Source organism: Chiloscyllium plagiosum, unplaced genomic scaffold (assembly GCF_037043375.1).
Source record: "Chiloscyllium plagiosum isolate Xiang-an unplaced genomic scaffold, Cpla_swu_hap1 HiC_scaffold_4, whole genome shotgun sequence".
NCBI classification, from domain to species: Eukaryota; Metazoa; Chordata; class Chondrichthyes; order Orectolobiformes; family Hemiscylliidae; genus Chiloscyllium; species Chiloscyllium plagiosum.
This window is the reverse complement of record NW_028270142.1, coordinates 77,516,737-77,588,825: the sequence shown is the minus strand read 5'-3', so window position 1 is coordinate 77,588,825 and position 72,089 is coordinate 77,516,737.

Sequence of the window (72,089 nt, the reverse complement as noted above, 5' to 3'; positions counted from 1 at the left end):
AAAATTGGAGTCAATGGGAAGCAGGGGAAAACTCTCCACTGGCTCCAGTCATATCTAGTATAAAGGAGCTTGGTGTGATTGTTGGAATTCAGTCATCTCAGCCACAGGCCTTCATTGCAGGGGTTGCTTTGGGGTATATATCCTGGGTGCAACCATCTTCAGCTGCTCCAATAAATGACTTCCCTTCATAAAGTCCGAAGTTGGGATGTATGCTGATAATTGAACAATGTTCAGCATCATCTGTGACTCTCCAGATATTGAAGAAGTATGTGTCCATATGCAGCAAGATCAGGACAACATCCAGACTTGGACTGATGTGTGGTCTGAATATAACATATCGCTTAAGTGTTAGGTAATAACTATCGCCAACAAGAGACAGACCAATCATCTCCCCTTAACTTTCAAAGGCATTGCCATCAATGAATTCCCTACTATCAACATACTTGAGATTAGCATTGGCTAGAAACCAAATTGAACCAACCTCACTAATACTGTTGGTAAAACAATGGGCCAGAGTCTAGGAATCCTGCAGCAAGTAATTCACCTCTTGCCTCCCTAAAGTCTGTCTGTCTACAAGGCATAAGTCAGGAGTTTGATGCAAACCTCCCACATGTCTGGATGGGTGCAGCTACAAGAATATATAAGAAATTTGACACCACCAGGGCAAGTAGTCTACTTATTTAGTATCTCAATCATCACTTTCAACATTTATTGCCTTCACTACCTATGATTGGTAGGGGCAGGGTATAACATCTCCAAAATTTCACTAAGGCTCTTTTGACAGCATCTTCCAAATATTCAACTTGTACAATCTCGGTCAAGAGCAACACACACATGGGAACACCACAACTTCTAAGTTTCCCTCCGAGCCACGCAACATGTTGATTTGGAACTATATCAGTTTTCCTTCTCTGTCACTGGGTTGAAATTGTGAAACTCCCTTTCCAACAGTACTGTGGGTCTACCTACCTCACAAGGACTGCAGCAATTGAAGAAAGCAGTTCCCTGTAACCTTCTCAAGAGCTACTTGTGATCAGGAATAAATTGCCGAACCACCCAAGGCCACATCCCATGCTAGAATTCCAAAAAAAACACCTCTGGGGAAAATACAAGCCCACCTATGCCTCGTGATGAAAAATCCCAGCACTGATTCTATAATATATTCTGAAATTACATGATTAAAAGAATCAAAAGGCCCTCTCTAGCTTAACTCACTTCTTATCAATATCTGTCAACAGAAAATGGCAGTAGGTGGTGAGTGGGGGGAGGCGGAAATGGTTGGCAGATGACTGAGAAGCATCCATATATTAATAATGAATTTTCACAATTGCGTGAGTATTTTTACATTTAATATGAAATTTGTACAGTGTGTTACAGCTATTGTTGCATACAAATAGATAGATTGACTTAGAAACAAGCCCTTAAGACCACACTAATTGCAAAACGCAATGTCTGGCGTAGATTTTTCTAAGTTTAAACATTCAAAACTAGTCAAGAGTGGTTCAATAGGTGTTTTTTTTCAGTAGTTACAGGGAAATAGTTAACACTTCTGCAGGGAAAGTCTTGCTCCAACAATAAGTGAGAATTACAAAACCAGATGTAAACTTTTGGCAAAGCTTAAAAGAACCAAAACTCTATAAATGTTTTAGAGGAACAACCTTCATTGCATATTGTTAATCTTTTCATTCTGTTTTATCCTAGGCCTCTTATTAAAAAAAGGAACTTGAATTTATCTCATGCCTTTCACAACTTCAGGATGTCCCAAAGTACTTTACATCCACTGAAGTATTTTTGAAGTGTCATCACTATTATAATGTGGAAAAACAGCTGGAGAAATTTGGATAAGAAGAGATTTGATACTGATGAAACCTGTGTATTGACATTTTGATTTTATTGTGTTTTATTTGGTTCCTGTTTCTTATATCAATTATGCTTCTTTAAAATGAACCAAAAACAGGCAATTTAATTAGATGGATCTTTCAGGTGTATTGTAAATTTAGACTTATGGAAAAAAGATTTAAGATATAAGTAAGTATACAAAGTATCACATTAATTCATCTCCACCAGAGGATTTGCATTTGATAATGAAAGATTGTTTCTATGTTACTTAGTCAGCTTGAAGGTTCCCACCTTCTCAAGCTTGCCTGAGGCATGGTGACCTTCACGTCTAATACACCACCAGGCATCGCTCTCTAATGGGACAACAACTCTATGGTCTTCTGGCACTATGGCAATTTTACCTTACATTTTGGATTTTTCCAAGAATCTCAAACTCTTAAATAATAAGATCTTTAACTTATTAAAGATCTTAAATAATAAGATCTTTAATAAGTTAAAGTAATAAGATCTTTTCTTCAAACATCTCAGCAACGATCCTAAAGCAGCTATATTACTTTAATTAATGACATTTGATTTATTTAACTAAGAAAATAAATATTTAGTTACTAAAGTATCAAAGAAGCAACTCCCTGTATAAAGCACTCCAGTAAGCTTTAGAACCTATACAGAAGTAAATGTTACCACAACACATGTTCCATTTAAAAGGATGATCTGATGAAGCATTCAGTCATTAGCAACATGCACTGTATTGTACTCATTGGTATTACAAGAGTCTAATTGCCCAAATGTACTGTTCCCACAGGTCAATGAGTCAGTTTAGCTGTAAACATGTTTCTATATTGCATTCCTAAAGGTGAGCTAGCTAACCAGTATAAAGGACTGCTGTCCAGTATTGTAAATGTAAGAACACACAGTGACAGATTGGAAATAGAAGCAAACCTTTGAAGTTTAATCAGCAGTAGCCAGTAACATATATGTTTCATTTTGTAATGGCAAGGGAAATGAATCAAGCCTATAACTTCTAACAGCTGGTGAGGGAGAGGAAGTGATGTTTGTTTTCATTGGGTATTTAATACTGTAAACATTGCCCTTGTTTCTTTCGCATATTTTGCCCTTTTTGAACTTTTAAAACCTTTGTTACTTTAGTTTTATATTTCTTACATTTTACTTATTTTTCTTAATTTCCTTTTTTGTTTCTCACCTGATTTACTTACCTAATCTGAACTCCTAATCTCCCTTTGTTGCCTAATCATTGTTTTACATGTTTCATTTCCTTTTCCGAAGTCATTTAGTGGTTTATTTCTTCCTTGTAGCTTTTAAAAAAAATTCTAATTCCTTTCTTTGCCTTGTTTTTAGTTCTTTAATTTCAATTTCATGCATATTTTAACATTTCCTCTTATATGCACTTGTATTATCTTATACGTATGCACAAGCTTCCTGATACCAATGTCTGACATTCCTTGTCATTTTCTGTCTGAAGTAGGAAGAACATCTAGGAGAAAATGTGGATGTAAGAGCTGCTCCTTTTTTGAGATATTTGAGGTTTTGGAGCTAATTTCCTCTAATTCTAAGAGCAATAACTACTGCTTTATCAGCTGTTGCATTGTTTTGGAACTTTGGGAAAAGAAAATCAAAATAAAAGCCCTTTAAAAAGAAGAAAGAGAAACAAGGGTAGAGACCTTTTGGGCAGTGAATCAAATGAGAAAGAATCCTACACTGCTGTCTGACACAGCAATGAATCTGCACAGCTACTGTCTTTGCTGTTTGAATTGAAGTATCTCTGGACATCAGAGTGCATCTAAGAAAAATTAATTAACTGTGAAATTCACAGCTGACCTTGGAGGAACCTGTGTGGCAGAGCTGTTAAGTGCATAGTTTTAAATCTACAATAGTGGGTAGAGCGAGTTCTTTTTTGATTATATGTTTTATCGAGACATGGCTTTTGACTAAATTAAAAGAAGTATAAAGCATAGGTGCTACGTTAGCCTGGAGCAGTGCTTTTTGGAGCAGTAAGACTGAACTATTTTCTGGGTCTGTAGATTGTTAAAGTGCATAGACGGTCTTTTTTTTTTCTTTTAGGAAGAAAGGAAACACCCGAGTGGCCAGTGACAAGCAGTGCCCTTCACATCAAATGGAGTTTTCTTTTTCTTCTTTTTCATTTTTAAAATTTAACCCCCACACTACCACCTAAGTGCGGTAGTGCTTATTTTTTCCCCAGCACCCATGGTGTGCGTGTGCAGGTGTGATACACAGTGAAAGACACAAGATGCACAAATCTTTATTCAGTTTCCACCACCAGGAAGACAGGAAAACACCCGAGTGGCCAGTGACAAGCACTGCCCTTCACATCAAAGGGCAATGCTCAAAGATGGTCTTTAGTAGAATGATGTGCTGTTCCTATTGGATGTTGGAGATTAGGGAGAATTTCCGTGTTACTGATAATTATGTCTGCAGTAAATGTGTTTGGCTGTGAATCCTATCAGATTGCATAGATCAGTTGGAGCAGCAGTTAGAGGCAATGATGAATTTACAGGAATGAGGGGTTGTGATGAATGGCAATAATAGGAAGGTAGAAAAAAATGCAGGTACAGTCATACAGATAGGTTACCTCCAGGAAAGGTAGGAGCGGGAGGCAGGTAGTGCAAGAGTCTCCTGTAGTTATCCCCATCTGAAACAAATATGCAATTTTGGAAAATGAAGGGGGTGATGGACTCTCAGGGGAATGTAGCACAAATGTAGCCCCCTTGCCAAGGGTCTGGGTTCAATTCTACCCTCGGGTGACTGTCTGTGTGGAGTTTGCACATTCTCCCCGTGTCTACGTGGGTTTCCTCCGGCTGCTGCGGTTTTCTCCCACAGTGCAAAGATGTACATCAGGTGAATTAGCCATGCTAAATTATCCATAGTATTAGATGTATTAGTCAGAAGGAAATGGGTCTGGATGGGTTACTCTTTGGAGGGTCAGTGTGGACTTGTTGGGCCAAAGGGTCTGTTTCCACACTATAGAGAATCTAATCTAATCTAATCACAACCAAGTTTCTGGTACTGTGACTGGCTCTAATATATTGAGGGCTCTAATATATTGAGGGATTTTCTAGTAAATGGCACAGGCAGACATTTCAATGACTGACAGTGAAAAATCAGAATGGTGTGTTGGCTCCTTGGTGGCAGAATCAAGAATATTTCAGAGAGAGTGCGGAATATTCTCAAAGGTGAGAGGGACCATCAGGAGGTTGTTGTATACATTGAAACTAACAACATAGGAAGGGAAAGTGATGAAATTCTGAAGGGAGAATATGAGAAGTTAGGCAGGAATTTAAAAAAGGTGTCCTCGATGGGCTCACTGCTTAGCACTACTGCCTCACAGTACCAGGAATCTAGGTTTAATTCCAGCCTCGGGCGACTGTCTGAGTGGAGTTTGCACCAGGTGCTCAGGTTTCCTCCCACAATCCAAACATGTACAGGTTAGGTAAATTGGTCATGATAAATTGTCCCATAGTGCATTAGTCGGGGGTAAATGTAGGGAAATGGATCTGAGTGAGTTACTCTTCGGAGAGTCATTGTGGACTTGTTGGGCCAAAAGGCCCGTTTCCACACTGTAGATAATCTAATTAGATATTAGATCAATATCTGGATTCTCCCGGTGCTACAAGCTAGTGAGGGTAGGAATAGGAGGATACAGCCGATGAATGTGTGGCTGAGCTGGTGCAGGGGAGAAGGGTTCACATTTTTGGATCATTGGAATCTTTTCTGGGGTAGAAGTCACCTGTATAAGAAAGACAGATTGCACCTGAATTGGAAGGGGGCTAATATACTAGCAAGGAGATTTGCGAGAGCTGCTCGGGAGGACTTAAATTAGTAAGGTGGTGAGCTGGGACCTAGGGTGAGTGTGAGGAAAGAGATCAGTCTGAGGCTGGTACAGCTGGGAAAAGAAGCAAGTCAAACAGTCAGGGCAGGCAGGAACAAAACAGAGATTGAGTTAGGAATGATAAATTAGATTGCACTTATTTCAATGCAAGAAGCCGAACAGGTCAGGCCACTGAGGTGTCAGTGGGGCAGTACTTTGGAGTAAGCAACCATAATTCTATTAGATTTAAAATAGTGATGGAAAAGAATTGGTCGGATCTAAAAGTCAAATTTCTAAATTAGAGGAAGGCTAATTTTAATGGTATTAGGCAAGAACTTTCAAAGGTTGACTGGGGACAGATATTGGCAGGTACAGGGAAGGCTAGAAAATGAGAATCCTTCAAAACTGAGATAACAAGATTCCAGACACAGAATGTTTCTGTTGGGGTGAAAGGCAAGACTAGTAGGTATAGGGAATTCTGGGTGACAAGAGAATTTGAGATTTTGATCTCAGGTGTAGACAGCAGAGATCGAGTGAATCCTTAGAAGAGTATAAAGGCAGAAGCAATATACTTAGAGGGAAATCAGGAAGGCAAAAAAGGGACATGAGATAGCTTTGGCAAATACAGCTAAGAAGAATCCTAAAGGATTTCATAAATGCATTAAGAACAAAAGGATAATTAGTGAGATTATAGGCCCCCTCAAAGATTAGCAAGATAGCCTATGTGTGGAATCACAGGAAATGAGGGAGATACTAAATAAGTATTTTGCATCAGTGTTTACTGTGAAAAAGGACATGGAAGATATAGAATGTGGGGAAATAGATGGTGACAGCTTGAAAAACGCTCATCAGAGAAGGTAGTGCTGGATATCTTAAAACGCATAAAGGTGGATAAATCCCCAGGGCTTGATCAAGTGTAACCTAGAACCCTGTAGAAATCTAGGGAAGTGATTACTGGGCCCCTTGCCGAGGTATTTGTATAATTGATAATCACAGGTGAGGTGCCAAAAGAATGGAGATATGCTAACATGTTGCCACTACTTAAGAAAGGTGGTAAGGAAAAGCCAGGGAACTATAGACCGGTGAACCTGACATTGGTGGTGGGCAAGTTGTTGGAGGGAATCTGGAGGGATAGGATTTACATGTATTTGGAATAGCTAAGACTGATTAGAGATAGTCAACATAGCTTTGTGCACAGGAAATCATGTCTCACAAACTTGATTGAGTGTTTTGAAGACGTAATGAAGAGGATTGATGAGGGCAGAGCAGTGGAAATGATCAGTATGGATGTTTGACAAGGTTCCCCATGGGAGACTGGTGAGCAAGGTTCGATCACATGGAATACAGGGAGAACTAGCCATTTGGATACAGAACTGGCTCAAAGGCAGAAGACAGAGATTGATGGTGGAGGGTTGCTTTTCAGACTGGAGGCCTGTGACCAGTGGTGTGCCACAAGGATCAGTGCTGGGTCCACTCGTTTTCATCATTTATTTAAATGATTTGGATGTGAATATAGGAGATATAGTTAATAAGTTTGCAGATGACACCAAAATTGAAGGTGCAGTGGACAATGACGAAGGTTACCTCAGAGTACAATGAGATCTTGATCAAAAGGGCCAATGGGCTGAGTGGCAGATGGAGTTTAATTTAACTAAATGTGAGGTGTTGCATTTTAGAAAGGCAACTCAGGGCAGGACTTATACATTTAATGGGAAAGTCCTTGTGAGTGTTGCTGAACAGAAGACCTTAGAATGCAGGTTCATAGTTCCTTGAAAGTGGAGTTGAGGGTTGATAGGAAAGTGAAGAAGGAGTTTGGTATGCTTTTCTTTATTGGTCAGAGCATTGGGTACAGGAGTTAGGAGATCATGTTACGGCTGTACGGGACATTCGTTAGGCCAATTTTGGAATACCGCATGCAATTTTGGTCTCCCTGAAAGATGTTGTGAAATTTGAAAAGGTTCAGAAAAGACTTGCAAGGACTTTGCCAGGGTTGGAGGTTTTGAGCTATAGAGAGAGGCTAAACAAGCAGGGGATGTTTTACCTGGAGCAACGGAGGCTGAGGGGTGACCTTATATAGATTCATAAAATCATGAAGGGCATGGAGAGATAAATAGTCAAGATCCTTTGTCTGGGTTGGGGGAGTCCAGAACTAAGGTGGGGGTGAGGGCAGAGTTTTAGAAGGGACCTAAAGCGCAACATTTCCATACAAAGATAATGGAATGAACTGCCAGAGGAAGTGGTGGAGTCTGGTACAATTAAAAGGCATCTGAATGCTGAAATGAATAGGAAGAGTCTCGAGGGATATGGGCCAAGTGCTGGCAAATAGTACTAGATTAGGTTAGGATATCTTGCTGGCATGGACGAGTTGGACCGAAGTATCTGTTTCCGTGCTGTACGTCTCTGACTCTATGACTCTGTAATATGTTATTAGGGAAGTAAAGGGAAGAGAAAGACCTATAAAAGAGGTAAAGAATATTTTTGGTTTGATTTATTTGAATTGATTTATGTACACAGATGCAGCAAAAAAATTTGTTTTGCATGCAGCACAGGCAGACATCCAAAATGAATAGGAGTAATAGGACAGAGTGAGGAATATATTGTTACAACTGCAGAGAAGGTTAACAAAGAGCAAGATTAACATTGAATTTAAAATTTGAGACGTCCATTCAGAAGTCTAATAACAGCAAGGAAGAAGCTGTTGTTGAATCTGTTGGTTCAAATGTTTTTGTACATTCTGCCCTCTGGAGGAGGTTGGAAGGGATGTTTGATTATGCATTTCTGAGGCAGCGAGGCGTATGGATGGAGTCAATGGATGGAAGGTTAGCTTGTGTGATGGTTGGGCTATGTTTACAATTCTCTGTAGTTTCTTATGGTCCTGGGCAAGCAGTTACCATACAAAGCTGTGATGCATTTGGATAGAATGCTTTCCATGAGACACTGATAAAAATTGGTAAGAGTCCTTACAGACATAATAAATTTCCTTAGCCTCCTGAGACATCATTGTGCTTTCTTCACCATAGCACTAATGTGAGTGGATCAGGACAGATTGTTGGTAATAGTCACTTGTAGGAATTTGATGCTCTCAACCATCTCCACCTCAGCTCCATTGATGAAGATAAGGGTGGGCTTCCAACTTATTTCCTGAAGTCAATGACCAGTTCCTTCATTTTGCGGACATTGAATGAGAGATTGTTATCCTCACACCATGCCACCAAGAACTTTACCTCTTTCATATATTCTGCCTCGTCATTGTTTGAGATCCAGCTTACAACAGTAGTGTAATCTGCAAACTTTCAGATGGAGTTAGGACAAAATTTGGCTACACAGTCATGAGTGTACAGGGAATGTCGTAAGGGATTGAGTATGCAGCCTCATGGGGCACCGGTGTTGAGGATTGTCATGGTGGAGGTGTTGCTTTTTTTAAAAACTGATAAAATTTATCAAAACTTTCTAATGAATAAATACACATTGAGTGGTATGAATGTGAATATACAGTACGTTCACACCACATTCTATGTGGGTACCTAACTTAATTTGGGTTCAACCTGAGAACGAAATAAGAGAGGCAAACCATGAATAAATGTACAGACCAAGATGGGAATTTTAAATTTGAGTTTTCAAGGCAACAAGGACTGAGGAGAGGAATGATTTAAGTGGAATCCTGTGTTAGAATACAAGGAGCCAAATTTTCCATAAGTTCCAATATACAGAAGGTGGAGAGTAAATGAGGTGATTGTTGGAAAATTTGAAATGTGGGGTTAACAAATGTTAAGAGTTTCATTAGGACATAAATTGTGTGCAAGGGGGTGTGGGTATTGTTCTAGAGGTAGAATTACATAGTCATTTGGTAGAAGCAATTTCGAGTCAAAGGTCAACTAATCAGATCAACTAATGTCAATGTTGAAAATGGCAATAGAATATGATCAGAAGAGATCCCTATAGAAGATCTGGTTTGGTTACAATTGTATAAGGTGGAACAATGCTAAAATGGTCCCACCAAACTAAACAATGGAGAGGATGAAATGGTGTGATTGACCATGTTGAAATCTGCACAAAAGTTCACAAATTTGAGGAAAGATAATGAATCATAGTCAAAAATCACCCTCACACAAGCTGTTATCCATTGTTGGTAAGGTCTTTTAAATTCTGTGAGAGTAGTAGATTTCTCACTGGACAATAGCAAACAGATGTACAAAAGAGAATGACAATGATCTGAGAGCTCAAACGTGTTCCAGACTTGGGAGGTAAGGAAAGTCGAAGTAGGAAATTAGTATGTAAACAGAAAGGGACCAAAGGTAGTTATTTTACAGCTGGTGGTTTGGAAAGGATAGTAAGCAAGGCTTGGAATGCCACCCAATATGGCTATCATGAAGGAAAATGAGAAATTCATGAGTTTTGTAGAATGGGATCAAGGAGATAAGAATTGGATCTCAGGGTTGAGATTTTCTTGGGCTGAGATTGTCAGAAGTCATGGAATGGTATAGGAGAGGAAGTGCATAAAGTGGAAGTTCAAGGTTTGAATGGAGGCTGGGATGTTTGGTAGAGTTAAAATCATTTTCGTGCAGATTTCCTTGTTTTAAGAATAATTAGATTAAAATATTGAATATCAGTTTTACCCAAAGGTTGAGAAATTTGTTTTCTAGCTTTTCTTTTCTTCTAAAATCTTTCCAACAGAATTGGTTAGCCTCTGAAAACACATCTTATCTGTACTCCTAACACAATAAGATTCATGCATACAGGGAAATTAGTTTCACTGAATATGCTCAACCTACAGATTCTCAACTCTGAACAAAAATAGCAAGTTAAGATGAAAATTATTGTGAAGGACTGTGACTTGCAAATAAGAATTTTAATGAGTGTACTAAACAGCACAAAAGACAACTTAATAAGTAATAGTAACCATGTTATTAACACTTTTTTTGCTTTGCTTTGTTCAAATCTTATTTTCAACACTAGAAAATTCAGTTCCTGAACAAAGGTGATTTTATAAAATGATTGTAAGAAATTCTCAGTTAATTGTGAGAAGCTGGTCATTAGAGTGTGTCATTAGAGTAACAATTTTTAATTAGCCAAACTCAATTAGCATTATCAATGTCGGAAGTTATAAAGTGAAAAATTGATGTAGAAAGTATGTGCATTATTAATACAGAAAATAAAAATAGGCATTATTAAAATAAATATAGATGCATTTGTACTTTTCTTCAGTGCAAACACTGGTAAGTGATTTTGAAATGCAGAACTCGTGATTGCCAATACCACCAAAAATACTTTTTTTAATCTTCAGAAGCCATATGACACCAGGTTACAGTCCAACAGCTTTTGGAGAATAGCCCCTTCATCAGGTGAAGTCAGTAATATTTTTTGATACATAAAAACTAATTTTTTAAAATTTATTCGATGGAGGGGATGTTCTATATAAAAAATTTTGCAGTGATGCAACAATGTGATGCCATTGAGTTTTTACAGCATTGAAAGAGGCCATTCAGTCCATCTTATCTATGCTGGTCAGCAAGAATCTATCTACTCTAGTCACATTTTCTAGCAATTGACCCATAGTCTTGTATGATCCAATGCTTTAAGTAATCATTAAGTATGGTTTTAAATCTTGTAAGAGTTCCTGCCTATGCTATCCTTTTCAGGTAGTGATTTTCAGATTTCCTCCATCCTCCATGTAAAAAATATCTTCCTTGAATTCCCCTTAATCCTCCTATCCTTTACCTTAAATGTGTGCTCCTGGTATTTGATCCCTCTACTAAGGGGGTAAGATTCTTCCTATCTATGTTATCTGTGTCCATCACAATTTTATATTACCTCAATCAGCACACTCCCTCAATTTTGTCTGCAGTAAGGAAAACAATTCTGGCCTATCTAGTGTGTCAACATAGCTAAAATGTACCATCCCTTTTTAATTTCCTCTGCACTCTCCCTACCGCATTCACTTCCTTTTGACAAACATATGACCAGAACTGCACACATTCTTTAGCTCCCGCCTAACTATTTTCATTTACTGTGCTTTTCCAGCTCCACTCTAATCTTGACTCTATTTTCATATATAGCCCATTACATTCTCCTGACTCCTGTCTTCAATTCCTTAATCCAACAATTCAAGTATCCCATTTGTCATCTTAACCACCTTATTCACCAATCCTGTTGCATTCAATTATGTGGGAACATACACAACAAGGTCACTCTGACCCTCTGCACTACTTAAGGTCATACTTTTTATCATATATCCTTTGCCTTGTTAGTCCTTATAAAATCTAACACTCCACACTTTTCAGGATTAAATTCCATTTACCAATGATCTGCCTGTCTGACCAGTTCATCATTCCTACAGTCGAAAGCTTTCCTCCTCACTATTTACCATAACACCAGTTTTCATGTCATTTGTGAACTTTATGACCAAACCTCCTGCATTTCTACCTAGATCACTAATATATACTAAAAACATCAATGAACCCAGCACTGATCCCCGGGGTAGATCACTGGACACAGGATTCCAGTCAGAAAAAGCAACCTTTGACTATCATCTTCTACCTCCTGCCACTAAGCTAATTTTGGATCCAATTTGCCATTTACTCTGGAACCCAAGGGCTCTTACCTTCTTGACCTGCTTCCATTTGACACCTTATCAAAACCTGACCAAAGTCGATATAAACTACATCCACTGCATGACTCTCATCTACAGATCTAGCCATATCCTTGAAAACCTCAATCAAGTCTGTTGAAAATGATTTTCCCTAGACAAAGCCATGCTGACTATCCTTGATTAATCTTTGCCTCCCTAAGTGGAGTTTGATTCTGTCTATCAGAATGTTTTCAAATAGTTTCCCTACCATTCTTATTAGGGCAATGAGTCTTTAATTCGCTCGTTTATCCATATCACCCTTCTTGAATAATGGTACATATTAGTTGTCCTCTAATCCTCAAGCACTCCCGTACTCAGAGAGAACTTGAAAATCAATTTCAGGTTCCCCTGAAATCTCCTCCCCTGCCTACCATTGTAGCCTGGAATAAATCTCATTTGGAATTTAGAACTTCTCCACTTTTAAGGCCTCTAAAGCCCCTTCTCCTCAATTGTAACACGTTCAATATTGTCATAGACCTCTTTCATAGAATCCCTACAGTGTGAAAGCAGGCCATTTGGCCCATCAAGTCCACACCAATGCTCCAAAGAACATCCCACCCAGACCCACCCCTTTACCTTATCCCTCTAACACTGCACTTCCCATGGCCAATCCACCTAATCCACACACCTTTGGACTGTGGGAGAAAACCGGAGAACCCAGAGAAAACCCATGCAGACATCATGGGGAGAATGTGCAAACTCCACACAGACTGTCATCTGAAGCTGGAATTGAACTCTGGTCTCTAGCACTGTGAGGCAGCAGTGCTAACCACTCCCACCGAGGCACCATGCACCCCTCTTTCTTCATTTCTATATCTACATTATTCTTCTCCATCATGAATATAGCTATAAAGTACTCATTTAAAACTCACCGACATCCTTTGTTTCCCACCCAGTTTGCCACGTAGGTCCCTAATGGGCCCTACTCTTTCCCTAGTATCCTCTTACCCCAATCTCAGTCATTCCGTTTTTGTTGAGTTGATTAAAGTCTTCCCTCAGGTTAACTTCATGGAAGTCAGCCTTCAGTTCCAATTGTACTTACTCAAGTGCTCAAACAAAGTTATCCCTGCCATTACAGATTAAATAATGAAGGGCTTAACAAGGTTTTATGCCATGTCTCAACAAGCATAATTTCTGTTGAGAATTTGGAAGTGCACCCACCCTGATTTCCTGATAACTCCCTTTACATATTGATATCTATGACATTTACTCAAGACGTTTCACAAACGTTGTAAGGAGAATCAAAAGATTCACTCCAAAAACTGAACTCGTTGAAGCGTAATAAAAGCAAGGTATGTCAATATAAGCCTAACCAATTAATCAACCTCTTCAGTGTGATCATAACAAAATAGCATGTGCTGAGTCAAGTTTTTCCTTTAGTTTATAGTTTATTAATAAATGTATATCAATGACTTGCAGACAAACTGCTTATGATTTTCCATGCATTGAAATCACTGAATAGAAAATTATTGGCAGACCTGGCCTTACAGAGTTAATGGCCAAAAATCCTTTGGCACTCAAACCTTATTTCCAGGACTCAGAACAATGGTAGGGTCAGACAGAATCAGGGGAGGATTATGTGAGAACAGTGGCTGTCAGGCTCAGCCTGAGGATCCAGTCCAAAGACCATAATCTGGATCCTGGAAAATAAAGCTACCATTCTTCATTCAACTAACTGGATAAGATCCATATTTGATCTGTCAAGTGTTAGGCAATGATAATCACTAATAAGGAAGGACTTAACCATCTCCACTTTACAATCAATAGTATTACCGTTGTTGAATCCCCCACATTCAACATCACTATCATTGACCAAAAGCTTAACTAGACCAGACATATAAATACTGTGACTATAAGAGCATGACAGTGCATAACCTTTTTGTGACCTTCTGACTCCACAAAGTTATTCCTCGCAACCTTCAAGGTAGTGTAATGGAATATTGTCCAACTCCAACAACAACTAAGTAACTGACAACATCTAGAACAAAGCACCTAGACATAACCTTCCAAACCTATGGTCTTTGCATGGTAGGTGCATGGCAATGCCAACAGCTGTCAGTTATCCTCTCAGACAAGCATCACCCTTGTGAGTGGGCGGCACGGTGGCACAGTGGTTAGCACTGCTGCCTCACAGCGCCAGAGACCCGGGTTCAATTCCCACCTCAGGCGACTGACTGTGTGGAGTTTGCACGTTCTCCCCGTGTCTGCGTGGGTTTCCTCTGGGTGCTCCGGTTTCCTCCCACAGTCCAAAGATGTGCAGGGTCAGGTGAATTGGCCATACTAAATTGCCCGTAGTGTTAGGTAAGGGGTAAATGTAGGGGTATGGGTGGGTTTCGCTTCGGCAGGTCGGTGTGGACTTGTTGGGCCGAAGGGCCTGTTTCCACACTGTAATCTAATCTAATCTAATCTAATCATCCTAACTTGGAAATGTAATGTCATTCCTTCATCATAGGTTAGCCTAGAATTCTCTACCTGAAACCACCGTGCATCATTATATGGATTACTAGATTGAATAAGACAATTACTTTTTCAAGGACAATTATGGATGGACAATCAATGTGACTCTTTCCAATGATGCTCATATTCTACAATAAGAATATCTATGGAATACAGCCTGGGCCCAATAAGGATGCTTCAGGGTCCAGAGTTCTTATATTAAAGGCATACAGCAGAATACAAGTTAATACCTATCAAGAGTAATGGATGTTCTTTGTTGTTTTCAAACTTCTGAAAAAACTGATAAAGTCTCAGTTAATACATAAATGTATCTCTATAAGACTATTTTGGCTTCAGAGCAGGAGATGATGCAAGTCATTATTATATCATGAATAAAGGCAAAATACTGCGGATGCTGGAAGAAGAGTCATACTGGACTCAGAAACATTAATTCTACTTCTCCCTCCACAGTTTCTCCAGCATTCTGTGTTTGTATCACGTGCCTGTCCATAACTAAGGAGATGGATACATAGGCCGCTATAAATTATAACAATAAAACAGTGGCTGGAAAAGTGGGTGTGGATCCTGTGTTATGCATTCTTGTCTCCGTTACTGACACCACCCAACCATTTCTGCCACAAAATTGGGTGGATCCAGGTGAAAACCTTGATAAATGGTATTAATGTGTAACAGGACTTAATCAGTGCCATGAGAATGATGAAAAGAAAATGTCAAATAGGGCAAATATTTGGCAGTGAATTACTGTAGATTAAAGTAAATTAACATGGCAACTTTGTGCATGTCATGCAATTATAATGGTACATAGAGAAAGTGAAGTACAGACAAGGACAACAATTCAAAATTGCAAAATTTCCCTTTAATGACAGCTACCATAAAAAAGTTTTTTAGAAATACAACTGGGTCACAGAATAAGCAGATACTAAATCTATGGTTAACAGTAAAATAGAGAAAAGTATCTACTGAATCTTTATAGTATCTACTGAATCTAAAAACTAAAAGAAGAAAGAATTTCTTCCTGTTATCTCACTTTCCACTGGAAAGGCATTAGAATCTAAATGCAACAAGTGCCTGCATCGATCTTTAAATCAAAATGGCTTTCTGTAATCTTTTAACAAAATATGAGAGACACATATATTACCTTTATTATAATTAATGTACAAATACTACAAAAACATTTTTCCATTGTTCTAGATGTTAATGAACTTAATTTTGCATGTGTAATGAAGTTAAAACTCTGAAGTTCAACATTTTACTTTATGTACTTTATGCATGAAGTCCGATTGGATTTTGTACACTTTGGATTACATGCAATTATTGGCCACTTCAACACATAACCTAAGAAATGATCTGTTTTTTAGGCAACTATTCTTTGTGCTTAGGTTGAATGTTACTTGATTTTTAACAACTGAAAAATATTCTCTTGAGAAAGGATTATAAGTAAATTCTGAGACAGAAAAGTCTGAAAATATTCAGCAGGCCTGGCAGCATCAGTGGAGTGAATGGGTGCAATCTTATAAGGGTCTGAATAATGTGGGTTATGGCAAGCTGTGAGACAGATTTGGACAGACATCCTGTGAGACATCTCGATGGGAGCATCCCATGCCATCTTTTATGCTTATGCCAAATGGCAAAATAGGTTCCTTGCAAGGCAGTGATAATTTGCAAATTAAAGAGGGTTGTTGCTCATTAAATACCTTGTTAATAATATGCTACCTATTTTACCAAATGTGCCAGACAAGAAGTCCTAAAAGTCAGTGGGCATCAAATGACTTCAGCTCACTGCTTGGTCCAGAGGATCTCCATATTTCTTATTTCCAAACAGCAACTTGGGGCATGATCTATGGGCTCTCGCCAAATGCATCCCTCATCAATGGACATTGGTATCCGGCAGATAAACCATACATTGCAAAGAATAATGGATCACATCCTGCAGCAAACCACTTTGGCTGTTCACAACAAACAAGGTATTGATTACCCAACCAACCCATGCTTGCAAAGCATATAACAAAGTCTCTACCACTAGATGTGATTCTCCAATTGACACCATTTGCTGGATAATCCTGAATGTACAAGTAATTACACTGGTAACTAATTTAACTGTTGGGACGGGGTGTGGGGCACTTCCCTTTACTGAAAGTTGCATATATTAATACACAGCACCTTGAATTTTGCTGATAGAAAGAATATATACACACTGTGTCTGCTTCAACTCAACACAATAGATAATAGCCATTTGCTGGTTTACTTCTCAGGACAATGCTGGGACCCTGCTTTAAATTTTTAAAAAGCCTGGCTGTTGTCTGTCTATGGCAATCCCTCGACTAATCAACTTTCACTTTGCCAATCCAGCAGCAGTCTCCTCTAATGCAATATAAATGTTGGTTGAGCCTTCGAATTTTACAACTTGTTCTAGGTGAGAATAAAATGAAAGGCTTCCGATTCATTTTTGTTTTGGCCATTTCATTTTACTATTTTACTACTTAAATGCGAGCAACAACCTAAGAGTGTGTTGACTGGCCTGTCCTACTTTCACTAAGCTCAGATGTACATATGTGGTAGGTTTATTGGGGGTCTAGTTTTGGATTTTAAAAAAGATTACACCAGGTCTTAGCCTAGCTCAGCCAGTTTGGAGTGCTAAAATTATACCTTCTTATTCACCGTCTTTATTGGGAGTAGAGGATACAAGAGCAGGTCAGAGGCTGGGAATACTACAGAGATTAACTCACTTCCTGATTCCCTACAGAGTGACCACCAACTATAACATACAAGTTAGAAGTGTGATGGAATACTCTCCATTTGCCTCAATAGTGCATCTCCAACAATACTTGAAGGTTTACAGCATCTAGGACAAGGTAGATATGCAGGAGGCTGGAAGAACACAGCAGGTCAGGCAGCATCAGGAGGTGGAGAAGTCAACATGTTGGATGTAACACAGCTTCAGGACTGGGAGTGGTGTAAGAAAAGCTGCAGATAAAAGGGGTGGATGGGCAGGGTAGTGAGGTGGAGATAGGTGAACACAGGTAGAAGGTGCGACCTGGTTGGTCGATTGGAGGAATGAATCTGGTTGGTGGCTAGAAGGAAGGATTGATGAGAGGAATGGAAGGGAGGGGGAACGGGCTGGGAAAGGAGTTGCTAATGGGAAGGGCGGTTATTTGAAATTGGAGAACACAATGTTGAATCCTCCGGGCTATAGGCTGCCCAAGTGGAAGATGAGGTAATGTTCCTCCAATTGCAGTCTGATTCGTTGTGGCAATGAAGGAGGCCAATGGAGAAGGCCACCTCCTGATGTTGCCTGGCTTGCTGTGTTCTTCCAGCCTCCTGCTTGTTTACGTTTGAACCCAACATCTGTAATTCTCTTTTGTCTCTAACCAACTATCTAGGACAAAACTGCTACCACATCCACAGTCTGTCACTCCAGATACTCAGTAGCAGGTTGTGTATTATGTACAAGATGCAATGCAGAAAGTCACTAATGAAGCTTAGACAGCACCTTCCAAACCCACAACCATTACCAATACCATCCAGAAGTACAAGCGCAGCATCAGCTGGAGATGCCTCTCCAACCCACTCTCTTTCCTGACTTGGAAATATGTTGCTGTTGCTGGGTTGAAATCCTGGAATTCTCTCCCTAACAACATTGTAGGTTTACCTGCAGCCCATAGATTGCAGCAGTTGAAGAAAGCAGCTCACCACCAGCTTTTCCAGGGCAGCGAAGGATGGGCAATAAAGATTGACTCAGCTACTGATCGCCATGTCTCACAACTGATTACAAAAAGATATGTAAAATAACCTTATATCAATAAGGAATTGAAAAGGTTAAAGCAAACATTGCATATGCTATTCTCATTCCTAGTTACTTTTTATTAATTTAAATATTTGCTATAATTAATTGTGTTTAAAAAGTGATTCAAAATGGACTAATGATATTCAAATTCTACCATCCAAATATTATCTCTGGGATTTCAAAACCATAAGATAATAAGATATAAGAACACAATTAGGTCATTCAGCCCATCAAGTCTCGATCATGGCTGGCAGATTTCTCAACACCACCCAATTGTTTTCTCACCATAACTCTTGATCCCTGCACCAATCTATCTGTACCTTCAATGCACTCAATGTCATGGCTTCCACAGCCCTTTTGCCAGTGAGTTCCATAGATTAAACACCCTTTGGCTCAAAATGTCCTCCTCATTTCAGTTTTATATGGTCATTCTCTTCACTCTGAGGCTGAGCCCTGAGGTCTTCGTCTCTCCTAGTAGTGGAAACATCTCCATGTCAACTCTGTCCAGCTCTCTTGGTATTCTGTAAGTTTCAATCAGATCCCCTCTTGTCTTTCTAAATTCCATCAAATGTAGACCTAGAGTTCTCAATTTCTCCTTATATGACAAGCACTTCATCCCTGGGATCATACATAAACCTTCTCTGGACACACTCCAACACTTGCACATTCTTCCTTAGACACCCAAAACTGTTCCCAATATTCCAAATGTGGTCTGAGTAGAGCCTTATACAACCTCAGCAGTACATCTCTGCTCTTATATCCTAGCCCTCTTGAAATTAATAATATGTTACATTTGCCTTCCAAACTGCAAAGTGAAGCTGCATGTTAACCTTAAGCAGATCTTGAACAAGAACTCCCAAGTCTTCCAGATTTCTCCATTTAGAAAATAGTCCACACCCCTCCTCCCTGCCAAAGTGCATAACCTCACACTTCCCCACATTGTATTCCACTGCCACTTCTTTGTCCACTCTCCTACTCTGTCCAAGTCCTTCTGCAGCCTCCCTGCTTCTCAACTCTTCAGGCTACATGTGAAAATAAAAATCTAAATCTAAACAAAATTGAAGTCCAGCATCGGAGCACAATGCAGAAGAGTGACATCAGAGATTCATTGCTTACTAACTTGACTATCTATTACAGGTAAATAGGGGAATATTTACAGTCCACAATCTAAATAAAAACAAGCAAAAAACACAATTTCCCCTCTACATAGCATTCCCACTGTCGTGATTGCTGCCATCTTAATGAATTTTGGGCTTGTCATGAGTTGAACTGATTTTCTGCTGTTTCTGTCTTTGTCTCCATGTTCACTTCTTCGGGCAGGACTCACCTTACCGCCCTATGCCCACCTGTCCCCACCCCTCCACCCCATCTCAATCACTGATCACTGACCTCATTACCTCCAGAGATTGTCCCCCCACTACCTCCAACCTTATTGTCAGCGAGCTCCAGACAGCTTGCTTCCACCTCCTTCCCAAAATCCACAAACCAGGCTGCCCCAGTCGACGAATCATATCAGCCTGTTCCTGTCTGACCCAGCTCATTTCTTCCTACTTTGACTCCATGCTCCCCCCACTTGTCCAGACCCTGCCCACTTACATCCACCATTCCTCTGATGCCCTCCACCAGATTGACAATTTTCAGTTCCCTGGCCCTAACTGCCTCCTGTTCACCATGGATGTCCAATCCCTCTATACCTCCATTCCCTACCAGGATGGTCTGAGAGCTCTGGGCTTCTTCCTCGACCAAAGACCTGAACTATCCCTATCTACCACCACTCTCCTCCATCTGGCTGAACTTGTTCTGTTATTGAATAATTTCTCCTTTAATTTATCCCACTTCTGCCAACTCAAAGTAGTGGCTCGGGGCACCCATGTGGGTCCTAGTTATGCCTGCCTCTTAAATGGGCTATGTGGAGCGATCCTTGTTCCAGTCTTACAGTGGACTCCTCCCTCAACTCTTTCTTCAGTGCATGATAACTGTTTCCATGCCACTTCATGCTCCAGGAACTTGAAAATTTCATTCATTTTGCCTCCAATTCTTATCCCTATAAAACTTTCACATCATCCATTTTAGACACTTCCCTTCCTTTCCTCGACTTTTCTGTCTCCATTTTGGAGAATAAACTGTCCACTGCCATCTACTGCAAGACCACTGACTCCCATAGCTAACTTCACTGCAGCTTGTCACATCCCACATCCTACAAGGATTTCATCCCATTCTTCCAGATCCTTTGCCTATGTTGCATCTGTTCAGATGATGCCACCTTCCAAAATAGCGCTGCTGACATGGCTTGCTTCTTCCATGTGTGGTTTCCCACCCAATGTGGTTGACAAGGCCCTCAACCGCTTCCAAATAATCAACATGCTTCTGTCCTTGCCCCTTCCCATCACTCACCAAAGCATGATCAGGTATCCCTTGTCCTCACTTTTCATCCCCCCAGCCTCCACATTCAAAAAATCATTGTCTGCCATTTCAGACAACTCAAGTGGAACGCCACCATTAAACATGGCTTCCCCTCACTCCCCCTGTATTCATTTCACAGGAATCATTCCCTCCAGGACATTCTAGTCCATTTCACAACCATCAACACAACCCCACCTCACCATGGTACATTCCTATGTAACCGCAGAAGGTGCAACACCTGCCCCTTCACCTCCTCCCTGCTCACCCTTCAAAGGCCTGAACAGTCTTTCCAATTGAAGCAGTATTTCAACTCTATCTCCTTCAATTTTATGTTTTGTGTACCTTGCATGTAATGTGTCCTACTCTGTATAGGATAAACCAAATGCAGACGGGCTGACCCCTGTGTGGAGCACAAGCATGACCCCAAACTTCCTATAGCATTTTAACACAGTATCCTGCCTACATGCCCACATGTCTGTTCTCAGCATGCTGCAGTGTTCCAGTGAATCATAGTGCAAACTGGAGGAACAATATCTCATCATCAGACTAGGTACTTCACAGCCTTCTGGCCTTAAAATGGAATTCAACACCTTCAAATTGTGAACAATTTCTTCTCTTTCTTTTAGCTTGTTATCATCTCCTCTCCCCTCTCCCCCCATCCCAGTGTCTGTCCTTTCAAGTCTGTCAGGCAACACACTATTGTTCTGCCATTCTTGCATTCTGATCACTTAATCTGAACTGTCAACATCTTTTCTCCGCTAGTACCCTACACCACCCCAAACTATAGTATAAATACTATGCCCTCTATACTTCACTTCAGCTCTGATGAAGAGTCATCTGGACTTGAAACATTAGCTTGCTCTCTCTCCATGGATGCTGACTGATTTGCTTTAATCGCCAGCATTTAATGTTTACACTTATTATGTTAGCATTGATAGGAGTGGCACGTAGGGATTCTGGAGAAGCAGACTTGAAAGGAATTGTATTGGAAATTGACTTCTCTACTGGTCAATTCTTCTACACCTGGAACCTTCTAAGAGCCTTCTTTTAATTCAGAGACTTCGACTGGTTCTGTTGCAATCAAGAATTTGGACAATAAAATACATAGTCTAGCCCTTTAACTGCTAAAGTGATCCTGAAATTACCTCTCTCACATCCAACCACGCCTCCCCAGACTGCTTTACCTTCCCATGGATCCTGATACTGTCCTCTTTGGGACCTGTCACATCCCCAAGCCCATCAGACTTGACCTTCTACCTTGCTCCCCGACTTGACCCCCCTTTCCTTCCCCTTTACTGGACCTGAGACCCATTTTATTTCCTGCTTGTATCCTGTAACTCAACTCAATCCAACCTTGCCCAACACCAACCACAGGACCTGGCCTGATTTCATCCTCCACCTTCCAACTGCACTCAATCTGATCTAAGTATCTCTCCCCCATTGGACCCAATTTCTCCAATCCACTTCAACTTACCTCAAACACTGCATCACTTACTTTGACACCTTGTACCTTAGCACCCTAAACAGTTGGCACTCAATTTACCTGCATCATATGCCCTTGTGACAACACTATGGCTTTAAGAGGCATATTTTGTCCTTTTTTAATGAAGATATGTTGAAACAGAGGTACAGAGCAGTCTGCTCAAAGCCAATAAAGTAAACAGCTTGAAAGACCATGGATTTTCTTTATGTTGAAACAATAGAAGCAGCTTAAATGGGTGAGGTCAAGCTCCTACAGAACCAGGGTTTTTAGTTTTGATGTTTAGCAGTTGCTGGGGTCTTAAAGCTGCATATGGAAGCTGTTAGTCCTTGCTCTCTGTTACAGCTAAAAGCTGTGTTTCTCTTCTTGCTGCTAGAATTGCATGTGAGAAGATTTATTTCATTGAATTCACCTTTGCCAAGGCTGCGCTAATGGGATGTTACTATATTGGAACAGTTAATTAGTAGTAATGGATATACATGCTATCTTGTTAAACATTTCTATAGAGTTTCAGTTAAGCAAATTCTTTTCATTTTTATTGTGTCTGCATTTCAACTGTAATGTTAAAGTAAAGTGTGTTTTGCTTAATGTAGAGTAGTTTGACCAATCAAATTGCATCCGGAATGCAACGCCTTACAGTTACCCTTAAAATAAGAAAATGTTAGGGTCTAGGCTATCTTTTTAATATATTTTGAGTGGGGTTTGGTCTGGTCCATAACACCTTACCCTGGTACCCTGGCATCCTACCCTGTTTCATCACTCCCTCCCTAGCTGTCATTTTACTCATCTGGCACCCTGCACAGCTGAGACCTTATAACTCTTTTGGTATTCTATTCTAGCTAGCACCCTCCCTAGTTAGGATTCCACTTACATGACATACTGGCACTCTACATATCTGGCATCCAACACCTAAAGTATTTCAGTGTGGAATTACGCCATTCAGCCCAACAAGTCCACACCAACCCTCTGAAGAGCATCCCACCCAGATCCATCCCTCTACCCTATCCCTGTGAGCTTTATATTTCCCATGGCTAATCCACCTAACCTACAAATTACTGGACATGATGGGCAACTCAGCATGGACACCTAACCTGCATATCTTTGGACTATGGTAGGAAACCTATGCAGCCGGAAGAAACCCATGCAGACACAGGGAGAATGTGCACAGACAGTTGCTCAAGGGTGGAACCAAACCTGGGTCCTTGACGCTGTAAGGTAGCATGCTAACCACTAAGTCACCATGCTGTCCTTAATTTGATAGCAGCTGTAAAAGTGTCTTGCCATACGTTTAAATTTTACACTACAGTAGCTGCCTGCTGTAAAACTGAGTGTTCCTAAAGGAAGAAGATTGGAGTCAGCCTGAACTGCTCACAATGCCAGAAGTTATATGATAAAGTGCAACATCAAAGACTTTTGCTGAAAATAAAATCTCCATGGTGTATTGGGTAATATATTGTCATGGATAGAAGATTGGCTAGCTAATTGGAAACAGAATAAGCATTTTTGGGCTCTATGCCCACCTACTGTTTACTCCTTATCCCTTCCCCACAACCCTATCTTTTGATTATAAACTGACATTTTCCTAGCTGCCATCAATTCTGAGGGTCACTTGATCTGAAATGTTAACTTTGATTTCTCTTTACAAATGCTGCCAGACCTGCTGAGCTTTTCCACCAATTTCTATTTTTGTCTCTGATTTATAGCATTGGCAGTTTTTTCAGTTTTTATTGAGCTTTTTTTTCTGTTTGAAAAGATGTAATGTGTGGTGTCCCACAAGGATCAGTGTTGCAGCCTCAAGCTTTTACAATTGATATAAATGGCTTGGATAAAACACCAAATGTATGACAGCATAATACATGATGACATAAAGGTGAGTAAGAAAGTAAGCTATGGAGGCTACAGAGAGATGTAGTAGGTTAAATGTGTGAGCAAACATTTAGCAAATGGAGTATAATGTAGAAAAATGGGAAATTGTCAATTTTTGCAGGAAGAATAAAAAAGAAACATATCACCTAAATGGTAAAGATTGCAGAGCTCTGAGATGGGACCTGGATTTTGTACTGCATGAATCGTATATGATTACTGTGCATAGTGTCATAGAATCAGAGAGATATACAGCACGGAACCAGACCCTTTGGTCCACTCATCCATGCTGATCAAATCTGGTTCCATTTGCCAGCATTTGGCCCATATCCCTCTAAAGCCTTCCTATTCATATACACATTTAAATGCCTGTAACTGTTGCAATCAAACCACTTCCTCTGGCAGTTCACTCCATAAATGCACCACTCTCTGCAAGAAAAAGTTACCCCTTAGGCCCTTCTCAATCTTTCCCCTCACCTTACACCAATGCCCTCTAGTTTTGGACTCTCCCACCCCGGGGAAAGACCTTGCCTATTTATCCTATCCTTGCCCCTATAAGGTCACCCCTCAGCTCCATGAGAAACAGCCCCTGTCTATTTAGCCTCTCCCTGTAGCTCAAACCCTCCCACCCTGGTAATATCCTCAGAAATCTTTCACAACACCCTTCCTACAGGAGGGAGATCAGAATTGCATGCAATACTCCAAAGGTGGCCTAACCAATGTCCTGTACAGCCACAATATGACCTAACAAGACAAGAGGTTCATAGAGTCAGATAGCACACAAAAGGCCCTTCAGCCCATCGAGTCTGCACTCTCATAACTACCACTAAAAATACGCTATTCCTAATTTCCTGAACTTGTCCCATATCCTTGTATGTTTTGATATTTGAAGTGCTCATCCAAATATTTTTCAACGATTTAAGGCTTCCAGCCTCCACTACCTTCCCAGGCAGTGCACTCCAGATTCCCACCAGCCTCTTAAGAAAGGGTTGTTTTTCTCAAACCCCATCTGAATCACCTGCCCTTACCCTAAAATTTAACCTCTTGTGATTGACCCCTCAACCAAGGGGAACAGTTGCGCCCTACTCACCCTGTCCATACCCCTCATGATCTTATACACCTCAATCATATCCCACCCTCAGACTTCTCTGTTCAAAAGAAAATAATCCAAGCCTATCTAGTCTCTCTTTATAGTGCAATTTCTCCATCTCAGGCAATATCATGCTGAACCTCCTCCATACACCTTCTAGTGCTATCACATCCTTCCTGCAGTGAGGTGATTAGAACTACACACATTACTTCAGTTGCAGCCTGGCCAACACTCTGTACAACTCCAACATTACCTCTTTTCTCTCATACTCAATGCAACAACTGAAGAAAACAGGTGTCCCATAAACCTTAACTATCCGATTCACGTGCTGTGCTAACTTCAGGGATCTGTAAATAATTACCTCAGTGTCCTGTCATTCATTAAATACTCCCTCATCTTGTTTCTTCTTCCAAAGTGCATCACTTCACATGTATCAGGGTTAAATACCATCTGCCACTGCTTTGCCCATCTGACCAACCCATCAATAGCTTCTTGTAACCAACAACCATCTTCTTCAGTATTAACTATTCTACAATCTTGGAGTCATTTGTAAACTTGCTTCAAGTTCTCATATTCTATAACATTTATATATTTATATATGTGTGTGTGTGTGTGTGTGTTGTGTGTGTAAACAATTAGGACCAAGTACTGATCCCTGTCTGACACCAGCCTCCAGTCTACCCCTATCCTCAGTATCCTGTTGCTCATCTGCTTTCAGGAGGAAACTCCAGAGTCATTGGGACAGGGAGATCACGTGGGATCTGGTCACACTGGAGTTCAGAGCCACCACAGACACGATGGGCCGAATGGTGTCCTCATGTCCCAGGGGCTATGTCCTGTGTCCCTGAGCTTGGGGAGAAGCCGCATTCAGACCAAACCCCCCCACCCTCTGCACTGAGACTGGATTATATTGTATATTATACCCCAGTATCAGGTGGTCATGCTAGATCAGATTAAATATTATATTAATCTCTCTCTCTTACTCACCACACACAGTTAGATTCCACCATCACTCTCTGCCACCCCCACTGCACCTTTGTACAGCAAGCAATTAGGAAACCTAATAGAATATCATTTAGAACATAAGAACAGAAATCTAGGAGCAGGAGTAGCCATCCGGCCCTTTGAGCATGCTCCGCCATTCAATAAAATCATGGCTGATCTTTGCATGACCCTAGTTCTACTTGTCCATCCTCTCACCATAACCCTTGATTCCTTTATTTTTCAAAAATTATCTATTTTAGCTTTAAAAACATATACTGAGGAAGCCTTAATCACTTCACTGGGCAGGGAATTCCATAGATTCACAACTCTCTGAGTGAAGGAGTTCCTTCTTAATTCAGTCCTAATTCTGCTAATTTTGAGGCTATGCCCTCTTGTCCTAGTTTCATCTGCCAATGGAAACATCCCCTTTACTTCCTTCTTATCTACTTCCTTCATAAGCTTTTATGTTTCTATATTCTTCCCATTCTTCTAAATTCCAATGAATATAATCGCAGTCTACTCAGTTTCTCCTCATAAGCCAATCCCCTCAACTCCGGAATCAACCTAGTGGGCCTCCTCTGCATCCCCTCCAGTGCCAGTACATCCTTTCTCAAGTAAGGAGACCAAAGCACACTCCAAGTGTGGCCTCATCAGCACCCTATTTATTGGGAGAGGAACTGAATACAGAAGTAAGAAGATCATTGCGTTTCTTATACAGGGAGTTGAAGAGACATATCTGGAGTACTCTGTAGAGCATTAGTTCTGATGTAAATACATTTAAAATAGTTCAGAGAAGGGCAGGTTATTTTATGAGGGTCAGCTTGTATCCACTGGAGTTCGGGAGAATATGAGGCAACTTGATTGAAAAATAAAATCCTGATGTGTCTAAACAAGCTGGATGTTTAAAGGAAGTTTAATCTTTTGGGAGTGGGATGGTGGAATCTAGAAGTAGGAATCAGAATTTATAAGTATGGGTTGCCCACTTAAGGCAGAGATTAGGAAAATTTTCTTTCTCACACCGGGTGATCATCTTTTCTTCCTCAAAAGAGAATTTGAATCTTTCTACAGCAGAATTGGATAGGTTCTTCATAAGACAGGTCATGAAATGGTACCAGATGTGATCAGCCATATCATCTTGGGTGGCTGAGTGGCATACTCTTACTTCAAATTTGTATGTATGTTGTAGGTCCTCCAAGATCCAGTATTGGAAGCCAGTATTGGGATTTGAACACCCATCTGCCCTCTGAGGAGGGAGATGAATACAATACATGGTTTGAGAGCTGGGAGCTCTTAAAAGAAGTAAATAAATTAAACAAAGAACAAGAGCAAACAAAACATGGTAAATAATACAGATAGTTTTAATCATGATGTTTGTACTGTAATCAGTAGCCGAAATCTACTCTTAAACATATTAGTTGCTTGGAAATTTCCTTAAAACTACCTTTAAAAAGTTATTTAGTGTGTCAACAGTTTCCAGCCGCCATGTACAATGTTACTGACTTCCAACCTCCAGAATTTCTGGGAAAGAGACAAAAGAAATTAAGTTCTGTTTGTGATTTCAAAGTCAGGAACACTGGAAATGTGCAGAGGGAAACATATTTGCAACGCTTAATAGTTTGAAATCCCAGGAGAATTTCTGGGAGTACATATTCAGAGGGACTTACAAATTGGCAGTAAACAAAATTTGACAATCACTTAAAGGGGAACGTCCATTTTTCTGTTTGACAATTAATGATTGATTTGAGTTCAGCATTTCAATTCATCTGATTTCTTTCTTAAAGTAAGCACAGTAAAAATTGTAATAATAGCAAATAACACTGAAAATTATGATGTACTTATTGTTGATGCTAGTCAGTAAGAACTGCTCTGAGTGTCATGTTTAAAATTTCACTGTTCATGACAACCAGAGCAACTCAGCCTTGCAATGTTAGATTGATTTGAAAATGTAATGTTTATATTGATCATTTGAAGGCACCATACTGAAATGCAACTCAGTTCTGAAGAAGTGTTGACTCTGCTTTGTCTCCACATATGCTGCCAGGCTTGTTGAATTTTCCCAGCAATTTCTGTTTTTGTTTCTGATTTTGAGCATCTGCAGTTTTATGGGTTTTGTTCTTTCAAATTCACTACCTGGATTCCAAAAACTATAGAATACCTGTGTGGTTTCTTGTAATATTGACTTCACTGTCAATGGCACAATCTCGAATTCTGATGTCAGTGCTGGTGTTGTGTTAAACTTGAAAATTCCATTGAGATCTAACGCTCTTCTACTGTTCCACTGGCTGTTAGAATGCTTATGTAAACATACAAGTTGCTGAAAAACAACTCTCTACATATAACCCCACAGATTCTATTGGTCTCCTATTTGATTTATGACAGCATAAAAATCTAGCCATGTGATGCAAAGAGGTGATCCAGGGCAGGCAGATATGAAGACTCTATGCTTATCACCTTCATAATCAGAATCTCTAACACCCTAGTAGCATGAATGGCTAAAGCAACCGTGATTTGGAAGAGCCAGTGTTGGACTGGGGTGCGCAAAGTTAAAAATCACACAACACCAGGTTATAGTCCAACAGGTTTACTTGGAAGCACTAGCTTTTGAAACACTGCTTCTTCATCAGGTAGTTGTGGAGCAGGACCATTCTGCTCCGTAACCATCTGATGAAGAACCAGCACTTTGAAAGCTCATGTTTCCAAATAAACCTGTTGGACTATAAACTGGTGTTGTGTGATTTTTAACTTTGTGCACCCCAGTCCAACACTGGCTCCTCCAGATCACATTCATGCTACCAGGGTGACTATGTAAATGATTGCAAGGGGACACAAGTCATCTTGAACCAATAGCAGTTGACATCTCTGCATAATCATTAGAGATTCTGATTATGTACTAATGACGTTCAATTATATTACAACTGTCACATTCCCCACGATCAATATCCTGGGTGTCAGCATTGATCAGAAACTCAACTGATCTAATTGTATACATGTGACATCTGCTAGAGCAATTCAAAAAATGGGTGTTCTCTGATGAGTTTCATAACCTGATTCCCAAAGCCACTCCATTACCTGCAAAACATAAGATGCGTGCGTAATAGAATTATCACGATTTGTTTGGATAGGTGTAATTACAATAATACACAAGAAGCTCCAATCAAGATAAAGATCTGCTTTTATGAACCTCAACATAATAAACAACATCTTATCTTTTGAGTGGGCAATTTACAATCAGCTAGACTTAACACTGAAATCTCAGAAATTTTAGATTGTAATCAATCCATTTTGTTTTGCTTCTATTTCAAGATTGTTTCTTTCTGTCTGCTTATTGTATTTCTCTTTCTCATTTGCTTTTGAATTATAGCTATTCAGGATCCAACTTTTACACAACCTGTAGATGCAAGTGTTTTTTCACATTTTCTTTGGCCTTGGAACGTAACCCTCCTTGCCTTCCACCCTATCACAGACATTATCTTTTGTACTTCTTCCTGCTCTCCTCTCTTCATCTGCTCAAAATTTACAACATTTCTAACTTATTCATGTTCTACTGAAGGGTCAGAGAGCTAAAATATTGGCAGATTCTTGCCACAAGTGAGAACCTCTGCATCATGATGAAAATGTGGATGAGCCTGGAAATGACATTGCATTTCCCATTTTCACAGAGACAAGAATAGAGTCAGGTCAAGACTTGACCATTAAATCATCAGATGTCTCGACTCAAGTCAAATTTTGGTATCTGTCATCAATTGAATGTCTGTAGAGTAGATATCATAAAGGTAGGTATAAACTTTGTGCATTTATTTTGGATAGCTAGTGCACCCCTTTAAAGAAGTACGGTACCTTTTTGGACATGGTTTTTGGATACCTTTGAGGAGGTGAGGGAGAATTTTGCAGTTGGTTAAGTGTTCTTTGGCATGATGAAAAGCAGACACATATTTACAAAAACAATGCATTTACTCTCTAACTATCATGTTCATTGACATAAGTCTGGAGGTATCCATTACTGAATTATTGATTTATATAACTTTCACAACCATCCATTGTCATATTTGAGTGTCTAACATTTTGCTTTGGAGATGCCGGTGTTGGACTGGGGTGTACAAAGTTAAAAATCACACAACACCAAGTTATAGTCCAACAGGTTTAATTCCAATTAAACCTGTTGGACTATAATCTGGTGTTGTGTGATTTTTAACATTTTGCTGTTTGTTTAACTGCACCAAGTGATTGCAGACTCTTTGAAGTGGGACTGTAAATTAATTTCAACACTTGTCAAAATGCATTGTGCACTTGAATAAAATGTCTGTTCTGATAGGCATTATCTATTTAAATAAATATAACAAAGCATTTTGTATGGATGAGAGTTTTTCATATATATAAAATGAAGTCTACAATAGAACTTTATATAATAGAACTTTCTTTTATCTTGTCATCGAGGTGCTGAGATCTGCCCATGCAGGATACTGGGTGAATTTGGATGTAAGTGTAAGGACAAAGGGTGGTCCGTGGCAGACATCAGTTGGCATGAATTGATTTAAAGTTGAAATGGGGTTATAAAGGGTCATGGAGCATGTGTAAGGGGGTTTTATAGAGGGCTATGGAGGGGTATAGAATGGCATAAGTTAGCTTGGGACTATCTTAGACATAGGAGTGAATAGAAATGCAAATTAGCAGCTATAATTTGCAATGGGGAAGTGTGTACAGGGGTAGTGTTTGTCAAAGAGAATGTGAGGCTCTATGGTGATTGATACAAAGCAGCAAGTACTAAAATGACATGGGATGGCAAGACAGGGGCAAGGGATGAATGTGAGGTATGAGGGGATGTGGGCTGAAGACTGAAGGGTTGTTTTTAGTTTTTTGGGAATTTCCATTCATTGCTGCTGCACAGAAACATGCCTCCCTTCCACCCAACTCGTTTCTGCACCTGTTATCTTTATCTCTCAGTCTGCAAGTCACCTGGCCTTATTTCTAATGTAGCCCGTAATCCCAATCAAAACATTCAACGACTGTGTTGTGATTGGCTTTTGGAGCTGGGAACATGCCCAACTCTATGCACCCATATCACGGATGAAAATCTGTTTCTTTCTGCATCAATGCTACCATATCTGCTGAGTTTTTTCAGTAAATTCTCTTTTTATTTCAGACTTCTAGCATCAGATTTTGATTTTGTATTTGAAGTCTGCTCCATCTACTTTTGCCACAATGGTGATCCATGATTGTTTTATACAATATCCACACGACACAATTCAAAACATACCGTGGACTCTTTGATAATCTTATATCATCCATCACATAGAAGAATGAGGGCAGTGAATGCATATGAATGTCACCACCCACAAGATTCCTTTCATTTATTATTCATCCTGCCTTGAACATTTATTGTCATTTCTTCCTTACCAAAAGGTTTTATAGTTACACACTTAGAAAGATTCGAAGTAATTAGGACAAGTCATTATGGTTTTGTGAAAGGAAAGTTATATTTAAATAGTTTATTGGAGACCTTTGTAAAGAGTAACATACACTATGTTGTAAGTGGAGATGCACTGTACTTGGATTTACAAAAAAAAGTTTGACGATGTGCTGTACAAAAAGGTTAATCTGTAAGCTCATGATGTAGAGGGTACTGCATATTAGCATCATTAGATACTGGTTGGCAGAAAATAGAATGTTTGCAAAATTGGGTCTTTTGCTGACTGGTAGAATATAATGGGTCAGGTCCTGCAGGGGTGTAACTAAAGCCTCAATTTATATTAATGACTTAGATGTGGGAGTGAAGGCATGGTTATTAAATTTGCAGGTGACGCAAGGATAGGTAGGGATGTATATTGTGAAGTTTTTTTTAGATTAGATTAGATTACATTACAGTGTGGAAACAGCCCCTTCGGCCCAACAAGTCCACACCGACCAGCCGAAGCGAAACCCACCCATACCCCTACATTTACCCCTTACCTAACACTACGGGCAATTTAGCATGGCCAATTCACCTGACCCTGCACATCTTTTGGACTGTGGGAGGAAACCGGAGCACCCGGAGGAAACCCACGCAGACACGGGGAGAACGTGCAAACTCCACACAGTCAGTTGCCTGAGGTGGGAATTGAACCCGGGTCTCTGGCGCTGTGAGGCAGCAGTGCTAACCACTGTGCCACCGTGCCGCCCATGGCACGGCAAGAAGTGGGCATGGCAAGAAGAGTAAAAACAAACAGTATTACTTAAATGGAGAATAACTTCAGAATATTGTGTTCTAATGCATGAATCATAAAATGTAAGTATGCAAATACAGAAAGAAATTGAGAAGGCTAATGTAATACTATCCTTTATTATGAGAGGAATTGAACATAAAAATAAAGATTAAAAACAGAAGCTGCTGGAAAAGCTCAGCAGATCTGGCAGCATCTGAAGAGAAAACAAATTTATCTTTTGGGTTCAGTGACCCTTCCTCAGAAGTAGACCTGAAGTGTTAACTTTGATTTCTCTCACAGATGCTGCCAGACCTGCTGAGATTTTCTAGCAACCTCTGTTTTTGTTTCTGATTCACAGCAACCACAGTTCTTTCAGTTTTTATAAATGTAAGGATGCTCTGCTTCAGTCATAAATTACAATGGTGAGACCACATCTCCAATAGAATGTGCAGTTTTGGCCTCTATATGTAAGGAAGGATATAATTTCATTGTAGGCAATTCAAAGGGAGTTTACTGGAATGCATCCAAGTTGCCTTATGAGGAACGATTGGACAGACTGGACTTGATTTTGTTTGGGGTAAAAAAATGAGAAGAGACATAAATAAAGTATATAAGATTCTGAGTGGTCTTGACATGTTGGAAATGGAAAGGATGGCTCCAGAATGACAGGGCACTGTCTTCAAATTCAAGGTCACCCTTTTAGGACAATGTTAAGGTGAATTTTCCTCTTTGGAGGTTGTGCAACATTGGAACTCTGCCTCAGAAGGCAATGGAGGTGGACTCAATGAATATTTTTGAGATGGAAATAGGTAGATTCTTGTAAGGTAAAGGAATCAAAGGTTATCAGTGGTAGATGAGAATGCAGAATTCGATACACTAATGGGACAACTATGATCTTATTGAATTGCAGAGCATGTTTAGAGAGGCTTACTTCTGCTCCTAATTTATATGATTATATTTTAATTGATATGTAAGGAAGCTCCTGCCTCTACTTACTGACTGCATATTCCATGTCCCATTCTGGGAAATAATCATTGCCAAATCCTGGACTTATTGTAGGGATCTGTGTTCACCAGATTCATCCAGCAATAATACCCATAGAGTTTTCTTGGAGGATCTACAGATGGTCAACTCAGAAGATGGCTTGTCTTTTATCATGCAGTTTGATGCCACACTGAGTTTAGGTCCAAGACAGACTGGTTGAAGAGAAAGCAAAGTCAAGAAAATAAAGAGTGGGGATAAATGTGTGTTTCTCTGATTGGTGATCAATGGCTAGTGGTATGCCTCAGGGATCAGTGTTAGTTGCAATTTACATGGATGATTTAGAGTTGGGGACAAAGTGTAGTGTGTCTTAATTCGCAGATGGCACTAAGTTGAGTGGTATGCAGAGGATACTGAAAATCTGCAAAGACATGTGGATAGTGTAATGATTTGGATGTGAACATAGGTATGGTTAGAAAGTTTGCAGATGACCCCAAAATTGGAGGTGTAGTGGATAGCGAAGAAAGTTACGTCAGCGTACAACGGGACCTTCATCAGATGGGCCAATGGACTGAATAGTGTCGGATGGAGTTTGAATTTAGGCCACTTTTGGAATATTATATGTAATTCTAGTCTCCTTGATATCAGAAGGATGTTGTGAAATTTGAAAGGGTTCAGAAAAGATTTACAAGGATGTTATCAGGTTTGGAAAATTTGAACTATAGGGAGAGGCTAAATAGGCTGGGGCTATTTTCCTTGGAGCGCGAAGGCTTATGGGTAACCTCATAGAGGTTTACAAAATCATGAGGGGCATGGATACGATAAATAGACAAAGTGTTTTCCTTGAGATGGAGGAGTCCAGAACTAGAGGGCATAGGTTTAGGGTGAGTAGGGAAAGAAATAAAAGGGACCTAAGGGGCAACTTTTTCACACAGAGGGTGGTGCATGTACAGAATGAGCTGCCAGAGGAAGTAGTGGAGGCTAGTACAATTGTGACATTTAAAAGGCATCTGGATGGGTATATGAATAGGAAAGGTTTAGGGGATAGGGCCGGGTGCTGGCAAATGGGACTAGATTGGGTTGGGATATCTGGTCGGCATGGATGAGTTGAACGGAAGGGTCGCTATGACTCTATGACTCTATGACTCTAGATAAATGTGAGGTTCTGCATTTTGGAAAGGCAAATCAGGGCAGGACTTATACGCGAGTTTTAAGAAGATTTGTAGCTTAGGTTGAGGTTCTGAATGTAAGTTTGATCGCTGAACTGGAAGGTTTGTTTTCAGACGTTTTGTCACGATATTAGGTAACATCATCAGTGAGTCTCTGGTGAAGTGCTGGTGTTATGTCCCGCTTGCTATTTATGTGTTTAGGTTTCCTTGGGTTGGTGATGTCATTTCCTAAGCTGATGATGCCATGTTCTGTTCTTTTTCTCAGAGGGTGGTAAATGGAGTCTAAGTCGATGTGTTCATTGATAGATTTCCGGTTGAAATGCCATGCTTCTAGGAATTCTTATGCGTCTCTGTTTGGCTGTCCTAGGATGGATGTATCATCCTTCCTCATCTGTATGTAAAGGTACTAGTGAGAGTGGGTCATGTCTTTTTGTGGCTAATTGATGTTTATGTATTCTGGTGGCTAGTTTTCTGCCTGTTTGTCCAATGTAGTGTTTGTTACAGTTCTTGCAAGGTATTTTGTAAATGTTGTTCATTTTGCCTGTTATCTGTATAGGGTCTTTTAAGTTCATTAGCTGCTGCTTTAGTGTCTGTTAGGGTTTTAGGGTTTGTGGGTTACCACGATGCCAAGAGGTCTGAGTAGTCTGGCAGTCATTTCCAAGATGTCTTTGATGTAAGGGAGAGTGGCTAAGGTTTCTGGGCATGTTTTGTCTGCTTGTTTGGGTTTGTTGCTGAGAAATCAGCGGACTGTTCATTGGGTACTCGTTCTTTTTGAATGCACTGTATAGGTGATTTTCCTCTGCTTTTAGCAGTTATTTTTGTTGAAGTGTGTGGTGACTCATTGAAATAATGTTCTAATGCAGCTTCACCTATGGGTGTTGAGATGGTTGCTTCAGTATTTGGTCCAGAGGCTCACTGATGATGCTACCTAGTATGGTGACCAAAGGTTTGAAAATGAGCCTTCCACCTCAGTGAGCAAACTTACATCCAGGAATTATACACTTATTGGTAAGGTCCTTGGGACTGTTGCTGAACAAAGAGACTTTAGAGTGCAGAATCATAGTTCCATGAATGTGAAGTCCCATATAAACAGGGTCGTGAAGAGGGCATTTGCTTCGCTTGCCTTTATTGAGTATAGGAGTTGAAAGATCATGTTGCGGTTGTACGGGACATTGGTTAGGCCACTTTTGGAATATTGTATTCAATTTTGGTGTCCCTACTATAAGAAAGATGTTGTGAACTGTGAAAGATTCAGAAAAGATTTATAAGGAAGTTGCCAGGGTTGGAGGATTTGAGCTATAGGGCGAAGTTGGATAGGCTGGGTCTGTTTTCCCTGGTGCATCAGAGGCTGAGGGGTGACATTAAAGAGGTGTATAAAATCATAGTAGGGTAAATGGATGGGGTAAATAGCAAAGGTCTTTTCCCTGAGGCAGGAGAATCCAGAACTAGAGGGCATAGGTTTAGGGTGAGAGGGGAAAAATTTAAAAGGGACCTAAGGGGCAACGTTTTCACACAGAGGATGGTACGTGTATGAAATGAGCTGCCAGAGGAAGTGGTGAAGGCTGGTACAATTGCAGCATTTAAAAGGCAATTGTACTAGCCTAGAAGGAGAGGGCCAAGTGCTGGCAAATGGGACTGGATTAGGTTAAGATATCTGGTTGGCATGGACGAGTTGGACTGCAAGGTCTGTTTTCATGCTGTACATCTCTATGAGTGGACAAAAATCTGCCAGATGGAGTGCTAGGTTGGTAAATGTGAGGTCATCCATTTTGGGAGGAATAACAAAAAAAATGGATTTGTATTTAAATGGTAAAGAATTTCAGGATACTGCTGTGAGATGGACCTGGTGGTCCTTGTGCATGACTCACAATGAGTTGCTTTTACAGGTGCAGCAGATAATTAAGAAAGTAAATAGAATATAGTCCTTCATTGCTAGATGATTGGAGTTTAAAAATAGGGACACTATTTTGCAGTTGTATGGGGTGCTGGTGAGGCCACATCTGGAGTACTGTGTACAGCTTTGATCTTATTATTTGAGAAAGGACGTCCTGGAACTGGAAGGAGTGCAGAGGAGGTTTGCTAGTTTGATTCTGTGGAGTTGAGGTGTTTAGCTTATGGTTGAAACTTTATTGCTGGAACAGCACAGCAGGTCAGGCAGCATCCAGGGAACAGGAGATTCGACGTTTCGGGCACAGGCCCTTCTTCAGGAATGAGCAGAGAGTGTTCAGCAGGAGAAGATAAAAGGTAGGGAGGAGGGACTTGGAGGAGGGGCGTTGGAAATGTGATAGGTGGAAAGAGGTCAAGGTGAGGGTGATAGGTCGGAGTAGGATGGAGGCGGAGAGGTCAAGAAGAAGACTGCAGGTCAGGAAGGCAGTGCCGGGCTGGAGGGATCCGGCTGAGACAAGGTGGGAGGAGGGGGGATGAAGAAACTGGTGAAGTCCAAGTTCATCCCCTGCGGTTGGAGGGTTCCCAGTCGGAAGATAAGACGCTCCTCCTCTGACCGTCGGGTTGTTGTGGTTTGGCGGTGGATGAGTCCAATGACCTGCATATCCTCGGTGGAGTGGGAGGGGGAGTTGAAATGCTGTGCTACAGGTTGGTTGGGTTGGTTCGTCCGGGTGGCCCAGAGGTGCTCTCTGAATCGCTCCGCAAGTAGGCGGCCTGTTTCCCCAATATAGAGGAGGCCACACCGGCTGCAGCGGATGCAGTAGATGATGTGGGTGGAGGTGCAGGTGAATCTGTGGCGGATATGGAAGTTTCCTTTGGGGCCTTGGAGAGAAGTGAGGGGGGAGGTGTGGGCGCAAGTGTTGCACCTCCTGCGGTTGTAAGGGAAGGTGCCGGGAGTGGAGGTTGGGTCGGTGGGGGGTGTGGATCTGACAAGGGAGTCGCGGAGGGAGTGGTCTCTACGAAAAGCTGATAGGGGAGGGGAGGGAAATATATCCTTGGTGCTGGGGTCTGTTTGGAGGTGGCGGAAGTGACGGCGGATGATGCGCTGTACATGGAGATTGGTGGGGTGGTAGGTGAGGACCAGTGGGGTTCTGTCCTGGTGGCGGTTGGAGGGGCGGGGCTCAAGGGCGGAGGAGCGGGAAGTGGAGGAGATGCGGTGGAGGGCACCGTCGACCACGTCGGGGGGGAAATTGCGGTCCTTGAAGAAGGAGGCCATCTGTGTTGTACGTATTTTGAACTGCCACCACCACCAGGACAGAACCCCACTGGTCCTCACCTACCACCCCACCAATCTCCATGTACAGCGCATCATCCGCCGTCACTTCCGCCACCTCCAAACACCAAGGATATATTTCCCTCCCCTCCCCTATCAGCTTTCTGTAGAGACCACTCCCTCCGCGACTCCCTTGTCAGATCCACACCCCCCACCGACCCAACCTCCACTCCCGGCACCTTCCCTTGCAACCGCAGGAGGTGCAACACTTGCGCCCACACCTCCCCCCTCACTTCTCTCCAAGGCCCCAAAGGAAACTTCCATATCCACCACAGATTCACCTGCACCTCCACCCACATCATCTACTGCATCCACTGCAGCCGGTGTGGCCTCCTCTATATTGGGGAAACAGGCCGCCTACTTGCGGAGCGATTCAGAGAGCACCTCTGGGCCACCCGGACGAACCAACCCAACCAACCTGTAGCACAGCATTTCAACTCCCCCTCCCACTCCACCGAGGATATGCAGGTCATTGGACTCATCCACCGCCAAACCACAACAACCCGACGGTCGGAGGAGGAGCGTCTTATCTTCCGACTGGGAACCCTCCAACCGCAGGGGATGAACTTGGACTTCACCAGTTTCTTCATCCCCCCTCCTCCCACCTTGTCTCAGCCGGATCCCTCCAGCCCGGCACCGCCTTCCTGACCTGCAGTCTTCTTCTTGACCTCTCCGCCTCCATCCTACTCCGACCTATCACCCTCACCTTGACCTCTTTCCACCTATCACATTTCCAACGCCCCTCCTCCAAGTCCCTCCTCCCTACCTTTTATCTTCTCCTGCTGAACACTCTCTGCTCATTCCTGAAGAAGGGCCTGTGCCCGAAACGTCGAATCTCCTGTTCCCTGGATGCTGCCTGACCTGCTGTGCTGTTCCAGCAATAAAGTTTCAACTTTGATCTCCAGCATCTGCAGACCTCACTTTCTCCATGTTTAGCTTATGAGAAGAGATTGAGTAGACTTGGACTGTACTCATTGGAATTTAGAAGAATGAAGAGGGAATCTTACTAAAACAAAGAAACAGTGAAGTTGCATCTACTGGCAGGTGAAATTAGAACTAGATTAGATTCCCTACAGTGTGGAAACAGGCCCTTTGGCCCAACAAGTCCACACCGAATCTCCAAAGAGTAACCCACCCAGACCTATTTTCCCCTGACTAATGCACCTAACACTATGGGCAAGTTAGCATGGCCAATTCACCTAACCTGCACAATTTGTTTGGACTGTGGGAGGAAACCAGAGAACCTGGAGGAAACCCATGCAGACAAGGGGAGAATGTGCAAACTCTACACAGTTGTCTGAGGCGGGAATTGAACCTGGATCTCTAGTGCTGTGAGGCAGCAGTGCTAACCACTGTGCCACCATGCTGCCCAACTAGGGGACATAGACTCAAAATAAGGGAGAGCAAATTTAGGACTGAGTTGAGGAGAACCTTCTTCACCAAAGAATCATGAATCCAAGGAATTTCCCACCTGGTGTAGCAGTCGAGGCTACCTCATTGAATGTTTTTTGGATAGTAAAGGAATTAAGGGTTATAGTAAATAGACAAGCGAGTGGAGCTGAGACCATGAAAAGATTAGTCATGATCTTATCGAATGGCAGAGTAGGCTTGACGGGCCAGATGGCCTACCCCCGTTCCTATTGCTTATGTTTTTAATCAGGCTTCGACTACAAAACATCAATATTTATTATATATTAATACTACAATAAGTGGTAAGCATAAATATATCAAATCATGTCGTTACAATAGGTCATGACTAATATATCTTTTTCATTGCCCATGTCCTTGTGCTCTCTGCATTTCTCCAGAGAGAGGAGTTATAACATAAATCTTTCAGTGTTCTTTCAACTTGAGAGTTGCTCCAGACTGTTCTAACTCTGCCCACATTGTGGCATTTATACCCAGCAATTGGGGAGCTCTGTTATTAAGTCATTACTCAGTTGTTCTTGGGTCCTGTTTCCCTTATACAGCAGTTTTATAAACCATGAAGCAAGGCAGAGTTGACCAATTCTCACTAGTTCCTTGTGGATGGGTGACTGATATCTGTCACCAGCACATGTGCACAATTAGGTACAATAGCTCTAAATAGAAATTGGTCTGCATTCTACTGAGTTAAAGAGACCTCTTTCTGGACAAGATGAATTTAAAATTGGATACAAAAAAATTAAACACTGATATTTGAGTTTTCCAATGTATTTCCAATATCTTATTTAACTATTTAACATAGCTGCAGTAAAGCGTATTTTGACTTTTATACCAGTTGAATAGTTGCTTAGTTACATAAGAAATATTAAAAGATCATTATTATTGGTCTTTTTTTATTTTTAGAAACAAATATTGAATTCTTAGAAAGTACACACTCAAATGTATGAACCTTCTGATTTTATTACTGAGACAGAAATAACAAATACAGCATGCAGTTCTGTTTTATTCATAGAGGACAGGTTTTGCTATTTGAAGGTTGCTTCCCAAGGCATTAGATGATGGAGGCGGAAGTGGGTATTGCAGATGCTGGAGATTAGAGTCAAGATCAGAATGGTGCTGGAAAAGCACAGCAGGTGAGGCAACATCGGAGGAGCAAGAAAATCGACTTTTCTCGCAAAAACCCTTCATCAGGAATGAAACCTCATTCCTGATGAAGGGCTTTTGCCTGAAACGTTGATTTTCCTGCTCCTCAGATGCTGCCTGACCTGTTGTGCTTTTCCAGCACCATTCTGATCTTGATTATACGATGGAGGTTGCATCTTTAAATTGGCATTATTTCCAAGAGCCTTGCATTAATTAATCTGTGATGTTACATTATTTTCTTTAGTTTGTAAAGTAATTTGCACTTGGACTTTATTTGAATGTGTCTTTTTGTGATATTAACAAGAAATTAGAATTAGGTTTTATTATCACGCGTACACAAGTACAGCAGTACAATGAAAGGTTTGCAGTGATGCCTCTCATGGCACTATCATAGGTACAAAGCACCTTGTTACAAATCTTAGCTGCAAGAGGAGGAATAAAGAAGAAAAACGCATTACTTACAGTAATTCATTGTATAAGTTTGAAGTAAGACACAATTTAAGGATAAACATTTATAGTCAGATACACCAGCCCAACAATTGTTTCCATTTTGTTCCAAGCTTCTTGCCCACTCTGTTCCAGCTGTCAGCTGTTCCACACCACTCCATGCCTCCAGCCTGCTCCACTCTAGCTCTCAACACCTCCACGTTGTTCCAAGCCTCCAGCCCGCTCCACTCTGGCTCTCAGCTACTCCATGCCTTAAGAATGGATCTAATTTCACTGTCATGCTGTAAAATCATTTTACAAATTGATTAAACAACATGTTATCATTTTTATTACTTTCCCTATGTGCCAATTCCATTAGAATTTGTAATATGATTTTATGCTTTTGCTTGTTCATCTCCTGCAAGTTTCCACTGACCTCCAATTGATACAAACAGCAAGAGAAGTGCAAGCAGGTTTTCAATAAGATAGCACCACTTGATTATATGTATAATTGTATACTTGAAAATATTTCCTGTCAGATTGAGGTTTGCCCATATATAAAGTGTGCTTGAGGGAAACATTCAGTCTTACAGTAAATTGGATCACAGTTTTTATTACCCTTAGCTGAACAGTAATTTCACTCTCCACCCTGGAATACACATATGATACAAATTGTCATGGTCATGACCTTGCTATCAAACTTATCATGGCCTCAGATACTAATGGACAAAAGACCGCAAAACTAAACTCCACCAACCTTTTCCTGAGATAATTTATGAGATTTATCAGACAGTTTGCTCATTAACACTATTCAATTCTCTTAAATTGTGAAACAAACTTTGAATGCATTGCTCTCAGAGGTCATCATAAATCAACACAGTTAAACATAGAACAGTCTGATTTAGGTTTACTTATCAGCTGATGTTTCTGTAGGCTTTAGTCTTTTCAGTACCTCACACGAATATCGGAAACTCTGTTTCCTTTACAGAATCTTGAGTTGGGGCTGATTGTCCTGAGCAGCACAATTCTAATACTCTGAGACTTTCACTTATTCAACAGATTTTAATTTCAACTACTGATTCTAGTCAGTCAATTGTAGATGGACATGAGCAATTGGAAATAGCAAAAAATTGATGAAAGTTGTTTTGATAGCAATTGAATTCTGAAGCTTTGTGGTATTAACTACAGTTATCTGACTATTTGATTATCTGTTTTGGGACATTCTGCTCAATAATAAAGATGTTTATATTTGAAGAACATCTTTTGTGTAATGCATTAATATACTATCAATTATTGTGTTTTAATTGTTGAACAATACATTGAAAAATTGGAATATTACTTCAGTGCATCCTTTCCTACAACTAAACACATTAGTATTTATAATTTATGAATTGACACTTTTGCCATGTTTGTTCTTACTACGATGATGGGATGGGTATGAACCAGGTTACGTTGTCCTTCTTAGATACCCCTCCCTATTCAATACCTCCTCATGTCCTTCCTGAGTTGTAACAGCCTGATAAAAGGTCAAACAATACTTTATTATGTTAAAGGTCTTAGAGAGATACAAGATGCTGTTTCTGCTATCAGATAAGGAAAGACATTGCTGTTATAATACCAACTGGGCATGATGCGCTAGCATCTTCCAATTTGTTGAAGTTTGCTAAGATCATTGAGACCCTGACATTGAGCAGAATTCTAGACTGTAAACTCAAAACTGGACATGATTTAATCTTGCTTGAGGTCTTCCCAGAGAAGGCTGATTGAGAAGCTATCTCGGAAAGTTTTATCCAAACAATGATGCCAGGTAGACCAAGAAACAAGAACCTCACCGGAAACCCTGTAGCAATATCAGGCTAAAGGCCCCACCAAGAGAGGTGTGCACTTCTAATGTAGATGGGAAAATATTAAGATTCTTAATAAGGAGGAACCCCCTGAAAGAATCATAAAATTGTAATACAAATAAGTTTATTGAAAGCTGCTATGCTACCAGCATGGAAGGGAACTCCTCCATAGGATTTCCTTGAGGCATTGCTGTGACTCTGGGAGTGGGAGACTTAATGTAAGCATCTGTGGATATCTGGATTCTGCCCAAAGCCTACCTGAGCAAGAACTGAATTTCAGCCTCAGCCTCGTTTGAGAGTGGGGTGACCCACAATGAGGATTGTCCCAGCAGGGTTGTCCTAACAGTATCATCAATTTGCCTCTAAATGGGTACAAATGGGAACTGTACAGCTGGGTATAGCAGTTGACTTCCTGCTGCTTTTGCTGCTGCTTTTCGGATTACAGCTCCATCAAAGTTACTTGAACATGTGAAACCATCCCATTGCAATGTTCTTTAACTTTGCTCCAGTCCCAACTCCAAAACCTTTTCCATAAGACAAGGAAAATTCAGCCGCCTGTACTCCAGAATGAGTGAACCTTTAACACTAAATCCAGGAAAATTTAACTATTGTATGTCTTCTTAAAAAAAATTTCATTATGGATGCTTTTCTGGTTGAGTTTTACCTGTTGCTAGTATAGTGAGCAGATGAATTTTCAAACTTTAAATTTGAAACAATTTATTAATATTGTCTTTTGATAGCCATAGAATACAGTGAGAGAGAATACATGTGAGAAAAACACTGCAATTTTTTTTCAACCAAATGGCCTCATAGGACACTGTTCCTAAGTTCAATCAAAATGGGGGAGGGTGCTGTCTGGGGGTCCCAGTACCAACAGTCATGAATGTAGTCCACAAACAATCCAGTGAATTAGTCATTGTCAGTTCTCAGCATCCAATGAGGCTAAATTCAATATTGGGAATGCTTTTTATGTTTTTGACAAGCAGTTACCTGAAAGCCCATACCATACTTGCCTTACCTTGCTTACGATGGTACCCTTGCTAGTATGTTAATTCTTCAACCAAAACAACACACTGTCCTATTGACATGAAGTTAGTACAGACACACAAGCCGCTTGTGACATTTATCAGTAGGAATCTGTCTGATAAGAGGGATCACCTGGATGTATGGCACACTGACATGTCAATCTATAGTCTGGGTGACAAACACACTGCACATTATTTTTGACCAACTAGCCAAGTTGGGAAATGGGTGGACAGTTGCTCAATTGAATCAATGACAAGTGGTTGTCTGTCTAGGGGTCCCTAACCATTAATCATGGGCACTATTCCCATTCAGTCCAGGGACAAGGCTGCAATCGTTTGTCCACTTGGGATGCATATGGCTAAGAGATGTGTCAGACTGCAGTTTGGAGAGTGGGCAATGGTCAGTCTTATAGGGCCAGCACCAACAGTCAGAGGAATAATGCATCCTCGTTTGGAAAGTTGCAAATACAGTGGTCACAGTCTGGTCAGTAGTGTTTAGGCGATATAAGTCAAAGTTGGTCAGATATCAAGGGGTCCTTACAGGTGATTGATCAGGAGGGTGCAAAGGATTCTGTAGGAGTAGTAGGGATCTTTGCCAAAAATTGTGGCTTGGGAGGGAGGGAGATGGGATGGAGATATGTACTGTTATGTATGCTGCGTTTTGGATGCAAGGTGAAAGTGAGATTTTTGCCTGGTGTCTCATGTGGACATTATTATTACATACTATGACATTAGTTACAGGAAGATCATGGGAATTCTCCATTATATTAAGAAATAATTATTCCTCAACAATTGATAAAACAGATTAGAACATAGAACATAGAACAATACAAAGTTTGGGTGAAGATTTGTAGCTCGGGTGCTCGTTGTTGTCGTTCTGTTCGCCGAGCTGGAAATTTTTGTTGCAAACGTTTCGTCCCCTGTCTAGGTGACATCCTCAGTGCTTGGGAGCCTCCTGTGAAGCACTTCTGTGGTGTTTCCTCCGGCATTTATAGTGGCCTGTCCCTGCCGCTTCTGGTTGTCAGTTTCAGCTGTCCGCTGTAGTGGCCGGTATATTGGGTCCAGGTCGATGTGTTTGTTGATGAAGTTTGTGGATGAGTGCCATGCTTCTAGGAATTTCCTGGCTGTTCTTTGTTTGGCTTGCCCTATAATGGTAGTGTTGTCCCAGTCGAATTCATGGACAACGGAACGAGGACATGCCGCAACCCAAAGGACTAGCCACACTACCATACATCAGGAGCATTTCAGAACTGACAGCCAGACTACTGCGACCACTAGGACTTATAACAGCACACAAACCAACAGCCACCCTCAGACAACAACTCACCAGAACGAAGGACCTGATACCCAACATGAGCAAAACTAATGTAAGGACTGCACAAAACACTATATAGGACAAACAGGAAGACAGCTAACGATCCGCATCCATGAACATCATCTAGCCACGAAACGCCACACACGCAGACGACAAGCAACATGAATTCGACTGGGACAACACTACCATTATAGGGCAAGCCAAACAAAGAAAGGGACTAATATACTGGCAGGGAGATCTGCTAGAGCTGCTCGGGAAGATTTAAACTAGTAAGGTGGTGGGGTGGGACCCAGAGAGATAGTGAGGAAAGAGATCAATCTAAGACTGGTACAGTTGAGAACAGAAGCGAGTCAAACAGTCAGGGCAGGCAGGGGCAAGATAAGACAAATAAATTAAACTGCATTAATTGCATTAATTTCAATACAAGGGACCTAACGGGGAAAGGCAGATGAACTCATGGCATGGTTAGGAACATGGGACTGGGAATTCGTAGTATTTACAAAAACATGGCTCAGGGATGGGAGGACTGGGGGCTTAATGTTCCAGGATAGAAATGCTACAGAAGGATAGAAAGGGAGGCAAGAGAGGAGGGGGAGTGGCATTTTTGATAAGGGATAGCATTACAGCTGTGCTGAGGGAGGATATTCCAGGAAATACATCCAGGGAAGATATTTGGGTGGAACTGAGAAATAAGAAAGGAATGATAACCTTATTGGGATTGTATTATAGACCCCCCAGCAGTCAGAGGGAAATTCAAAAACAAACTTGTAAGGAGATCTCAGCTATCTGTAGGAATAATAGGGTGGTTATGGTAGTGGATTTTAACTTTCCAAACATAGATTGGGACTGCCATAGTGTTAAGGGTTTAGATGGAGAGGAATTTTTAAGGACGTACAACAAAATTTTCTGATTCAGTATGTGGATGTACCTACTAGAGAAGGTGCAAAACTTGACCTACTCTTGGGAAATAAGGCAGGGCAGGTCACTGAAGTGTCAATGGGGGAGCACTTTGGGGCCAGTGACCATAATTCCATTAAATTTAAAATAGTGATGGAAAAGGATAGACCAGGTCTAAAAGTTGAAGTTCTAAAATGGAGAAAGGCTAATTTTGTCAGTATTAGGCAAGAACTTTTAAAAGCTGATTGGAGGTAGATGTTCGCAGGTAAAGGGATGGCTGGAAAATGGGAGTCTTCAGGAATGAGATAACGAGAATTCAGAGAAAGTATATTCCTGTTAGGATGAAAGGAAAGGCTGGTAGGTATCGGGAATGCTGGATGACTAGACAGGATAGATCGAGTGAATCCCTAGAAGAGTATAAAGGAAGTAGGAGTACACTTAAGAGGGAAATCAGGAGGGCAAAAAGGGGACATAAGATAGCTCTGGCAAATAGAATAAAGGAGAATCCAAAGGGTTTGTACAAATATATTAAGGATGAAAAGGTAACTAGGGAGAGAATAGGGCCCCTCAAAGATCAGCAAGATGGCCTTTGTGTCGAGCCGCAGAAAATGGGGGAGACACTAAACAAGTATTTTGCATCAGTATTTACTGTGGAAAAGGATATTCTGTAGGGAATGTAGGGAAATAGATGGTGACATCTTGAAAAATGTCCATGTTACAGGGGAGGAAGTGTTGGATGTCTTGAAAAGGGTAAAGGTGGATAAATTCCCAGGACCTGATCAGGTGTACCCTAGAACTCTGTGAGAAGCTAGAGAAGAGATTGCTGGGCCTCTTGCTGAGATATTTGTATCATCGATAGTCACAGGTGAGGTGCCAAAGACTGGAGGTTGGCCAACGTGATGCCACTTTTTAAAAAGGGTTGTTTTTCAAACTGGAGGCCTGTGACCAGTGGAGTGCCACAAGGATCGGTGCTGACTCCTCTACTTTTTGTCATTTACATAAATGATTTGGATGTGAGCATAAGAGGTACAGTCAGTAAATTTGTAGATGACACCAAAGTTGGAGGTGTAGTGGACAGCAAAGAAGGTTACCTCAGATTACAATAGGATCTAGACCAGATGGGCCAATGGGCTGAGAAGTGGCAGATGGAGGTTCATTTAGATAAATGCGTTTTGGGAAAACAAATCTTAGCAGGACTTATGCATTTAATGGTAAGGTCCTTGGGAATGTTGCTGAACAAAGAGATCTTGGACTGCAGGTTCATAGCTCCTTGAAAGTGGAGTCGCAGGTAGATAGGATAGTGAAGGAAGCGTTTGGTATGCTTTCTTTTATTGGTCAGAGTATTGAGTACAGAAGTTGGGACATCATGTTGCAGCTGTACAGGACATTGGTTAGGCCACTGTAGGAATATTGTGAGCAATTCTGGTCTCCTTCCTATCAGAAAAATGTTGTGAAACTTGAAAGGGTTCAGAAAAGATTTACAAGGATGTTGCCAGGGTTGGAGGATTTGAGCTATAGAGAGAGGCTGAACAGGCTGGGGCTGTTTTCCCTGGAGCGTCAGAGGCTGAGGGGTGATCTTATAGAGGTTTACAAAATCATGAGGGGCATGGATAAGATAAATAGACAGTCTTTTCCCCGGGGTTGGAGAGACCAGTACTAGAGGGCATTGGTTTAGGGTGAGACGGGAACGATATAAAAAAGACCTCAGGGGCAACTTTTTCACACAGAGGGTGGTACATGAAATGGAATGACCTACCAAAGGAGGTGGTGGAAGCTGGTACAATTGCAACATTTAAAAGGAATTTGGATGAGTATATGAATAGGAAGGGTTTGGAGGGATATGGCCGGGTGCTGGCAGTTGGGACTAGATTGGATTGGGATATCTAATCGGTTTGTACAGGGGTTGGAGCGAAGGGTCTGTTTCCATGCTGTACATCTCTATGACTCTACGAATAAATAGCTTTGGAACATCTTAACGTTGTGATGGATGGTAGAGAAATACATTTCTTTCTTATGATGAAGAAGACAAGAGTCAGTCTTTGTCAATGAGCATGTCCCCGGCATTCACAGGTAATGTAGATTCTTCAAGAACAAACAGAGTGACCCATATTGATGGGATCACCTTCCAATAGAATTATTACATTCAGGAAAAGAAGGAAGAAAATCAGTCAAAACAAAAATGACTTTTCAAAATTAAATGAAAAATCACACTACACCAGGTGATAGTTCAACAGATTTAATTGGAAGCACTAGCTTTCGGAGCACTGCTCCTTCATCAGGTGGTTGTTCTTAAGGATGATGACATCAACACGGCCATCAGAGAAATTGTCCCCAAGAGTGCATCTGGCCCCGATGGCATGAAGGCAGAAGATAGCCAAAAGATCCGTGATTGAGACACTTCAAGGATTCCAAGACTCTTCACCTTATGGATGAAAACACTCACAATCCTGGACCCCTGAAGAAGAGCTAAACAATCTTGATTCCAAAGACTGAAGACCCAGAGAAGCTGAGAGACATTAACAACTGGAGGTCTATTCCAATTGGGCCATGTTCATCTATTCACTAAAACCATGGCCTAGTGACTGAGCAACACTGTCCAAATTAACCCCAGACAGAAGGGATTTTTGGCGACGACTCCATGATGCAACTAGAATATTGTATTTCTGGCCAGCATCATCAGCAGAACCAAACAACACAGAAAGGACCTTGCAGTTGTCTTTGTTGATGTCGCTAAAGTGGTCAACTCATTTGGAAATAAGCATTTATTGAAATCCCTGCAAAGCATTTGTTTGCCAAAATCATTCATTCCACTCATCGAAGACATGTATACTGATTATACAATAATCACCGCAGGGAATGACTACAAAATAAATCCCATAAAAATCTTCAGAGGAGTCAAGCAGGGTAACTCCCTAACACTGGTATTATTTAATATTGCATTGGATCTGCTGCTGTGCATTCTTGAAGGAGCCAGTACAGCGGTGTCCGTTTTACTGGGTGGAAAAAAGATTAACTGTTCCGCCCTGGCCTTCACAGGTCATTTTCCACAACTAAATGATTCCCACACAGGAATGATGAAGGATCTTTTGATCATCCAGTTATTTTGTGAGCACCATCAAAATTGCAAAGATGAAAGGCTTTCATTTTACTTACAAAGGAGTGAACTTTCTCTTTAACCATTCAAGACATTTTGCACTTAAAGGAGATAAGGGAAGGTGAAATGAAGGGCTTATGCCCAAAACATTGATTTTCCTGCTCCTTGGATTCTGCCTGACCTGCTGTGGTTTTCCAGTACCATACTTTTCAAATTAAAGGAGATAATTTCACTTACCTTCCCCCAGGTGACAATGAAAAGTACCTGGGAGCCCTTATCAACCTGTGGGCTTGTCAGAAGGAGAGCGGGGAGGGAAACTTAAGATGTGGATCTCCAAACTTCAAGAAACTGCTCTCCACCCAATACAGAAACTGGAAATCCTTAAAATGCATCTGATCCCAAGAATCAAGAGTATGGTGCTGGAAAAGCACAGCAGGTCAGGCAGCATCCAAGGAGAAGGAGAGTTGACGTTTCAGGCAAAAGCCCTTCATCAGCAATGAATGACTCCACTATCACCTGATTCTCACCAAAGCTTCACAAAATATACTTCAGAAACTTGATGCTGTTACATGGATCTCAGCCATTGAAATTTTACATCTCCCACCTTATACTACAGATGGATTACTTTATGCAAGGAACAGAGATGGAGGATTGGGTATGCCCAAGCTTGAGGTCTAAATCCCAGCTATCATTATTTGAAAAAGACAGTCGCTCAAAAAATCTAAGGACCTAGTGTTCCAGACCACTTTCCAGTACTACTGAGAATATAACATCAGACAGGACAAAGGACTAAAATGGCTTAAAGTCCTTAAGGAAGTTTAGATCTATCAACTCAAGATGAAATCGAAAAATAACTTATCAGCAGAACTGGAGACATCCCCAGATTCACTAATCCTAGAACACACAGCATAATACACCATCTTCTACAAGGCTGTGTGTGACTGGAAGCTAGCTAAGTGGTCAAAGCTTAAAAGTCAGGGACTCAGAATACACTATTACAAGAATGATATTGTGTACATTTCATGGACAAAGACATCATTCCACATCAAGTCATCAAGGTTCGTCAAGTCTTCTGCTCAGATCTAACCTTTACCTCACCTAGAACAATGTTAACCAGAGGTAGACCATATCTACAAAAGGAATGTTGGAGATGCGATGTTCCGTAGGATACCACTATATCATATTTCAGAAAATTAGACCTCATCTTCTAAAAGGATTGAAGAATCGCCATGGTGGACATTACAGTTTCTTTTGAAGATGACCAGAAGTTCTTGGAGAAGGGTTGGACCAAAAAGGTCAAGAAGTATGAACACTTGAAGAAAGAAATTGAAGACTTGGCACATGGAACCAAACCCTCATTCTTCAGTTTTGTCGTGGGAGCATGAGAAAAATAGTTTGAAGATAACTACAGACTAGTGCGTTTTTTGGGCTTACAGAGATACAAGTCCTTTGCCCATGATACATTGAGACTCACCATCTCCCTGACACTGCAGCTTCTACAAATCTTCAATGATAGATGAAGACTACACAATGCCACCCAGCGCAAGCGAAGGATATCCCTCACCCACCTCTGGTGCCAAGGCATGGTGGGCAGACCAAGGCCATTTTGATGTGGGCACCAACATAAGGTATGTTTAATGGTGATGGGTAAGATAGTTAGCTTAGTGGGTTAAGTTTGAAAGTTTGAATAAAGTGGTATAATATTGTTGTTGGATTTACTATGCACAAAATGCACCTCAAATGATGTTCTTGGCCTTGGTAAACTAACCGAAGCGGCCTACCAGGTTCAAACTTTTCCATTGCACTGTGATTGTTGTTAAAACATCTAAGCTTGGTGAATTTACTGAGCCCTGGGGTATCATTAGTCTGTCCTCCGTTCGACCCTGTGGCTGTGATTTTGCTACATGGAGGTTTCCAAAATATCGGCAAGTGACCATAAAAACTCAAAAATGGCATCCTTTGAGTGTACAAAAATTGCCAGGGACAGTAGCTGGCCGTGATATTGCCAATAACGAACAATTGTGGATTACCAATGCTTGTCTGGATGAAAAGCAGCCATTTAAAGATGGCATAGGCACCAGGAATGAATCACTGAATGGCAAGTTGTTCCAGCATGGTGAGTGGGCCAGAATCAGGACAAAGGGGCACCATAAGGGCAGGATAGATAGTTAATAAGGCAAGTTTAGTAAGACAAGGTGAGAGATCCTCCTAGGCCTCACTGACAGAAATCTTATGTAGAATTGTACAAAACAGAATTTAGCCAAAAATACGTAAGATTCAGCCCTTAATATTTAGAGAACTTGTTTCACGCAATTTAAAGTAAATCTTGCTGTCATATGCCAGCGTAAGAAGAATATTTGATTATAGATCAAAAATCATAATATCAACTGAACATTGCTTTGTTTCGACCTGGAAAGACTCCAGATTTAGACTCTACAGAGGGGGAATTAAAGCACATTTGAAATCAATTATCTACCAAGAGAAGTTGAACCAATTGAATCTGCTCCTTAGGATATAAACACAACTAATATCATGCAATTTTATATCTATCAGAGTTGAGAAGAATGTGTGGGAATTTTGAAATATACTATCCTTGAGGTGCTCAGGAAGATGGAAGCTGAAAGAATATTTCCCTTTGTGGGACAGATTGGGACTACAAGACACAGCTCAAAAATAAGGACTCTTGCCTTTAAGACGGAGAGAGGAGAAATTGCTTTTCTTAGAGGATCATTAGTGCATGGCCCTTAACCGTAAACCTTCCTAGAGAGCAGTGGAGGGAGAGTTACTGAACACTGTTAAGGACAAGTTTGACAGACTCTTGACTGACAAGAGGGTCAAAAAGCATAGGAAGGTATAGCCCAAGGCAGGATTTCCTTCCAGATGGTGATGACAGTTTCACCTTTAGTCAATTAATGCCCTGCAAAACATTAAGTTGCTGCAGAGCAGTCAGTATCAGTCGAAATGTAATCAATGCCATTGCATCAGATGCTGAGGTGAGAAACCCCACTTTCAAAAATAAAATCCTGCCCTATGTCCTTGATCTCCCAGTTCTGAAGGAGTTGATAAATGTTTGGAAAAAAAGAGTGGGGAAGTGATGCATAATCAGAAGGTGCTTGAAACTAAGTTATTAGTCACACACGTTCTTATATTTTCCTAAATGAATTAGTGTACCATGTCACAGTTCTTTAATTACTAACTTTAAGGAATGAAGAAAGTGCAGATATCCAAAAATTCACTTAGAACCATGTTGAATGTGAATTACATTGCAAGCTGTACTTTTTTATTACAAATATTAAAAATCAATTTATTTCAACTCTAAATAAATTGGAACTTTAAAAATGTTTATACTTGTTACTGTTACTTGTCAAGATCAAAAAATGTATTTGTTGCAAATAGTTAATAAGGTTAAAAGGATGAAAGTCTCTTGTTATCTACAGTAATTGTTCAGTTTTGTGTACTTACACAGCCTGAACCTTGATTTTAATCCAATGTGTCTGGTGAGATTTGAGCGAGTTCAGGTCAAATGTTCATTTTACCGGCCATTTTATTTAACATTTTATCCTCCTCCTCTCAGTCCCACAAAGGAATGTTTCAGACTAACTCTGGATTGCCTCCTCAGTCTACAGAATGCAATTAAAATAATATAACAAAATTCAAAATTTGCATAACGTCACAGTCATAGAATCATAGAGATGTACAGCACAGGAACAGACCCTTCGGTCCAACTCGTCCATGCCAGCCAGATATCCCAACCCAATCTAGTCCCACCTGCCAGCACCGGCCCATATCCCTCCAAGCCCTTTCTATTCTTATACCCATCCTGATGCCTTTTAAATGTTGCAATCGTACTAGCCTCCACCATAGAACATAGAACAATACAGCACAGAACAGGGCCTTCGGCCCATGATGTTGTGCCGAACATTTGTCCTAGCTTAAGCACCCATCCATGTACCTATCCAATTGCCACTTAAAGGTCACCAATGATTCTGACTCTGCCACTCCCACAGGCAGCGGATTCCATGCCCCCACCACTCTCTGGGTAAAGAACCTACCCCTGACATCCCCCCTATACCTTCCACCCTTCACCTTAAATTTATGTCCCCTTGTAACACTCTGTTGTACCCGGGGAAAAAGTTACTGACTGTCTACTCTATCTATTCCTCTGATCATCTTATAAACCTCTATCAAGTCACCCCTCATCCTTTGCCGTTCCAATGAGAAAAGGCCTAGCACTCTCAACCTATCCTCGTACGACCTATTCTCCATTCCAGGCAACATCCTGGTAAATGTTCTCTGCACCCTCTCCAAAGCTTCCATATCTTTCCTAAAGTGAGGCAACCAGAACTGCACACAGTACTCCAAATGTGGCCTAACCAAGGTCCTGTACAGCTGCAACATCACTTCACGACTCTTGAATTCAATCCCTCTGCTAATGAATGCTAATACACCATAGGTCTTCTTACAAGCTCCATCCACCTGAGTGGCAATTTTCAAAGATCTATGAACATAGACCCCAAGATCCCTCTGCTCCTCCACCTTACTCAGAACCCGACCGTTAACCCTGTATTCCGCATTCTTATTTGTCCTTCCAAAATGGACAACCTCACACTTGACAGGGTTGAACTCCATCTGCCACTCCTCAGCCCAGCTCTGCATCATATCTAAGTCCCTTTGCAGCTGACAACAGCCCTCCTCACTATCCACAACTCCACCAATCTTCGTATCATCTGCAAATTTACTGACCCACCCTTCGACTCCCTCTTCCAAGTCATTAATAAAAATTACAAACAGCAGAGGATCCAGAACTTATCCCTGCGGAACTCCACTTGTAACTGGGTTCCAGGCTGAATATTTACCATCTAAAACCAGTCTCTGACTTTGACCGGTTAGCCAGTTTTCTATCCAACTGGCCAAATTTCCCTATATCCCATGCCTCCTGACTTTCCGCATAAGACTACCATGGGGAACCTTATCAAATGCCTTACTAAAATCCATGTACACTACATCCACTGTTCTACCCTCATCCACATGCTTGGTCACCTCCTCAAAGAATTCAATAAGACTTGTAAGGCAAGACCTACCCCTCACAAATCCGTGCTGGCTGTCCCTAATCAAGCAGTGTCTTTCCAGATACTCATAAATCCTATCCCTCAGTACCCTTTCCATTACTTTGCCTACCACCGAAGTAAGACTAACTAGCCTGTAATTCTCGGGGTTATCCCTATTCCCTTTTTTGAACGGGGCACAACATTCGCCACTCTCCAGTCCCCTGGTACCACCCCCATTGACTGTGAAGACGAAAAGATCATTGCCAACGGTACTGCAATTTCCTCTCTTGCTTCCCACATAATCCTAGGATATATTCCGTCAGGCCTGGGGGACTTGTCTATCCTCCACTTCCTGTGGCTGCTCATTCCATAGACTGCCACCTTCTGTGTGAAAAAGTTGCCCCTTAGGTCTCTTTTATATCTTTCCCCTCTCACTCTAAACCTATGCCCTCTAGTTCTGGACTCCACCACTCCAGGGAAAAGACTTTGTCTATTTATCCTATCCATGACCCTCATGATTTTAAAAGGTCACCCCTCAGCCTCCGACACTCCAAGGAAAACAGTCCTAGCCTATTCAACCTCTCCCTATAACTTAAACCCTCCATACCTGGCAACATCCTTATAAATCTTTTCTGAATCCTTTCAAGTTTCACAGTATCCTTCTGACAGGAGGGAGACGAGAATTGCACGCAATATTCCAACAGTGGCCTAACCAATGTCCTGTACAGCTGCGACATGACCTCCCAACTCCTATACTCAATGCACTGACCAATAAAGGAAAGCATACCAAACACCTTCTTCACTATCCTATCTACCTATGACTCCACTTTCAAGGAGCTATGAACCCGCAATCCAAGGTATCTTTGTTCAGCAACACTCCCCAGGGCCTTACCATTAAGTGTATATGTCCTGCTCTGATTTGCTTTCCCTAAATACAGCACCTTACATTTATCTAAATTAAACTACATCTGCCACTCCTCAGCCCATTGGTCCATCTGATCCAGATCCTGTTGTAATCTGAGGTAACTTGCTTCGCTGTTCACTACACCTCCAATTTTGGTGTCATCTATGAACTTACTCACTATACCTCCTATGTTCATATCCAAATCATTTATATAAATGATGAAAAGTAGAGGACCCCAGCACCGATCCTTGTGGCACTCTACTGGTCACAGGCCTCCAGACTGAAAAGCAACCCTCCACCACCACTCTCTGTCTTCTTCCTTTGAGTCAGTTCTGTATCCAAATGGCTAGTTCTCCCTGTATTCCATGAGATCTAACTTTGCTAACCAGTCTCCCATGGGGAACCTTTTCGAGCGCCTTACTGAAGTCCATATAGATCACTCCCACCACTCAGTGCTCATCAATCCTATATTAATTCTTCAAAAAACTCAATCAAGTTTGTGAGACATGATTTCCCACACATAAAGCCATGTTGACTATCCCTAATCAGTCCGTGCCTTTCCATATACATGTACATCCTGTCCCTCAGGAATCCCCCCCACAACTTGCCCACCACTGACGTCAGGCTCACCGATCTATTGTTCCCTGGTTTGTCCTTACCACCCTTCTTAAACAGTGGCACCACGTTAGCCAATCTCCTGCCTTCCGGCACCTCACCTGTGAGTATCAATGAATCTCAGCAAGGAGCCCAACAATCACTTCCCTAGCTTCCCTTCCCCAACCACTTCAGCAGTTGTCAATGCTAACAGGAAGTTTTTTTGGACGACTCATGTCTGAAAACAACTGGTTTTGCACACAAAACTAACAAAAAAGTGTGCTTCAGTATTAGCCAGATCATTCTCTTAAATTGCTAAAACATTTAATAATGGAAAAGCACCTAAAACATGAAGAATTAGATTGTAAGACCAGCAGCCTGAAAATATATTCCAGCAACTAACCCAAGACTCAGCTTGTTGATCTCATAATGGGTTGTGGGAGGCACTGATTGATCTGGTGAATTTTGCCGAGCTGGATGGCAAAGTGAGTCAGAGACCCACACCAAATCAGTATCAGGCTAGGTTTATTCCCGGACCCCATTACCATGTCACCAGTTCAATGGATAAGAAGCTTCTGTAAATTCCTGAAGCTTGTTGATCACCTGGCAGCAAGAGTATGCATTTATGTAGCACATTGAATATGGTAAAATGAACCAAGGCACTCACTGAAGTGTGGGGAACATGAGTGTTATGGGGAGAGAATGGCATGTGCAGCAGAGTATGGCTGTTCTATCCTGTTGCTGGGTTGCCTCGATGGTTCTCCCACTGCACTCTTCTGCTGCTGGATCTTTCATTCACTGTCATCCATCGTTTTGTGATGTCGATATTGTGAGGAGATCGGGTGCCTGACATCACTGAGGAGAATTTGTTGCAATCTCTCATTTAAGATTCCTTTTTATTCAATCTTCTCTGAGCTTTTTGCCTGAAGGCCTCTTTCTGGGTTGTAAAATTTCTTTGACTCTATGACTCCAAAACTATTTACATTCATCTAAGTCTAAGAGACTTCTGCTTAAGTCTACACTGGAGTATTTCTCTTCAGAATGACTGACATAGCTTAATTTTAGCATTCTGGTAAAATGATCTTCTCTAAATTTGTACTGTTATTATTCTACAGTGAAAATTTTTAATCAAAATTATGAAGTGTTTAAGACAATTCCATACTAAAACATTAACTTGTGTTAGTTTTGCTGTCCCATTAACCTCAATGTTTGGTGAATAGTATTTGAATTAATCTGGGCCATTGTTGTAACTGCAGGTGGTGTGTCAATGAATGATAAGGTCCTTTGAACATTAGATGGTGTTTATATTGAACAATAGTAACAGGTGAAATATAGCTTCTAAAACTTTGAAACTCAATCATTGCAGCAGAAATCTGGTTTGAGCGATTTTAACGCGTAGTCACTAACATGTCATCAGGCCACTTTAAGCACCTAGAGACAGGAAGTGACCATCTGTATCTAGGAAATCCTATATTTCACCTTATAGGTTAGTGATAATGGTCATCAGGGGGATCTTCATGTCACCAAGATTTAGGAAGATCAACTTGCAGATGTCTAGTGCATTCACTACTACAGCTATCAATTGCAAAATATGTTGAGGACCACCTCTGGCACTCACCTTTACCCTAATATTCTGTGCTTTCTTCTCTTGAAATGGAGGAAAGAAACAATCTAAAACTTACTACAATGGCATCTGTTTAAATGAATGGCTGCAATACATTTGACAAGGGATATTATCAGAGCAAGTCTTGACATTATGTAAGGATGAGAACGAGTGGCACTGCAGGTTAGTTAAATGAGAACATGTGGAAGTGCCATGGAATCAGATTGTGTGCTTGCAAGGTATGTAGGTGTAATGAGTGATATGACAGAGTAGGCTTGACAAGGCAGATTCAGGGTAAGGTGGGTGGTTGTGATCGCACTACAAAATGTTGGTGAATTTGCAACTATTATTTTACCTTACATATTTGGACCATCAAAGCATTTCCTCCACAGAATGCAGGAACCTTGCACTGTTCGAGCAACTTCCTGAGCTGTACCTTCTTATTTCTTCATCCTGCTGCTGGGAAAGAGTACAATCCTCCATCTTCTCACTTCAACTAGTTACATATCTGGCAGTGCTACATTAAATTGACTGATCACCTTGTTTCTCTCCTCATTATTCCAACTTCTCATTCTAAATTCTATCCTTAAATTTAACCTTTAAGTACTCCATTTAAGATCAGTAGTCAAATAACACCAGGCTATAGTCCAACAGGTTAGTTGAAATCATAAGCTTTTCGAGTGCTATTCCCTTCATTAGTTGAAGTCTCCAATTACGATCAAGCTTTGTAGATCTGCACCACATCCTTGTTGCATCACTTGATTCAAATCTCAAAACAATATAATGAGTAAGTTATGCTAAATTAGATGCAGCTAGATACATTAAAATCTCAGTGTTTCCCACATCTACAGTATTCCTCAAATTGAATACACTTTGGATTTACTTTTGGAGATAGTTACTTAAGAATTTCAATCTCATATTGAATGATTTAGCAATTTAATTACAAAAACCTCGGTGAAAGTCTGTTGAAGGAATGTAGTAATCTACATTCAAACCTATTTCAATATGTTTTACTATGTGTTAAAGGTGCTCTGAAAACGTAAATGACTGATTTTTTTTTGGCTTAATATCAGTTTTACTGAATTTTCACAGAGGGTATTTCTCCACGAGGCCCAGCGAGATTTCTCACCACATCTTACAAAACGGAGCTCATTAACTATCTGCTGCATCCCTAAGGCATCCCTCTCACCCGATTCTCATCCCATCTTACTACTTGTTAGCCTGAGAACAATTCACAATTCATTGCATATCCTCCGAAAGATAGTATCCCTGGTGCCTGTGCCTTATTTAAAAGGCAGCTGTACACTAGAATGAGCACTGGCAATCTCAAGCTGCCCTGCATGTTGAAGGACAGTCATTCCATAGATTTCTGAGATGGGGAGGTGGAGCTATGGTGCTGTACCAGGGATCTGGAGGCCTTGGGGGACAGGTAGCTCAGAGAAAAACTGTCCTCTTCCCAGTGGACAAGCAGGAGAGGATCCCTGGCAGCCGGGTCTGAGGTTTCGATCGGCTGAGTGCAATCTGCCCAGTTTGGAGGATTGGCCACAGGTCAATCACCTTCCCCACTCCATCTGTGTTACCTCACATTGACTCTATCTCTACACCCACCTATCAGAAAAGCTTTCCCTACTACTCTCACTATTGCATTCAACATCTTCCCTCATTCACTCACTCTCATTCTTCCCAAGCTTCCCATACCAGTAAACCTGCAAGGCCTCTGCGCTGCCTGTTCACTCATCTGGAATTCCTCACAATATTTTGACTGCCTGTAACGGCACTAACAGTCATGTCACCCACCACCATCTCACTCAATCCCTCCCGTTCTCTCATTCCAGGAGAAAACAGTCCAGAATAGAGCAGAAAGAACCAGAGTGGGTAGAGGCATGCCTGACATCAGGTTCTTCACTCACTTCAAAGGAGAAGACTGCGACTATTCCTGTGGGCATGTTGAAATAGCGATGTCCGAACAATTGTCTCTTCATTCCATTGCAAGTCTCAATTAACTCCACTGTCAATGTCAGATATTGGACATCTCTAATGACTGGACATGATCACTCTAAGCGTTTGGTCTCGAAAGTGCCAGTGGAATCATCATATCTGCTGTGGAGAAATGACCCACTCTGCCAGAAGTTGCTACCTTGACTTCTGAGAAGGAGATTGCCAAGGCCTCAGAGGAAGCATCAGTTCCAACTCAGATTTTGGCATTTTGACGGGAAAGTCACATTTCCAAAGTTTGGGAGCAGAAGCTGGTGAGCATCTCATTGCAACAGCTGCAGAGCTGGATGAGAAATAAATGTTCCAGACTGCTGACACTCAGTGGACTGCTGAAGACAAGACACCTACTCAGGTCTGGGCAGGAATAAAAACTGCAGTGTTGACTTCATGGACGTACACAGAAAGAAACACAAATGTCAGATATTATGGGGGAGATAGCCAGCATCTGCAGTAATGCTATTGGGAAAGTATTGCCTCAAGCATGCAACTTTCTGGCTGCCTTAGTGGACAAAAAACATAGAATAGTACAACATAGAAATAAGTCCTTCGGACCATGGTATTGTGGTGAACATGACGCCAAATTAAACCAATCCCTACTGTCTACCCTCAGTCCAAAGCCCTCCATTCCTTATATATTCATCTGCTTATCAAGAAGTCTGTTAAACACCTCTATGATATCTGCATCCATCACTACCCCTGATAATGTGTTACACACTCCTACCACTCTCTGTGTAAAACAATTGCCCCTCACATCTACTTTGAACTTGCCTCTCTCACTTTAAATGTATGCTCCTTAGTATTAGATATTTCAACTCTGGGAAAAAGATTCTGACCGTCAACCCTATGTAGGCATCTCATATTTTTGTAGACATTATCAAGTCTCCCCTCAGACTCTGCTGCACCAGAGTAAACAACCCAAGTTTTTCTAGCTTCTCCTTATTGCTCATACATTATAATCCAGGCACCATTCTAGTAAACCCCTTCTGCACCCTTTCCAAAGCTTCCACATCTTTCCTATAATGTGGCGAACAGAACTGAATGCAATTCTCTAAATGCAGCCTAACCAAAGTTTAAAAGTTGTGACATGACATCCTGACTCATGTACTCAATTCCCCGATCAATAAAGCCAGAATGCCACATGACCTCTTTACCACCAATGTACTTGTGTAACCACTTTCAGGGAGCTATGGATTTGAACCCCAAGATCCCTGTGTTCATCAATGCTGTTCAGGGTCCTGTCATTAACTGTTATACTTTTCCTTAACATTTGATCTCCCAAAGTGTAGCATCTCACACTTATCCAGATTAAATTCCATCTACCATTTCTCTGTCCATATCTGCAACTGATTTATATCCCGCTGTATCCTTGAACAATCTTTTACATTAGTCACAAATCGACATATCTTTATATTATCTGCAAGCTTACTAACCCACCCATCTACTGTATCATCCAAGTCATTTACATATATCACAAACAACAGAGATTCCAGTGTGGGTGCCTGCTGAACACTGCTAGTCACTGACCTCCAGTCAGAAAAGCATCCTTCCACTATTATCCTTTGCCTTCTATGGGCAAGCCAATTCTGAATCCAGGTGGCCAAGTCACCGTGGATTCCATGCATTTTAATCCTCTAGATGGGCCTACTATGAGGGACCTTGTCAAGAGTCTTACGGAAATCAATGCTGACAACATCCACTGCTCTCCCCCCAACAATCACCTTTGTCATCTCCTTGAAAAACTTAATTATGTTTTGTGCACTGCCCCACACAAAGCCATGCTGACTGTCCCTAATTAGGCTATGCTCTTCCAAATGCGTATATATTTTATCATTGAGCATTCTCTCCAGTAGATTCCCAACCACCAATGTAAGACTCAGGGTCTGCATATTACTTTTGGCAGCTGCCATAAAATGTCGGGTCCATCACCCTCTGGGTTGACTAGATTCACACACAGATCTGCCAACAGAACCAAAGACATGGCAACAGGCTAAGGGGAATATGGTGCACACTCCAGATATCCCAAACTCTCAAGGAGAAAGGACAATGCTACAAGATACAGAGCTAGAGGAGGAAACACACACATGCCCCTCATAAGTCTCCTCCTAGGCTGAGCCCTTCAATTCCATTCTGCTTGTCCCCCACTCCAATCCATGGGAATTTAAGCTGAGGATCATCAGATTACCTCTGGCAAGGAATTCCTTAGGATGACTTCTATATCAGATACATCTGACCCCTGGTTCACCCATCCGAATAACCAGTCAATGGTAGGATCCCTCCTCCCCAGCTGTGGAACTTGGAACAACACTGAGGTGGAGTGGGGGCAAAAAAAAGGAAAGTCCTATTGAGAGCATTTTAGAAGCATGAGAGACATTTTAAAAATTTATTTGCTCGTTTGACATGGGTGCCATTGACTGACCTGTATTTATTACCAGTCCCTGGTTTCACTTCAGAAGGTGATGATGAGCTGCCTTCTTAAGCTGCTGAAATCCATATGCTTCAGATAGATTTACTTTACCCTTAGGGAGGTAATTTCAGGATCTTGACTCAGCAACAAATAGCAAAATATTTCCAAGTCATGATGGTAAGAGGCTTGGAGGGGAACTTGTGGTGTTTCTATAAAATACTGTTCTTGTCCTTCTCGATGTAAATGGTTAAAAATCACACAAAACCAGGTTATAGTCCAACAGGTTTAATCGGAAGCACACTAGCTTTCGGAGCGCCGCTCCTTCATCAGGTGATTGTGGGGGACACGATTGTAAGGCACAGAATTTATAGTAAAAGTTTACAGTGTGATGTAACTGATAGATGTAAATGGTCATGGAAGGTGGTCTCTGAGAAGCTTTGGCGAATTTCTGTAGTGCATCTTGTAGATAGCATACACTGTTGCTACTGAGCGTCAGTGGTGGATGGAATAGATTCTTTTGGATGTGGTACCAATCAAGTGGGCTATTTTGTCCAGGATGATTACATGTTTCTTGAGTGTTGTTGCAGGTACACTCACCCAGGCAAGTAGGGAGTATTCCATAGATTCCTGAGTTGGACCTTGTAGGTGGTGGACAGTTGTTGGAGGGAGGTGAGCAGGTGAGTTACTTGCTCCAGTATTCCTAGCATCTGACCTGCTCTTGTGGCCATTGTATTTATATGCTAAGTCCACAGGCCACAACAAAATGACGGTTGGAGGAAGAACGCCTCATCTTCCGGCTAGGAACCCTCCAACCACAAGGGATGAACTCGGATTTCACCAGTTTCCTCATTTCCCCTCCCCCCACCCTGTCTCAGTCAAATCCATCAAATTCAGCACCGCCTTCCTAACCTGAGATCTTCTTCCCGACCTCTCCGCCCCCACCCCAGTCTGACCTATCACCCTCACCTTGACCTCTTTCCACCTATCACATTTCCGACGCCCGTCCCCTAAGTCCCTCCTCCCTACCTTTTATCTTAGCCTGCTGGACAAACTTTCCTCATTCCTGAAGAAGGGCTTATGCCCGAAACGTCGATTCTCCTGTTCCCTGGATGCTGCCTGACCTGCTGCGCTTTTCCAGCAACACATCTCCGGCTCTGATCTCCAGCATCTGCAGACCTCACTTTCTCCGCATAGATTAGGTTGTCTGTTCTTGGACTATGCATCTTTGTGACATAAATGTCAATTGCTACTTGTCAGTCCAAGAGTGACTATAGTCCAAATTCTGTTGCATTTAAGCATAGAATCCTTCAATATCTGAGGAGTCATGGATGGTACTGAACCATCTGAACTATACGTAACCATTAGAGAACATCCCTACTTCTGAGCTTATGATGGAGGGAAGATAATTGATGAAGCAGCCAAAGATGGTTAGGTCTAGGGCATTAGTCATTTTATATAAAGACTCATATTTGCATTAATGTTAATAGTTTTGCAACATATCTGTATGTTTGAGACTCTGTGTAACCCTGAATTTAACTATGCCACCATGATTCCTAACATCATGTCTATACAGGATGTGCCATGGATAGGTGTTAATGTTGAGAACCTGCTGCTGCATGTGCAAACAGAGCAAACAAGGTTCAAAGAGGGGAAAGGATTTTGCTAGTCTCATTGCTACTTCTTGGTCAAACATCCCTATTCTTTCCCTGGCCTCTGCTTACAAAATTGCTGCTTTTGAATGAGTCAGTCATCAATGTGTGGGATGGTGATGTAGACAGCTCACAGGGAACAAATACATTAGGATTGTCAGGGAATCAGATGCTTGTAGGTCTGTGTCTTGTACAGTACATGACTTGCATGTACTGTTCTTGTCCTCTAAAGAGCCTTGCATGTCTTGCAGTCACCTCCTTCACACATCGAGACACTGCAGATGTGGGTGAGGCCATTTATTTTCACATTGTGAGCTGTTTATTTCCAGCTTGATGGAAGGTGACAATGCATCTTCCATTTACTATGGCTAGTAAATTCCAAACTCCGACTCTATATGTCAGAGAGGTCCTGAGCATCCAGATTCCTTTCCTGATAATCCTGGCCATGAAACTTGCCACATCCCCATCCATTCAGTCAATGTGAGCATAAACTGCCTCTTTCCCACTCCACTCACCCTGGCAAATGGGGTGACCATAACAGTGTCCTCTTGACCCTGGATGAACCCCATTACACTGCTCCCATCCATGCTATATCATGTCCTCTCCTTACAAAGATAGTTCTCCCCCTTCACAATTGCCATCTTTTCTTTCCCTCAGCCTGCAGATCCTGATCCTCATTCAGAGGTTTCCAAGTCTCCTTCCCATGACTGTGGTCTCAATTATTCCCCTTTGATTCCCTTTCCTTTAATTTCCCTAGACAAGCCTGACGGTCCACCCCTTTGAGCATGTTAACTAGTCAGCCCAAGATGAGAAGTGCCTAGACCCCCCACTGATTGCTATACATGTCCCCTAACAATGTTAACCCAAACTCCGAACTGGCCACTATGGAGCCAGAGGACTGACTGTGACCCATATACCAGACTACAGAGGCAAGGGCTCTCTGACCAAGAACACTTTGACTAGACACCAAACCATGGCCATTCCCCTTATCTGTACAAGGACCCCCCTGACTTACAGGTATCTCCATTAACTTTGGTCTACTCCTAGTTTCAAGGAAGGGACAAGTATATGAGCACCCCTGGCATGGTCACCTCATTTGCAAGGAGCTGGATGGGAAAGAGACATGGCTCACAAACAAAAACAGAAATTGCTGGAAAAGCTCAGCAGGTCTGTCACCATCTGCGGAGAGAAAACACTATTAAGGTTTCTGGTCCAGTGATCCTTATTCAGAACAGGCATATCTGCTTACTTGTTGCACACACAACCTATGAGCCATGTAAACTGCTAGCACATGATGCAGGTGAGATTGATGTAACATGGCACCGTACAGCAGGAAATACACATTGGACTGCTGACCAGCAAGGCAAGCTGTCATTGAAACATTAAAAAAAAGGAGTGCTAGGAGGCCATTTGGCCCTTCGACCCCTCTCCCCCATTTAATCTGATCATCAAAATCAGTACCTTGTTCCTACCGTTTCTGCTGTCTGCTCTGTGATCATGCTATTTGACATGTCAAGGCAAGACAGTAATGCTGTGAACATGTAAGTAAATCAGTGAACATTAAGAGAGCAAGTGAGCAATGCTGAGATACAGCCTGGTCTACTGCCTTAACTAGTGCCTGTCCCTGCACTCAAAGTGCCTTTGCATCAGTCTTTCAATTTTAGTTGCTGCTGCACCCTGAAGGATCCTATAAGTGGATTGGAGAGGTACTTTGAGGATAATGAGGATTTGGCAATTATCTGCTACCAATATCTGTGGATGGGAAGTACGTGCAATTGGTGCTCATGGATTGTGCTGCGATAGAGTCAAAGAGATGTACAGCATGGAAACAGACCCTTCGGTCCAACTCATCGATGCTGACCAGATCTAGTCTCACCTGCCAGCACCTGGCACATATCCCTCCAAATGCTTCCTATTCATATACCCATCCAAATGCCTCTTAAATATTGCAATTGTACTAGCCTCCACCACATCCTCTGGCAACTCATTCCATACATGTACCACCCTCTGAGTGAAGAAGTTGCCCCTTAGGTCTCTTTTATATCTTTCTCTTCTCACCCTAAACCTATGCCCTCTAGTCTGTACTCCCCCACCCCAGGGAAAAGACTTTGTCTATTTATCCAATCCATGCCCCTCATGATTTTGTAAACCTCTATAAGGTCACCCCTCAGCCTCCAACGGCTCCAGGGAAAACAGCTCCAGCCTGTTCAGCCTCTCCATACAGCTCAAATCCTCCAACCCTGGCAACATCCTTGTAAATCTTTTCAGAACCCTTTCAAGTTTCACAACATCTTTCCAATAGGAAGGAGACCAGAATTGCACACAATATTCCAACAGTGGTCTAACCAATGTCCTGTACAGCCGCAACATGACCTCCCAACTCCTGTACTCAATACTCTGACCAATAAAAGAAAGCATACCAAACGCCTTCTTCGCTATCCATTCTACCTGCAACTTTCAAGGAGTTATGAACCTGCCCTCCCTAGGACCTTACTATTAAGTGTATAAGTCCTGCTAAGTTTGCTTTCCCAAAATGCAGCACCTCACATTTATCTGAATTAAACTCAATCTGCCACTTCTCAATCCATTGGCCCATCTGATCAAGATCCCATTGTAATCTGAGGTAACCTACTTCACTGTCCAGTACTCCTCCAATTTTGGTGTCATCTGCAAACTTACTAACTATACCTGTTGTGCTCACATCCAAATCATTTATATAAATGATGAAAAGTAGCTGTTGCATGGTGACCAACATGGAGAATCCTTGTTTCAGGAGCAAGATGATATCACCCATGTACCTGCTCTGATGTCTCTGTTAAGAACTCAGTGTTTAGTTCACAGCAGTTGGGATAGGACATTAATGACGCAAGATGTGTAGTTAATAAAATGGTTAGCAAGCTATAGTCCCCCTTAATAGGTGAAATAACTCCAAGGCGGCAGGTATTCCACCACCAAGTCACATTTTATTTACATGTCACAGTACATAAAATCTGACCAACCACTCAGATCCAATCTCTAGAATGACGAGACTCTCTGAATTTCCTGTGAGTATTTGTAAGCTGGGCTCCCTGATTTGCCCAGCTTAACAACCATAATCAAGGATCTAATAGTCAATGAAGTCTACCCTCCCACTCTCGTTCCAACCACGACAAATGGCAACTCACCACTATCAAGTGAGAATCTCACCTTAACACCTGGAGTTGCTTGTGATGTTGAGATAGGCCTTGCTGGACTTCTCACTTGAATCTGGTATATTTTTCTTTTAGTCCATGTCGTTTAGGCCCCAATAAGGTTCCCTCAAGTTATTATTGTTGCTCTAATGGAGTTACTTCAATTTATTTTCATAAGTTGCTGAAGTTGGGGATGAAAGTTCCAATCTTTGAATTATTCTTGCTCAGGTTATTCTCTTTTTCTTCTTTCCTATTCTATCTTCCCATCTGTAGCCACATTCTTGATACTTCCAATCCTGCCACATTTTAGCATTTTTTAAATGAGATGCTTATTAAGTTTTCTGTCTCATTCTGAACTATCTCTTCTTACCTTTCGTCCCTGTTGTCCTCTAGAAGGAGCTTCTGTACGACCGTGCCAATTTATATGAAGCATTGCACACAAAATATTAATCATTTGGTTATTGAGCTGGTGTGCTTTTTTTGTCTCCAGTTTCTAATGTTTCAAGGTCAAGTTTAAAATAAAGTTGCCAATTTCTTGAGCTGGTCTGTTTCCTCAATCCAGCACCATTAGTGAGATAAACAATGGTGCTTGCAATGGAGTGGGTAGTATTGATTGGGAAGTTGAGTGCCTTTAATCCGTGCTTTCGTATCCAGTTAAGATATTGAAAACTAGCTGTGCACCTGCAATTTTTCAATCAATCCATGAGGTCTTCATGCTGCATTCACATGATACTTGGAATGAAGTACCTAAAGTAAAATGGCTGGCACAAGACACTGATCTGTCAATAATTTGCATCCCAATTACTAAAGAGTCCAGCGCCAATCTAACGTACATGATTTGGTACCCTTTTTGATTAATCACATTAAAATAAAATAATTTTGAAGAACTGGCAGAATAAAACACAAGTAGGTAATTCAAATTGAGGACCAAGTCACTGCAAAATTATAGTATTGATCATTTCAGCTAATGAACTGTTGGCTGAGGTAGTAGCTAATTGATATCAGAGGAAGAACCCACATAACCTAAGCACACCACTAAATTGATTGTGTGCTGTATCATGACTGGCTTATAATTACATCATGGTGTATAATCAGCTATCTCCACTGTTTGCTTATGACATTCTGCTGATATCTACTCTGGCCTTGATTACACTCCATCTCATACTCCAGCTGAAAAAAGACAGCAAACATTAACAAAAAAAAAGCTGAAACTTGTCAGCACAGTCATTCAAATTACAGCTCATGTAAAAACACATTTTTCTGTCAAAAAGACTTTGTGCACTCATTTTATACGTATTTTATTACAGCTTTCAGCAGAGAAGAAGGCAATTTCAACTTGCAGTGCCGTTATTTATTTTTAAACAATCTATCTAGTTTCTTCTACACACTCGATCATATTCTCCCTAACACTACAAATTAGTCATCTTCTAGTACATGTCAATAAGATATTTAATCCATAGAATAAACTTTTCAACACAAGTTTTGTTCTTGTTCACATTCCAAACATTGGGTTGCTATTTCATGATAGTTCCAAGGCACTTTTGATGTAACTATTTCATGTTTGCACTCACTATATGCTGCTTCACTCAAGAGGAAAGCAAGTCAGACAAACCTCAAAATGAGTAAGCTTGATTCAAGGTCTCATAATTTTCAGTGATAAGACCAGTAACTTGAAAATCCCTTCTCTTTATTTAAGTAGTTTTTTTGGGATCAAAGATGACTTGCTTCCATTCCATTTCATAGACTTCTGAGATGACTGATAAGTCCACTGCCTGATCTGCTGACTCCCACTTGCACAATGGTTTTTACTTGAAGGGTTGTGGAAATGAGTTGTTTGAAGGTTTATGCTTTCTCTCTGACACCTTGATGCCATGTTCATAGGACTATAAAATGATACAAGAGAGGAGTGGAAGTAATCCATTCAGCCCATTGAGTCTTCTCCACCACTCAATGAGATCTTGGCTGAGCTAGTAACCTTCAGCTCCACTTTCCTACCTTTTCCCCATAATCCTTGATTCTCTTATTGTTTAAAAATCTTTCTCAGCCTTGAATATATTAATTACCCAGCCTTATCAGCTCTCTGCATTAAACAATTCCACAGATTCAATATCTTCTGAAGGAAGGAGTTTCCTCTTCTTCAGGGATGTTTTGAAGACATACCAAAAGCATCTTTCTCCCTTGAGTCTCTCCTGTAATAATGCATTTCTAAGTACAGCAATTGCTTTGAGCATGAGGCCTGGCAGGAGGAAGAACCAGCAAGAAGAACAACTATCTTCAACAGCAAGAGCCAGTTAAATGTAGGTCAGATTAAGCTTTTGGCCTTATCTACTCATGTTATGGGATTGCACTCAACGCAGACAGGGAGAAAACAGAGCACATGCCTCCTTCCCAACTCAAAGAAAATCTGCAGAAATGTCTCAATTATCCTTTTTAACTGCCTCGCACTGTGTATACAAATCTTTTCTGACAAAGAACTATTGGCAAGAAAGTTCTTGTAGAAATTTACCCATATTTATGACAGGAGGGCATCAACCTATGTTCAAATTACTCAAATAAGTGCTGTTAGCAGAAACTTGTATTCAATAATACTACACGCCAAGGACAAAGACAATAATGGGGTTCTTTGCAACTCAGAAAGGACTAGAAGTGTGCATTATACAAGATGACAAACCAGTTGTATTTGGATATAAAGGTCTATCTTATGCACGATCCAGTGACCACATTGTAGAATATGAGACACTAACTCTGGTAGTAAGTATCACAAACTCATAAATGTAACCATTCAGCAAGAAATTCACTGTGGAAACTAGTCATAAACCATTAGAATTGCTTTGGTACAAATCAATGACAAGTGCATCACATAGTCTACAACAACTTCTTGTAAACGTACAGAGTAAAACTTGGAGAGCTACTGCAAACCTGGTGTCAAAATGGCTACCTTGGACACTGAATCTGAATAAAGTGCAGAAATTCCATTGGGCATAAATGCACCTAACTGCAGGAAGGAACAGCCAATGATCCATAATTGAAGAAAATATGAAATGTTATCATAGAAAGATGTCCTGGCATGATGCAAGAGGTGTCTGACACTCACAGGTACTTGTGGCCATTTAGAGATGACCCAGGTATCCCAAGGGACATAATTTTTAAAGGAAATGAAGATCTTCATCGGGACATATTATCGCAATTACATCAAGAGTCAACAGACATTGAGCTAATGAGATGCCTGGACATTGTACATTGCCTAGGACAGGTGAGAGCCTAATGGGCGTTGCTGTTCACCTAGTAGCAAGGATTCATCCTGAGGAAAGAAAAGCATGACACAAGGAGGATGAGCCAACCATGGCTGAATAGGGAAGTCATGAATAGCATAAAAGCAAAAAAGAAAGCATATAATGCAGTGAAGGGCAGTGGGGAAACAGAGGATTGAGAAGTCTACAAAGACCAACAGAAGGCAACAAAAAAAGAAATAAGCAGGGAGAACATTAAATAAGAAGGTAAGCTAGCCAGTAGTATAAAGGAAGACTGTTAGAGTTTCCTTACATATATAAAGGGCAAAAGAAAGGCAAATGTGGACATTGGGCTACTGAAAAATGATGCTGGAGAGATAGTAGTGGGGAATGAGGAAATGGCTGAGGAACTGAATAATTAATTTGCATCAATCATCATGGTGGAAGACAAGAGTAAAATCCCAAAAAATTAAGAGAGTGAGGGGGCAGAGCTGAGTATGGTGGTCATCTCCAAGGAGAAGGTGCTAGCAAAACTGAATGGCCTGAAGATGGATAAATCACCTGGGCCAGATGGAGTACACCGCACAGTTCAAAGGGAGATAGCTGAAGAGATAGTGGAGGCATTAGTGATGATCTTCCAGGAATTGTTAGAATCAGAGAGGATCCTAGAGGACTGGAAAATTGCTAATGTAACACCCCTGTTTAAAAAGGGAGTAAGACACAAGGTGGAAAATTACAGACTGATTAGCTGAACCTCAGTCATGGGTAAGATCCTGGAATCCATTATGAAGGATGAGTTTTCTGAATACTTGGAAGCGTATGGTCAAATAGGGCAAAGTCAACAAGGTATGATCAAGGGGAGGTCATGCCTGACAAATCTGCTAGAAGGCTTTGAGGAAATAATGAGCAGATTTGATCAAGAAGAGCCAATAGATGTTATCTACCTGGACTTCAACAAGGACTTTGACAAGGTGTCACACAAGAGGCTACTGAGTAAGATAAGGGCCCATGGTGTCAGATGCAAGGTGCTAGCATGGATTGAAGCTTGACTGTCTGGAAGAAAGCAAAGAGTGGGGATAAAAGGGTCCTTCTCAGGTTGCAGACGGTGACAAGTGGTGTTCTGCAAGGCTCAGTGTTGGGACCACAACTTTTCACTTTATACATTAATGATTTAGATGAAGGAATTGAGGGCATTCTGGCTAAGTTTGCAGACAACACAACAATAGGTAGAGGGACCGGTAGCATTGAGAAGGTGGGGAAGCTGCAGAAGGATTTAGGCAGGTTAGACAAGTGGGCAAAGAAGTGCCAGATGGAGTACAACATGGGAAAGCGTGAGGTCATGCACCTTGGGAGGAAGAATAGAGGCATGGACTATTTTTTAAATGGGGAGAAAATTCAGAAGTTTGAAGTGCAAAGAGACTTGGGAATTCTAGTCCAGAATTTTCTCAAGGTAAACTGACAGGTTGAGTCAGTAGTTAGGAAGACAAATGCAATGATGACATTCATTTTAAGACGATTTGAATATAAAAGCAGGGATATACTTCTGAGGCTCTACAAGGCAGTATATGGAGGATTGTGTGCAATTTTGGGCCCCATATCTTAGGAAGGATGTATTGGCATGGACCGTGTTCAGAGGAGGTTCATGAGAATGGTCTCAGGAATGACAAGCTTAACATTTGAGGACTCTGGGTTTATACTTGATGGAGTTCAGAAGGATGAGGGGGATCTAATTGAAACATGCAGAATACTGAATGGCCTGGACAGAGTAGATGTTGGGAAGATGTTTTCATTGATAGGAGAGACTAGGACCTGAGGGTATAACCTTAGAGTAAAGTGAAGACCTTTTAGAACGGAGATAAGGAGAAACGTCTTCAGCCAGAGAGTGGTGAATCTAGGGAATTCATTGCCACACAAGGCTGTGGAGGCCAGGTCATTGAGTATATTTAAGACTGAGATAGATATGTTCTTGAGTATCAAGAGGATCAAGGGTTACCGTGAGAAAGTGGGAGAATGGAATTGAGAAATTTATCAGCCATGGTTGAATGGTAGAGCAGCCTTGATGAACTGAATGGCCTAATTTCTGGTCCTACGTCTTATGGTCTTTTGATCCATTAACCAAAAAGATTTCTGGGTAATCCAAGATGGAGGACGGGAAAAATTTTGCGTAAGAGCTGCTCCTTTTTTTGAGGTATTTTAGGTGCTGGAGGTGATTTCCTCAAATTCAAGGAGCAGCAATTACTGTTTTATATGCTTTTGCATTGTTTTGGAACTTTGGAAAAAAAAGTCAAAACAACAGCAGTTTTAAAAGGGAGAAGAACAGACAAAGGAAGCACATGGCGAGGACAGTGCAGGAGAGAGAGAGGGAGAGAGAGAGAGAGAGAGAGAAAAACTGCACAGTTACCGCC